The sequence below is a fragment of the Erythranthe guttata genome, chromosome 11 (genome assembly GCF_056151865.1).
Source record: "Erythranthe guttata isolate IM_541 chromosome 11, IM_541, whole genome shotgun sequence".
NCBI lineage: Eukaryota > Viridiplantae > Streptophyta > Magnoliopsida > Lamiales > Phrymaceae > Erythranthe > Erythranthe guttata.
The window spans coordinates 12,021,770-12,093,858 of NC_142543.1; the positions used below are offsets into that span (position 1 = coordinate 12,021,770).

The 72,089-nt window shown below is 39.7% G+C and overlaps 2 long non-coding RNA genes across 2 annotated transcripts; both read right to left on the bottom strand.

Annotated features, from left to right (window-relative positions):
* Positions 1 to 27,428: 27,428 nt before the first annotated feature.
* LOC148767008 (uncharacterized) lies at positions 27,429 to 30,671 on the bottom strand. Its single transcript, XR_016034433.1, has 2 exons — positions 30,148 to 30,671; positions 27,429 to 27,635 (listed from the first exon to the last, which is right to left on the bottom strand). It is a non-coding gene; the product is annotated as an uncharacterized LOC148767008 (long non-coding RNA).
* Positions 30,672 to 33,281: 2,610 nt separating this feature from the next.
* On the bottom strand, positions 33,282 to 36,392 carry LOC148767009 (uncharacterized). Its single transcript, XR_016034395.1, has 2 exons — positions 36,084 to 36,392; positions 33,282 to 33,571 (listed from the first exon to the last, which is right to left on the bottom strand). It is a non-coding gene; the product is annotated as an uncharacterized LOC148767009 (long non-coding RNA).
* Between the last annotated feature and the right edge of the window lie 35,697 nt (positions 36,393 to 72,089).

The following is a 72,089-nucleotide window of genomic DNA, read 5'->3' on the forward strand; positions in this document are numbered from 1 at the left end:
CCACTAAGTGTTAGTGCGAAGGGTGGATGCAACTACTTCGCTACCTTTACCGACGATTATTCTAGGTATGGGTATGTGTACTTGATGAAGTACAAGTCTGAAACATTTGAAAGGTTCAAAGATTTTAGACACGAAGTCGAAAAGCAACTCGGACGAAGTATTAAGAAGCTGCGATCCGATCGTGGTGGAGAATACTTGAGCATCGAGTTCATTGACTATCTAAAAGAGAATGGGATACAATCCCAATGGACTCCACCGGGAACTCCTCAACTTAATGGAGTCTCCGAACGTCGGAATCGAACTTTATTAGATATGGTTCGATCAATGATGGGGTTCACGAACTTACCGGCATACTTGTGGGGTCATGCACTTCGTACTGCCGCGTATTTGCTGAATAGAGTTAACACCAAAGCAGTTAAATCCACACCTTATGAACTTTGGCATTCCCGGAAACCCAACTACAAACATATTAGGATATGGGGTTGTCCCGCTTATGTGAAGCGGTTATTGGGAGATAAGTTGGATAGTAAATCCGACTTGTGCTATTTTGTGGGGTATCCCGAAAACTCAATGGGATACAAGTTCTATTATGTCAAAGAAGCAAAGACGTTTGTTTCAAGAAATGCCACCTTTTTGGAAAGGGAGTTTCTATCCGATAGAAAGGGCAGCATGATAGAACTTGAAGTAGTTCAAGAACCACAAAGTGAAGTTCAAACGCAAGAACAAGCAATCGAACCAATACAACAAACCACTAATATACCTCCTGAACCTACGGTACGTAGATCCGAAAGAGTTCGGAAAATGCCGGATAGGTTATTCCTCCTCGAAAATGATGAAGATCATGTTGATCTTGGACAAGATCCAAGAACATACAATGAGGCCGTATCGGATGCGGACATGGGACATTGGCTAACTGCCATGAAATCCGAAATGGACTCCATGTACTCCAACAAGGTGTGGACCTTGATAGATCCACCTAAGGGAATTGTTCCTATAGGCTGCAAGTGGATCTATAAGAAGAAAATTGGAGTGGATGGAAAGGTATCGACCTATAAAGCTAGATTGGTAGCGAAAGGTTACACTCAAAGGCAAGGCGTTGACTATGAGGAAACTTTTTCACCAGTCGCGATGCTGAAGTCCATTAGGATTTTGCTGGCCATAGCTGCGTGGTACAACTACGAGATATGGCAAATGAATGTGAAGACCGCCTTCCTTAATGGAGATATTGAGGAAGAAATTTACATGGCGCAGCCGGAAGGCTTCATATCTTCTGGAAGTGAGCAAAAGGTTTGCAAGCTCCAGCGATCCATTTATGGATTGAAACAAGCATCCCGAAGTTGGAACATTAGGTTCGACTCAACTATCAAAGAGTTTGATTTTGAGAAGAATCCGGAGGAACCTTGTGTATACAAGAAGGTTAGTGGGAGGGCATTGATATTTTTAGTGCTTTACGTTGATGACATTCTACTCATTGGTAATGACGTAGGAATGTTGCAGCAAACGAAAGCATGGTTGTCCACACGTTTCTCAATGAAGGATTTGGGAGAAGCATCTTATGTATTAGGAATACGCATCTATAGAGATAGAGCGAGAAAGATGCTTGGCTTATCCCAAAGCCTGTACATAGACACCGTTATGAAACGGTTTAGCCTGGAAGAATCCAAGAAGGGATTCTTGCCAATGTCCCATGGGGTTCGTCTCTCGAAATCTATGTGTCCGCAAACATCTAGTGAAATCGAGGAGATGAAAAGGACGCCATATGCTTCTGCCATAGGAAGCATAATGCATGGCATGCTATGTACGAGACCCGATATTGCGTATGCTGTGAGTGTCACAAGCAGATATCAGTCTAACCCCGGCCCGGCTCACCGGAAAGCCGTGAAAGATATCCTCAAGTACTTACGAAGGACTAAGGATATATTTTTGGTTTATGGGGGTGCCGAGTTGAAATTAGAGGGTTTTAACGACTCTAGTTTTCAATCGGACGTGGACGACTCAAAGTCGAATTCTGGATTTATATTCACGCTTAATGGTGGTGCTGTGTGTTGGAAAAGTTCCAAGCAAAACACGACGGCCGATTCCACCACCGAAGCGGAATACATTGCAGCATCCGAAGCTGCAAAAGATGGGACTTGGATAAGGAAGTTCATCCAAGAGTTGGATGTCATTCCTAATGCTAGTGATCCAGTACCGTTGTACTGTGATAACACCGGAGCCTTGGCGCAAGCTAAGGAGCCGTGATCTCATCAGAAGTCGAAGCATATTCTGAGAAAGTATCATGTGATCCGAGAGATCATTGATAGAGGTGAAGTTAAGGTAGAACGAGTCACCTCGGAAGAGAACGTTGCAGACCCCTTCACGAAGCCTTTACCAAGATCGGTCCATGAGAAACATCGAGAGTCGATGGGATTGCGGTTTATGGGTAGTTGGCTTTAGGTCAAGTGGGAGATTGTTAGAGTAGGTGACCAACAAGCCAACCTGTGGCTGTGGTCTTTCGTATTTATTATTGTAATAAACGAACCTTTATTCGTATTAATGATAAAATACATTGGCATTCTATATCTTTGTCCCTTTGTCACAAGCATAGATATAGTCCTTACAGTTATTACAAGTACTAGTAATTGATCGTTAGGATCGTGAGATATTTACTTAAGTATTATAACTGTTAAACGTGTTCCTAGTCGAAGGGTTACGCCACTAATGAGGATATCGGCCTTTCCCATTAAGACTAGCACTTAGTGTATGTGTACTGCATCTCATCAGTAAACGGTATTGTGATATCGGCATGCATAAGTGGGTGCTCGTAAGTTGACGAGTTCACTGAACTCCCTCACCCTAGAAATCTCTAAGTGGTTCCCAATAATCGAGTAGAGATATCTATGGTATAGTTGTACACCATTAGTCCTTATGACCTAGACATCACCGTGACTTCACTAGAGGACCAGCTGTATCGTGACCTGTCCCTGAGTTCCACCGAGGACCATCCCAAGGGCCAGTGTTCGTGCAGTCCGAAATCTAGTGGGAGGTCTGTGCATTGTAGTCGGGGATTCGATCGCTAGAATAGTCTTGGATGTCCTGTGTGTTCTGAAAGTTTGTGATCATTCTAAGTCTCTGGCCAGAGCTGACTAAGTGATGATTAGAGAATTCGATTCTCTAAGTCATGCACGTGACGATTACAACACTTGGAACGATCGCACCGTCATCGAACATATAAAGAGGTCTCGATGAACCAATGCCTCTAGTTCGATCGGGACATATGAATCGAAGGGACCGTACTGTACGTTAACTATATCTGAAGGTTCTTGCAGGCACTTCATTTGTATCTAGGGAATCATGACGCGTAGTTGCTAGACGCCAATCTTGATTCGTTGGGTGATTAAGGTGAAACGAGTTTCATCTTAATCGTAACTCTAAGGGGACGAGTTTTGACCACAAAGGGTTGTGGGCCCACGGCTAGCTTACACCTGAACCATCGAGGGTCACACTGCTCGTGCACATGAGATCTTTGAATAAACGGTCAGAGATAAAATGGTTTATCTTTGCATGATTGGAAGTCAATATGATTGGGTCCAACATTCGTAATTTGGAATTATGAATGAGAATAAGAAAAGGAAAAGAATAGGCGAAAGTTGTAGTGAACTTTCTAAATCGGGAAGTTTCCAAATTTAGAAAGTGCACTGAACTAGGGTTTCCACTTTTGGAAAGTTGGAAAATGAAAGATGGCACTCGTAATGACGAGGACATTATAATGATTCCGAAAATGTAATCGTTACATTTTTCCAATCATTGAATTGAGAGGGACGAGCAAGTAAAGGAACTAACGAACTTAAGCTGTTGGGCCCGGTCCAACTTAAGCCCGTTAGGGTTTTATGCAAGACACTATAAATACAAGATTTATAGGTCTTACAAAGATACACAACACGTCCAAAAAATCCTAGCCGCTCCCTCTCTCACGCTCGGCCATCTCCCCTCGGCCACCGCGCCGTCGTCGCCGGAAAATCGCCGGAATCGGCCATCCGTTGGCCGATCCCTTTCGGTATTCTTTTTCCTTCTTTCTTTTCTTCCGTTTTTCTAACTATTACGTGTCTAGTGCCACGTATTTAGTAGATCGAAGTATACGAGGTGAAATCCAAGAGGAGGAAGATCGAAGAATCGAAGATGCGAGAAGGCAATTCTGGAAAACTGCTCTCGGATTTTCTGCGCTGTCCAGCGAGAAAATTCTCCATAAATCAACCGGTGATCGGGTGGACGTGAAATTTTGACAGCAGCTTCACGACTCATAAATCTACAATATTCCAGAAGGAATTGTTCATCCAGTAAATAAGCATGGAGATATTGAAGTCGGAGCAAGGCTGTAATTTCAGATCAGCAAACGGGTTGGATCAATAGGAGTGGGAAGAGCAGCTAGCCATCTTCTCGAGTCGTCGTTCGATTCATGCTTCAAGGACAGCGTGCCGCTGCACTGCTGCTGCCCCGATTGTACGGATTGGTTTCCGTAGCAATCTCGACTTGCTAAACGCTCCTACCTCACGCTTCAAGAGGTAAACACACGAAACCCTAGTTTCGGTTCGTTTAGGTTTAAACTATTTATTCATGTTTGCTTTCGTATGATTTTATGTGATTATGTGTAATCGTTTTAAATCATTGCGAGCATGTTATTTGGTTTAAACGCGAGCATGTTAATTGATTTAAATTCGGTTAAATTAATTAGCATGTATGTTGTTTTTAATTTCGCTGGAAGCGCAAAGGTACGCAATTAATTGATTTAATTTATCGGGCGTGTGCTTATGTGCTTTAAAGTCGTTTAAATCGCATAAAATTTTTGTTTTCCGCTGCGTACACGTGCCCGAAACCCAACAACATCATGTTATCCCAATACTCGATTATTGCTGCACCGTGAAAATGGACTGTCAGAGGGTGATGGTAGTGGTATAGCCACAAGACAGTGGATGTTTATCTGAATGTAAAAATTCCCCCGAAAGTTTGAATCTTTGTTTGGAGAGTATTACGGACTGTTTTTCCCTAGGGGATAAAGGAATAGTGAGCCCAATGGCATTGTGGCCCAAGTCTTAAAAAGGAGAGCCCGAAAGCCCAAGTGTAGGGAGGCCCAATGGTATAGAAGGCCAAGGCAAGTGAGGTATACGAAGGAAACTGTGTGGAAGAGAAAATCGAGTCATTGTGGCGAGGTAACTTTGTACCTCGGCAACATTGTACGTTCCTCGGTCTCCGGAGACAAAAAGTACGGGGACAGTTCATAAGAGAAACGGACATATGGGAGACTTATACTAGCAGACGAACAGAGAAAAGAACCAATGGTGGTTTGCCACGTTGTAGAGTAGGTAGTAGCAGGGCGGCGGTTTGAGCCTAGAAAATGTAATGCATGGCCCAAATGAGGCCAATGTTTCATAATGGTCTTCCATTTTTACATCATAATACACAATACATATCTTGTTTCCTTGTCCTTCAAGAACGAGAACCATTGTTCATCAAGTATTGTTTCATAATATAATATCCATTGCCTTATTATCTATTTGTTGAGAGAAATCAATTTTAAGGTTATTTTCTCAAATACCAGGTATGATCATTCTAGCCCATGAAAGGTCCATAAGATGATCTTTGTACCCCTTGTATCCATATAAAGCCTAATATAATCGTATATGTGGCTGATATTGTCCCGTCAGAGAGTGTGTAACGACATTGTACCTATTGATGGTGAATTTTTCCGTAGAAAAATAAGAAACAATACAATGTGTCGATGATGTGCTCAGCGAACAAAACAATTTTACATGTGATTAGGGGATGTGGTGGTCTGTGCAAAAAAACAAGTTATAGATGTGAGTTTTATAGTTTACTTTGATACTTTGTTTTGGTTACCCTATTTCTTTTTCTTTGCAATTGCAGGTGTATATGGCAATATGAGAGGAAAATTTGGTAGCTTGCTTCATGGCTGCAGAGACATCGTCACCTCAGCAAGAGGATCCTCCTACACCGATTACTCTTACCGTATGAATAGCGCCTCTTGTCAAGATACCATCGACTCCCCTCTCGGTTACTGTGGAGGATGTTGAAACGATTGTTAACCAGGCAGTGCAGCAAGATAGGGCTAGTAGGCGAGTTGCTAAAGCTCTCCCACCTCTCAATACAACCCCAAAGACAACCATTCAAAATGAGAGATTGCTGACAGGCCCCCCTGTCAGTTCGCCTGTTCCGCCTCTAAAAGAGCAGCGAGGTAATCCATTTTCCACGAAAATTATGGCTTATGATCTACTAGTGGGGTTTCAGGGTTTGGAACATCTCGCGTACGGTGGAACTACAGACCCATGGAATCATGTAAGCCGATTCCAGACCACATCATACTTGCATCGATTCTCCGATGGGATTATGTACCGAGCGTTTGCAACCACATTACGAGATGCATCTCAGCTCTGGTTTGGCCAGCTTGCTGTGGGTTCAGTGCGAGATTTTGACACTTTCAGTTCTATGTTGTTAGATCACTTCGCTAGTTCCAAGAAACAAAAGAAGTCTGCCCTCAGACTCTTTGGTGTTCGACAAGAGGAGCAAGAGCCTTTGAGGAATTTTGTACGTCGGTTTACAAGTGCTAGTCGAGAAGTACAAGGCCTCTCCCAGGACGTGCTTACCAAAGCCTTGATGCAGGGACTGAAAGATGGGGAGTTGATCAGATTGTTGGCAATGAGCGCCGTCAATGTAGGACAAGATTTTGAAGCGAGTAGAGAAGTATATCGCTATGGAGGATGCGAGAAAGATGAAGGAGGAAATGATGGTGGTCCCTGTTCAGCATGTTCTAGTGAAGATCTCTGCCCGCGAGGTTCTGGTCCAGGATTATCAAAAGCCCCGCTATACGAGCTATGCTGTTCTTAGTACATAATCTACCCATGTATTGATGATTGTGGAAGGAGGGCCTGATAATCGTTGGCCGATGACATACTAGAGGACACACCCTCAAAGTTCAAACACAGGATGCTATTGTCGACACCATAACCGATATGGTCATCACACCGACAAATGCAGCCATTTAAATGACGAGCTAGAGAGGTTAGCTCGAGAGAACATGATAGAAAAAGTTTTTAGAGGATGGGCGGAGGATCATGTCTCTAACATCCCTGCTCAACGATATCGATCCCCGAGGGGGGGGGGGGGGATGGCGGGGGAGAGGAATCATAATAAGATGATTATGGGAGGACCTACGGATGGAGACTCGCATAGAGCTCGAAAGAAGTATGCCAAGTCGGTAAGAAATTGTGCTTTTAGGGAAGAGAAGGTGCAAGAAAGTTCGCTATCCATTTTTTGGTGAGAGAGACTAAGAAGGTGTAATTCGTCCCCACAATGACGCGCTGGTAATCACTGCACATCTCGCGGGGTACGACGTGTCTAGGATTCTCATTGACCATGGTAGCTGGGTAGAGATCTTAGACGAAGATTGTTTGGACCAAATGTGCTTGGGAGAGTTGAAAGTTGCCTTGATAAGGACTCCGGTCTATGGGTTCTCGAGTGAGGTTGAGGAGGCAATTGGCAAAGTACTGTTGCAAATCACCCAGGGGAAAACACCCTTGACCCTTACCAAGACCCACACAGTACGCTTCCTAGTGATGGAAACCCTGTCTACTTATCATATGATCTTGAGACGGGCGACTTAAAATAAATTCGAGGCTATCCCGTCAACAGTACATATGTATTTGAAATTCTCCGTCGGTAGAGAGGTAGACGAAGTCATGGTGGATAAAGAGGATGCGAGGCGTTGCTACGCAGATGGTGTGTGGAAAGCAAGCAGAAAGCGGGGGGAGCTGGTGCATTCATTGGGTGATGTGCGGGAGGTAGTCGACCCTGATAATAAAAAGCCTAGGGTAGTACCAAATGAGGAATTGCTGATGGTAGAATTGAAGCCGCAGCAACGGGGGTGTACCACGCGAATCGGTAGTGAGATAAAGGAAGAGCATTCTCTATCGAGCTAATTACATTTTTTACGTGAAAACTGCGATATCTTTTCATGGGGCCTTGAAGACTTGAGGCTGGGGTCTTTCCATTTATTCTTGTAATAAATAATCCTTTTTCTTATTAATGATAAAACTTTGGCATTCTTTATCTTTGTCCCTTGTTTCAAACATAGATATAGTCCTTACAGTTATTACAAGTAATAGTAATTGATCTTTTAGGATCGTGAGATATTTACTTTAGTATTATAACTCTTAAACGTGTTCCTATTCCAAGGGTTACGCCACCAATGCGGATATCGGCCTTTCCCATTAAGAGACTAGGACTTAGTGTATGTGTATTGCATCTCATCAGTAAACGGTATTGTGATTTCGGCATGCATAAGTGGGTGCTCGTAAGTTGACAAGTTCACTGAACTCCCTCACCCTAGAAATTTCTAAGTGGTTCCCCATAATCGAGTAGAGATATCTATGGTATAGTTGTAAACCATTAGTCCTTATGACCTAGACATCACCGTGACTTCACTACAAGACTAGCTGTATCGTGACCTGTCCCTAAGTTCCACCAAGGACATTCCCAAGGGCCAATGTTCGTGCTGTCCGAAATCTAGTGGGAGGTCTATGCATTGTAGTCGGGGATTCAATCGCTAGAATTGTGTTGGATGTTCTGTGTGTTCTCATAGTTTGTAATCTTTAAGTCTCTGGCCAGAGCTGACCATGTGATGATTAGAGAATTCGATTTTCTAAGTCATGCACGTACCGATTACAACACTAAGAACAATCACACAGTCATTGAACTACTAAGGAGGTCTCGATGAACCAATGCCTTTAGTTCAATAGGGACATATGAATCGAAGGGACCGTACGGTACGTAAACTATTTCAAAAGGTTCTTGCAGGGACTTCATTCGTATCTAGGGAATCATGACGCGTAGTTGCTAGACGTCAATCTTCATTCGTTGGGTGATTAAGTTGAAACGAGCTTCGTCTTAATTGTAACTCTAGAGATAATTTTAAACAAGAAAGGGTTGTGGACCCACGACTAGCTTACACTTGAACCATCGAGGGTCACACTGCTCGTGGAGTTGAGATCTTTAAATAAACGGTCAAAGAAAAAAATGTATAATCTTTGCATGATTGGAAGTCAAAATGTGACTGACTCCAACATTCGTAATTTGGAATTATGAATGTGAATAAGAAAATAAAAGAATAGGCGAACATCTTAGTGAACTTTCGAAATTGGGAAGTTTTAAAATTTAGAATGTCCACTGAATTAAGGTTTCCACTTTTTGAAATTGGAAATCATGAATTGGCACTCGTAATCACGAGGAAGTTAAAATGTAATCGTTACAATTTTTGGATCATTGAGTTGTGAGAAACGAGCAAGAAAAGAACTAACGAACTTAAGTTGTTGGGGCCCAGTCCAAGTTAAGCCCGTTGGGGCTTTTATACAAGACACTATAAATACAATATTTATAGGTCTTGCACACAAAAACACTTAAGAACACAACACACTAGAGAAAACCCTAGCCGCTCTCTCACAACCCTCGTCCGATCTCCCCTTCTCCGCCACCGCCGCCGTCACCGCCGTTGTCGTCGCCGTCGCCGGAATTGGCCTCACGCGCCGTTAATGTTATTGGTAGTATTTTTCTTTTTTCGTTTTCTTCCATTTATTCTGACGTTTACGTGTCTAGTGCCACGTAGTTAGTTCATTTCGGTAGACGAGGTGAAATCCGAGAGGAGGAAGACCAAGGAGTCAATTCGCCGAGAAGCATCTACTGAACAGACGCCGCACGTGCCACCCGAAGACAGCGCGTGATCCACACGCACCACCGTTGCCCGCGCGTCTGTTGCCGCCGTTTCGCTGCCGCTACTCCCGACTACACGGATTGGTTACTGTGGCAGTTTGCTTCCATCCGAGTGCTTGCCTCACACTTCAAGAGGTATTTTTGGATCCGTTTTTAATTAGGTATTAATTTAAATGGATTAAATTATAAGTTTATATTCGCAGTATGTTTTTCGTGAATTGCTATATGTAATCGTTTATATGATATTCATGATTGACTGCGAGCATGCTATGTGATTTGTTATCGAATTAATTATACCATGTTGCTGTTTTTTTTATTATCACTAGAAGCGCTAAGGTACGCAATTAATTGTTTAATACGAATCGAGCATGTGATTATGTGAATTAAATTTTTTATTTCATGTAATTTTTTTGTTTTTCGTTGCGTACACGTGCCATATTCCCAACAATATAAACCAAAGTAGAAATACTTTTGAAGGTAGGGCATATCAAGGAAATTCAGTTCTGTAGTTGGTTATCTAATGCATTGTTGGCGGAGGCGAAATGGCATATGTGTATTGATTTCCGTGATATTAAGAAAGCATGCCCAAAAGATCATTATCCTCTACCAAGGATTGACATGTTGGTGGATTCCACCGCAAAATGCGACCTATGAAGTATGATGGATGCCCTGTAGGGGTATCATCAAACTATGCTTCATCCGGAGGATCACGAAAATGTCTGCTTCGTCACAACGGTAGGTACATATTGTTATGTCGTAATGCCATTTGGGTTGAAGAACGCGGGTGCGAGGTAAGAAAGGTTGGTAGATGCAATGTTTCGTAGTCAACTGGGACGAAATATGGAGGTGTATGTGGATGATATGCTAGTCAAGAGCAGGGAGACAAAAACCCACATTGATGATTTGAGAGAAACCTTCGCCAAGTTTGGACAATATGGGATAAAACTTAACCCCGCAAAGTGTTCTTTTTGGGTACGAGTAGGGAAATTCTTGGGTTATATGGTAACCGAGACAGGAATCGAAGTAAATCTGGAGAAGGTCTAAGCCGTGTTCGATATGAAACCACCACAAAGATTAAGGAGGTGCAAATTTTAATAGGAAGAATGGCAGCGTTGGAACAATTTATTTCGCGATCCGCAGCTAGGAGCTTACCCTTCTTCGAAGTCTTAAAGAAAAATAAGTCAATTAATTGGACATCAGAATGTTAGCTTGCATTCGATCAATTGAAGGAGTATCTCGTCCTGGTTCCTCTGCTTGCAAAACCAGTAAATCATGAATATATTTTCCTATATGTCGCAGTGGGGTAAGGAGTTGTTAGTTCGGTGTTGGTGCGAGAGGAGCAACACAAGCAATTTCATGTTTATTTCGTTAACAAGGTGTTGTAAGGGGCGGAGCAAAGGTATACCGACATCGAGAAGGTCGCATATGCACCAATGGTGTCAGCTCGGAAGTTAAAGACGTATTTCTTATCTCACACAGTCATAGTGAGGACCAAACATCCTTTGAAGCAAACGCTAAGCAATCCGGAGGTGTCGGGGAGGATGGTAAAATGGGCGGTGGAGTTACGAGAGTATGATGTGGAGTTCCAACCTTGCATCTCTATATAAGGGTAAGTGTTTGCAGATTTCGTTCTAGAAGCTACACAAGTAGAAGAAGAGGTTGAGAACGAGGTGTGGAGTGTCCATGTGTATGTCCATGTAGGGATTCAAAGCATCCAATAACGAGGCGGAGTATGAGGCAATTAAAGAGGGGCATAAATGTTAGAGTAGGTGACCGGCAAGCCAACTTGTGGCTGTGGTCTTTCTCTTTTCTTTGTAATAAAACAATCGTTTTTTGTTCGTAATAATAAAATATCTTATTTGGCATTCTATATCTGTTATCCCATGCAAGCAGCATAGATATAGTCCTAACGAGTTACTCTATTACTGTGAGTTGGTCTAGTAGAATCGTGAGATAACTCAGCAATGTAATGTAACTGTTAAACCTTGTTCCTAGTCGATGGGTTACGCCAATAATGAGGATACCGGCCTTTCCCTTTTGAGACTAGCACTTAGTGTATGTGTACTGCGTCTCATCAGTCCTCGGTGTTGTGACATCGGCATACTTGAGTGGGTGCTCATACTGGATGAGTTCACTGAACTCCCTCGCCCTAGAAATCTATAAGTGGTTCTCATTCATCGAGTAATAGGTTTCTAAGATATAGTTGTACACCATTAGTCCTTAAGACCCAGACATCACCGTGACTTCACTAGAGGACCGATTGTATCGTGACCTGTCCCTGAGTCCCACCGCGGACCGCTCCAAGGGGCAACGTTCGTGCAATCCGAAATCTAGTGTGAAGTCTGTGCATTGTAGTAGGGGATTCGAGCGCTTGAGTAGTCATGGATGTCCTGTGTGTTCTGACGGTTTATAATCCATGGAATCTCTGGCCAGAGTTGATAGTGGGGTGATTAGGGAAATGTGTTTCCCTAAGTCGCACACGAACGGATTTATAATACCTAGAACGTTCGCACGGTTATTGAACTTTATAAGAGGTCTCGGTGAACCAATGCCTCTAGTTCAATCGGGACATGTGCTACGAAGGGATCGTACTGTACGCTAACTATATCATAAGGTTCTTGCAGGCACTTCATTTGTATCTAGGGAATCATGATGCGTAGTTGCTAGACGCCAATCTTGATTCGTTGGGCACCGATTTGATCGGGATTAGGTAAAATGAGTTTTACTCTAATCAGGACTCTTGGGAGGAGTTCGTATAAGAACAATGTGTTGTTCGAATCACAAAGAGTTGTGAGCCCACGGCTAGCATACACCTGAACCATTGAGGGTCACACTTCTCGTGTAACATGGATCCTTGATAACAATGAGCATAGATTAATATGTTAATCTTTGCAAAGTTGGAGGTCAATATGATTGAGTCCAAGATTCGTGATTGTGGATTACGAGTCGGAATAAACGTAGAGAAAGAGATATGCGGAAATTAGTGAACTTTCTAAATTGAGAAGTTTCCCAATTTAGCAGGTCCACTGAAGTGGAAGTTTCCAATTTTGGAAATTGGAAATTTCGAAGAGGCACTCGTATCGACGAGGACTTTGAGCTCGTCACAAATATAATTTTGTTACAATTTTGTGGACGATCGTTTATTAGAAACGAGGCCGACGAGGGAATGGGCTTAATGCATCAGTGGGTCAAGCCCAATGACTTAAGCCAACTAGGGTTTAAAACCCTAAGTATAAATAGACCTCAAAAGGAGTTTTGAGATCAGTTTTTTCAGCACCAAAACCCTAGCCGCTCAGCCCCCCTCTCGGCCGCTGCATCTCCGCCGCGCCACCGCCGTCCGCCGCCGGAATCCGCCGGTTTTTCCCTCTCCTTTCTCTATCGTATTCCCTTGTTATCTAACCCCTTTGTATCTAGTGCTACAGTAGGGGGAGATCCGTTTATTCGAGGTGAAACCTAATTGGAGAGGAGCTGCTGCCCCGACGGACTCGCCGCATCGCCGCTGCACCGCCGTACGCGCCGCTGCACCGCCCACGCGCCGCCGCCGTCGTCACGCACGCGCCGCCGTCGCCACACCTTCGGTCCAGCTGCCGTTTGGTGGTGTTCCTGCAGCCCCTAGGAGTGGTATATAGCAGCTTGTACGTGACTCGTTCTAGGATTTCGATTCGTCGAAATCGCACGCTACAAGAGGTAAATGAATCGAAACTTTCGTAAATTAATTCGAGCATGTTTTGTGTGAATTATAATTTATGAGCATGAGTAATACGTGATTACATGTTTCGATTTTGTGAAATGAAGTATAAGCATGTTTCGTGATTTTCGGTTTTACGTATTTTTCAATTAAATCGAAAATTACCATATGTATGGCGGAAGCGTTAAGGTACGTTGACTATGTGATTAGTTTATGCATGTAATCGAAACTAGTTCGATGTAAAAAAATTTAAATTCCGCTGCGTATACATGCACGATCCCCAACAGTGGTATCAGAGCCACGGGTTAATCGTTTATTTGTCAACGTGTTTATCGTTTTCGAAAGCATGCTTCGATTTGTTGAATTGTTAAATTATTGGTGTTATCTAATTGGGTGTTTTAATATTAATTAAATATTTTGAATATTTCAGAAAATATGAAAATTTTTAATTTTGAAAAAATCGTTTTTTACTACTGTTTTTCAGCTGACCGAACCGGTCCGGTCGGACCGGTCCGACCGGTCCGGTCAGCACAACAAAAAAAAAAAAAAAAAAAAAAAATTAATTTGATTTTCTGAAATTAATATTAAAAGTTAATTGATTTTTAATTTTTGAAATTATTTATCAATTAAACCCAAATTAGATAATTGATCCATTAATTTAATTTGAATTCAAAGAATGGTGTTGGATTAATTATTTAATTTAATCGTTAAACTAGTTTAATTAATGGAACACAAATTAGATGGCAAATAATTAATGGACTTCATTCTTATTTGATTGATTTATGAATGAAGGGAGTCCGTTAATTATATTTGCAATTTATCGTATTAATTAATTAATTCATGAGATGAATAATTGTGATTAAGTACGATGATGATCGTATGTCTCTCTTAGGATCAATATGCGTTTCCACATACCTAGAGAACATAGTTGTAGGAATCACAAACGATCATAACCTAAAACTTCCGATGAGCTAATAAGATTTAATAAATAAAATCCCTCATTCTTTATTAAGAATAATTATCAAGCTATAAAGAAAAACCAAATTGTTGAATTTTTCTTTCCTTCTACCAACAATTAAATTATGTGTAGCCTCTCATAATAGTGCAGTAAGCCGTGTTAGCGGGGAGTGCTATTGTGGGATAAGCTGTAATTTAATTGTCATTAGATGGAGATACGGTCATAGATAAAATTATGTTGGATTAATGTGGTCGGCTAGATTAACTAGGGATTGCATTAGTTTGATATAGTTGGATCTATGACATCTCATATTGGTAGGCTAGACTAGACACACGAAGATTTTGATATTCGCTAGATTAACTTAGGTCATTATCAAGTGTGAGGTAAATCGATCTTTAGGGTCACATAGTGATGTGATTGATAGTACTCTACCTTTAGGCTTATGTAATCGGGATAGATTAACTACGGGTTACATTAGCGCTATTGGACCTAAAGCCCATTAAAGAAAAATAAGTTTTCTCGATTGTCTACTAGAGGGTGGTGGAATTCGATAAAATTAGTGGGAGAACAATTAAAACATAAAAGTCCAAAATTTTAATTGTAACGATTATTACGAACTAAACTCTAATTATTGTCTTCTTAAAATTTTCTCAGCAACAATGTCCAAACATCCCCTTTCCTCAATCCTCGACCAAAACAAACTTACCGGTCCAAACTATTTGGATTGGCTTCGCAATCTGAAACTTGTGCTCCAAGTCGAGGAGCGTCTCTATGTGCTCAATGAACGTCCCCCCGCTGCTCTTCCTGCGACTGCTACTGCTGACGAGACTGCCACTTTCGAGGCATGGAAGAAGGACGACCTCCATGCGAGGTGCTACATGCTAGCATCCATGGTGCCAGAGCTCGCGAGGAAGTATGAGTCTCATGTGCATGCTTATGATATCAAGCATCATCTTGAAAGCATGTACAGCGAGAATACTAAGGCATCGAGGTACTCAGCTACCAAGGAGTTAATCACCATGAGGCTGCGTGAAGGGGCTTCGGTCCACGAACACGGTCTCAAGATGATCACTCTCCTTGAGAAGTTGGTGAACCTTGATGTCACCCTCCCGGCCGAGCTCTCGGTGGATTTGATCCTACTGTCTCTTCCGAGTTCTTATGAATCGTTCATAGTGAACTTCAACATGAACAAGCTCGATCCACCATTGGATGAGTTGTTGAACATGTTGGTCAGCTATGAGTCCACGATCAAGAAGGAGAAATCAGTTCTCCTAGTTGCTCCTTCTGCAAAGAAAGGTTCTTTCCAGAAGAAAAGGAAAGAAAGAAGTTTCGGCCCGAGCAAGAAACTTGAGAAGGGCGAGTCGAGCGGAGTGAAGAATAACAAGGTCACCAAGCAAGTTGATGACGCTTGCCATCATTGTGGAGAGAAGGGCCATTGGTGACGCAACTGCAAGGCTTACCTCGATCAGAAACGTTCTGAAAAGGGTACGTATTTAGTTGAAGTTAACTTGTCCGTTAAATCTTCTGCTTGGGTATTGGATACTGGTTGTGGCTCACATCTTTGTAATGATTTGCAGCTCATGACAAGAAGTAGGAAGCTTAATGTGGGTGAGACCTACCTAAGAATGGGCAACGGAGCAAGGGTTGCTGCTGAAGCCATTGGGACAATTTATCTTTCTGTTTTGGATTCTAGTTTTTCCATTGTTTTGAACAATTGTTTATTTGTTCCGTCACTTATTCGAAACCTTATTTCTATTCCTGTTTTGGATAATGAAGGTTTTACTTTTGTTTTTGGAAATTCGATTTGCATTATACAAAAGGAACAAAATATGATTTGTAAGGGACAACTTATAAACAACTTATATGAACTGAATCCAAGTGAAATACCTATTAACGTTATATCAGCAAAACGAAAAGATATAAGTCTTAACCCCGCACAACTTTGGCACGCTCGACTAGGTCACATTTCCTTGAGAAGGATGAACAAGTTTGTTAGTGAAGGAATGTTCTCCATGGAGGACGTTAAATCACTTCAAACTTGTGTATCCTGCCTTAAAGGAAAAATGACCAAGACTCCCTTCAAAGGGAAGATGGAACGGGCCGAGGGTCTTTTGGATTTGATCCATTCAGACGTGTGTGGTCCACTAAGCGTTAGTGCTAGGGGTGGTTTTAACTACTTCGTTACCTTTACCGATGATTATTCTAGGTATGGTTTCGTGTACTTAATGAAGTATAAGTCTGAAACTTTTGAAAGGTTCAAAGATTTTAGACACCAAGTAGAAAACCAACTCGGTAGACGTATTAAGAAACTACGATCCGATCGTGGCGGCGAATACTTAAGTACTGAGTTTATAGACTATCTTAAAGAGAATGGGATTCTGTCTCAATGGACTCCTCCTGGAACTCCTCAACTTAATGGAGTTTCCGAACGTCGGAATCGAACACTGTTAGACATGGTTCGATCTATGATGGGGTTCACCGAGCTACCGGCATACCTATGGGGTCATGCACTCCTAACTGCCGTGTATTTGCTGAATAGGGTTAATACCAAAGCAGTTAACTCCACACCTTATGAACTTTGGCACTCCAAGAAACCCACGTTTAAACATATTAGGATATGGGGTTGTCCCGCTTACGTGAAGCGGCTAGTGGGAGATAAGTTGGATACAAAATCCGACCTATGCTATTTTGTGGGGTATCCCGAGGATTCCATGGGATACGAATTCTACTATGTTTCCGAGGCAAAGGTGTTCGTCTCGAGAAATGCCGTGTTCCTTGAGAAGGAATTTCTATCGGATAGAAAGGGCAGTGTAGTTGATCTCGAAGAAGTTCGAGAACCACAATCTGAAGTTCAAGCACAACAATCAGATAATGAACCAATTCAACAAACCACTAATATACCTCCTGAACCGTCGCTGCGTAGATCCGAAAGAGTTCGGAGAGCGCCCGATAGGTTATTCCTCGTTGATGAAGTTGACCAAGGATGTGATCCTAGAACTTTCAACGAAGCTGTATCGGATACAGACAAGGGACATTGGCTAAATGCCATGAAATCCGAAATGGACTCTATGTACTCCAACAAGGTATGGACCTTGGTAGATCCACCCGAGGGAATCGTTCCCATAGGCTGCAAGTGGATCTATAAGAAGAAAATTGGAGTAGATGGAAAGGTATCGACCTACAAGGCTAGATTGGTAGCGAAGGGTTATACTCAAAAGCAAGGAGTTGACTATGAGGAAACCTTCTCTCCAGTTGCTATGCTTAAGTCCTTTAGGATTTTGCTGGCCATCTCTGCGTGGTATGACTACGAGATATGGCAAATGGATGTGAAGACCGCTTTCCTTAATGGGGACATTGAGGAAGAAATTTACGTGGCGCAGCCGGAAGGCTTCATATCTTCTGGAGATGAGCAAAAGGTTTGCAAACTCCAGCGATCCATTTATGGATTTAAACAAGCATCCCGAAGTTGGAACAAAAGGTTCGACACAACTATCAAATTGTTTTAATTTGTGAAAAGCCCGGAGGAACCTTGTGTCTACAAGAAGGTTAGTGGGAGTGCAGTGACTTTTCTTGTACTTTATGTTGATGACATACTACTCATTGGGAATGATGTAGGGATGTTGCAGTCGACTAAAGTATGGTTATCCACACGTTTCTCGATGAAGGATTTGGGAGAAGCATCCTACGTATTGGGAATACGGATCTATAGAGATAGATCGAGGAGATTGCTTGGCTTGTCCCAATCCATGTACATAGACACCGTTCTTAAACGGTTTAGCATGGAAGAATCCAAGAAGGGATTCTTGCCAATGTCCCATGGGGTTCGTCTCTCGAAATCCACGCGTCCTCAAACGCAAATGGAAATCGAGGAGATGAAAAGGACACCTTATGCATCCGCTATAGGAAGCATAATGTATGGCATGCTGTGTACACGACCTGATATTGCGTATGATGTGAGCGTCACAAGCAGATATCAGTCCGACCCCGGCCCAGCCCATTGGAAGGCTGTGAAGGACATTCTCAAGTACTTGCGAAGAACTCGAGATTTGTTTTTGGTCTATGGGGATACCGAGTTGAAATTAGAAGGCTTCACGGATTCTAGTTTTCAATCGGACGTGGATGACTCAAAGTCAAACTCGGGGTATATATTCAAAGTCAACGGAGGTGCCGTGTGTTGGAAGAGTTCCAAACAAGGCACGACGGCTGATTCCACCACCGAGGCTGAATATATTGCAGCATCAGATGCTTCAAAGGAAGGGTCATGGATTAGGAAATTCATCCAAGAGTTGGGTGTATTTCCGAACGCTAGCGATCCAGTACGGCTGTACTGCGATGACAACGGAGCCGTAGCGCAAGCTAAGGAACCAAGAGCTCATCAGAAGTCGAAGCACGTGTTGAGAAAATACCATGTGATCCGAGAGATCATAGAGAGAGGTGAAGTCAAGCTAGACAGAGTCACCTCGGAGGACAATATTGCAGATCCCTTCACCAAGCCATTGTCAGGATCAGTCAACGAGAAACATCGAGAGTCGATGGGACTTAGATTTATGAGTAGTTGGCTTTAGGTCAAGTGGGAGATTGTTAGAGTAGGTGACCGGCAAGCCAACTTGTGGCTGTGGTCTTTCTCTTTTCTTTGTAATAAAACAATCGTTTTTCGTTCGTAATAATAAAATATCTTATTTGGCATTCTATATCTGTTATCCCATGCAAGCAGCATAGATATAGTCCTAACGAGTTACTCTATTACTGTGAGTTGGTCTAGTAGAATCGTGAGATAACTCAGCAATGTAATGTAACTGTTAAACCTTGTTCCTAGTCGATGGGTTACGCCAATAATGAGGATACCGGCCTTTCCCTTTTGAGACTTGCACTTAGTGTATGTGTACTGCGTCTCATCAGTCCTCGGTGTTGTGACATCGGCATACTTGAGTGGGTGCTCATACTGGATGAGTTCACTGAACTCCCTCGCCCTAGAAATCTATAAGTGGTTCTCATTCATCGAGTAATAGGTTTCTAAGATATAGTTGTACACCATTAGTCCTTAAGACCCAGACATCACCGTGACTTCACTAGAGGACCGATTGTATCGTGACCTGTCCCTGAGTCCCACCGCGGACCGCTCCATGGGGCAACGTTCGTGCAATCCGAAATCTAGTGTGAAGTCTGTGCATTGTAGTAGGGGATTCGAGCGCTTGAGTAGTCATGGATGTCCTGTGTGTTCTGACGGTTTATAATCCATGGAATCTCTGGCCAGAGTTGATAGTGGGGTGATTAGGGAAATGTGTTTCCCTAAGTCGCACACGAACGGATTTATAATACCTAGAACGTTCGCACGGTTATTGAACTTTATAAGAGGTCTCGGTGAACCAATGCCTCTAGTTCAATCGGGACATGTGCTACGAAGGGATCGTACTGTACGCTAACTATATCCTAAGGTTCTTGCAGGCACTTCATTTGTATCTAGGGAATCATGATGCGTAGTTGCTAGACGCCAATCTTGATTCGTTGGGCACCGATTTGATCGGGATTAGGTAAAATGAGTTTTACTCTAATCAGGACTCTTGGGAGGAGTTCGTATAAGAACAATGTGTTGTTCGAATCACAAAGAGTTGTGAGCCCACGGCTAGCATACACCTGAACCATTGAGGGTCACACTTCTCGTGTAACATGGATCCTTGATAACAATGAGCATAGATTAATATGTTAATCTTTGCAAAGTTGGAGGTCAATATGATTGAGTCCAAGATTCGTGATTGTGGATTACGAGTCGGAATAAACGTAGAGAAAGAGATATGCGGAAATTAGTGAACTTTCTAAATTGAGAAGTTTCCCAATTTAGCAGGTCCACTGAAGTGGAAGTTTCCAATTTTGGAAATTGGAAATTTCGAAGAGGCACTCGTATCGACGAGGACTTTGAGCTCGTCACAAATATAATTTTGTTATAATTTTGTGGACGATCGTTTATTAGAAACGAGGCTGACGAGGGAATGGGCTTAATGCATCAGTGGGTCAAGCCCAATGACTTAAGCCAACTAGGGTTTAAAACCCTAAGTATAAATAGACCTCAAAAGGAGTTTTGAGATCAGTTTTTTCAGCACCAAAACCCTAGCCGCTCAGCCCCCCTCTCGGCCGCTGCATCTCTGCCGCGCCACCGCCGTCCGCCGCCGGAATTCGCCGGTTTTTCCCTCTCCTTTCTCTATCGTATTCCCTTGTTATCTAACCCCTTTGTATCTAGTGCTACAGTAGGGGGAGATCCGTTTATTTGAGGTGAAACCTAATTGGAGAGGAGCTGGTGCCCCGACGGAATCGCCGCATCGCCGCTGCACCGCCGTACGCGCCGCTGCACCGCCCACGCGCCGCCGCCGTCGTCACGCACGCGCCGCCGTCGCCACACCTTCGGTCCAGCTGCCGTTTGGTGGTGTTTCTGCAGCCCCTAGGAGTGGTATATAGCAGCTTGTACGTGACTCGTTCTAGGATTTCGATTCGTCGAAATCGCACGCTACAAGAGGTAAATGAATCGAAACTTTCGTAAATTAATTCGAGCATGTTTTGTGTGAATTATAATTTATGAGCATGAGTAATACGTGATTACATGTTTCGATTTTGTGAAATGAAGTATAAGCATGTTTCGTGATTTTCGGTTTTACGTATTTTTCAATTAAATCGAAAATTACCATATGTATGGCGGAAGCGTTAAGGTACGTTGACTATGTGATTAGTTTATGCATGTAATCGAAACTAGTTCGATGTAAAAAAAATTAAATTCCGCTGCGTATACATGCACGATCCCCAACAATAAACTCGCCTAGGATCAAGGAGCGATATTTATTAAGGTCTTTTCTCATTCTCAATTGGTTGTTCAACATATTGACGGGGCGTTCGAGGTCAAGGACGAACGAATGGGTCGATATGTTACTCTGATAGTTGAGCTTAAAGCTTAATTTGACCATTGCGAGATAACTCAGATTCCGCGAGATGAGAATCAGATGGCAGATTTTTTTAGCAAAAATGGCTAGTTAAGCAACAAGGATAGGAGAACGACAGATATCTCTAAGGGTTGAGTTGGGGTGTGAAACAAGAATGGACGAGGTTTTGAACATCGAAGTGTGGGGACACTAGCGATAACCATTATTGCCGCATATGTGAGGTGAGAAGGCGTCTTCCAAGAAAGAGCAGGAAAGAATAACCACGCGGGCTTGTTACTTTGTAGAGATTAATGGAGAACTATAAAAACGGCCGTTCATCTCGGACCCTTTAAAATGTCTCAGGATAGAAGAGGTGGAGTATGCTATGAGGAAGATTCATGAAGGGTGCTACGGTAATCATGCCGGTGCTAAGAGTCTAGCAAAGCGGCTCTTACAAGCAGGGGATTTTTGGCCATTAATGAAGAAGGACTCGGGGGATTTTGTTAAACGATGTTCCGAGTGCCAGGAGCATGCCCCGTTGATACACTTTCAGGCGGAAGAGCTTGGTATCCTGACGTTGCCATGCCCATTTGCCCAATGGGGTATAGATATCGTGGGACCGCTCCTTATGGCTTCTGGTCAACGCAAGTTTCTGATGGTAGCGGTTGATTATTTTTCTAAATGGGCAGAGGCTTAACCACTGACACTGATTACTGAAGCCAATGTCCTTAATTTTTTGTGGAAGAGCATATACGGTAGGTATGGAATACCTTGTACACTCATCTCGGATAATACAACAGAGTTTAGTGGGTCTACGGTTCGCCCAGCGGTTCTGCTCAGTGGCACATCCCCAAGGTAACGATCAGGTAGAGGTGAGCAATAGAATAATTGTGTCGGGCATTAAGAAGCGTCTAGAGGAGGCTAGGGGTGTTAGAGTAGGTGACCAACAAGCCAACATGTGGCTGTGGTCTTTCGTATTTATTATGGTAATTATAAACGAACCTTTATTCGTATTAATGATAAAATACCTTGGCATTCTATATCTTTGTCCGTTTGTCACAAGCATAGATATAGTCATTACAGTTATTACATGTACTAGTAAATGATCGTTAGGATCGTGAGATATTTACTTAAGTATTGTAACTATTAAACGTGTTCCTAGTCGAAGGGTTACGTCACCAATGAGGATATCGGTCTTTCCCATTAAGAGACTAGCACTTAGTGTATGTGTACTGCATCTCATCAGTAAATGGTATTGTGATATCGGCATGCATAAGTGGGTGCTCGTAAGTTGACGAGTACACTGAGCTCCCTCACCCTAGAAATCTCTAACTGGTTCCCAATAATCGAGTAGAGATATCTATGGTATAGTTGTACACCATTAGTCCTTATGACCTAGACATCACCGTGACTTCACTAGAGGACCAGCTGTATCGTGACCTGTCCCTGAGTTCCACCAAGGACCATCTCAAGGGCTAGTGTTCGTGCAGTCCGAAATCTAGTGGGAGGTATGTGCATTGTAGTCGGGGATTCGATCGCTAGAATAGTCTTGGATGTCCTGTGTGTTATGATAGTTTGTAATCATTCTAAGTCTCTGGCCAGAGCTGACTAGGTGATGATTAGAGAATTCGATTCTCTAAGTCATGCACGTAACGATTACAACACTTAGAACGATTGCATGGTCATTGAACAAATAAAGAGGTCTCGATGAACCAATGCCTCTAGTTCAATCGGGACATATGTATCGAAGGGATTGTATTGTACGTTAACTATATCTGAAGGTTCTTGCAGGCACTTCATTTGAATCTAGGGAATCATTTGTATCTAGGGAATCATGACGCGTTCGTTGGGTGATTAAGGTGAAACGAGCTTCATTTTAATCGTAACTCTAAGGGACGAGTTTTGACCACAAAGGGTTGTGGGCCCACGGCTAACTTACACCTGAACCATCGAAGGTCACACTGCACGTGCACATGAGATCTTTGAATGAACGGTCAGAGATAAAATAGTATATCTTTGCATGATTGGAAGTCAATATGATTGGGTCCAACATTCGTATTTGGAATTATGAATGAGAATAAGAAAAGGAAAAGAATAGGCAAACGTATTAGTGGACTTTCTAATTCGGGAAGTTTCCAAATTTAGAAAGTGCACTGAATTAGGGTTTCCACTTTTGGAAAGTTGGAAATCGAGAGTTGGCACTCGTAATGATGAGACCATTATAATGATTCCGAAAATGTAATCGTTACGATTTTCCGATCGTTGAATTGAGAGAGACGAGCAAGTAAAAGAACTAAAGAACTTAAGTTGTTGGGCCCAGTTCAACTTAAGCCCGCTAGGGTTTTATGCAAGACACTATAAATACTTGATTTATAGGTCTTGCACAAAAACACACACAAAAAAACAACCCTAACCCTAGCCACTCCCCCAGTCTCTCTCGGCCACTCTCCCCGCGGCCACTACCGGCGCCGTCGCCGGAATCTTGCCGGAATTGGCCATCTCTTGGCCGATTCACATCGGTAGTTCTTTCCTTCTTTCTATTCTTCCGTTTTTCTAACTATTACGTGTCTAGTGCCACGTGTTTAGTAGATCGAAGTATAGGAGGTGAAATCCGAGAGGAGGAAGATCGATGATCGAAGAATCGAGGAGCAGCACACGAGCCGACGCCGCCCGAAGACAGCACGTGAGCCACACGTGCCGCCGTGGCTCGTCTTGCCACTGCTGCCGTTCCGCCGCTCCTGCCCCGCATTGTACGGATTGGTTTCAGTAGCAATCTCGCTTTGCTTAGTGCGCCTACCTCACGCTTCAAGAGGTAAACTTACGAATTCATTGTTCTTTGATTCGTTTACGTTTAAATAGAATGTTTATGTTCGTTCTTGTATGATTTTATGTGATTACATGGAATTGTTTATTTATTGCGAGCATGAATACTTGATTTAAACGCGAGCATGCTAATTGATTTAAATTCAGTTAAATTATTAAGCATTATGTTGTTTTTAATTTCGCTGGAAGCGCAAAGGTACGCAATTAATTGTTTTCAATTATCGGGCATGTGTTTATGTGCTTTAAAGTTGTTTAAATCGCATAAAATTTTTGTTTTCCGTTGCGTACACGTGTCCGATTCCCAACAAGGGGTGCATGGCCATAAGAACTCGTGTCGGTATTATGGGCGTACCGAACCATGTTCAACTCCGCAAAGGGCGAGTCGCCATTTTTGTTAGTCTATGGAATGGAGGCGGTATTACCAATCGAGATAAGAATGCCAAGACAAATAATCAAGTCTTTTGATCCGGCACAGAATGAGCTCCTGGTTAAAGAGAGTTTGGATACAATTGAAGAAGCACGAGTGACAGCAGCAACAAAGATTGATAAGGATAAAAAAATTATGAAGGCGGCGTACGATAGGATAGTTCGTAACTGACGATTTGAGATAGGCGACTTGGTATTACGGTGAGCTGACGCTCTTAAGTTAACAGGCAAGCTTGAAGCAAACTGGGAAGGGCCCTATAAAGTTGTGCAACGACTCACGAGAGGAGCATATTGGATTGAAGACACGCTAGGAAAAAGGCTCCCACGACCTTGGGATGTGTGTCACTTGAAGAAGTTTTTTTCGTAAGGCAGATTTGTGTCGTATTATTGTTGGATACTTTGTTGAGAGGATATAAATACCTATACTCTTTCTCGGGCTACGCACTCCCTGTTTTGCAAATGAAGAAAGGTATGAACCAATATGCTTTGTGATGTAAACCAATATGCAAAATAATTTTGGAAACGTATCAAAACCATCAAAACGGTAGTGATATAAGTCGAGGTCGGTGTCCACCGCGCCTCAAACGGAAGAGTGCTATCGATATCGATCGCATTGGCTTAAGTCGAGGTCGGTATCGACCTCGCAACAAAAGGAAGAGTGCGATCGGTATCGATCGCACTGGCTTAAGTCGAGGTCAGTATCCACTGAAAGATATTGGAGATATATTTTGAAGTTTGAATTTATGAAACACAATTAACTGGAATAATACAATACTTCTTATGTACTTGAGTAATTTCGTAAGCAGTGAAACCAAAAATCATTTAAAAATTTCTCTTACCTTCTTTTGAAATGTTTTGAACGCCTCTGGGTTGCATGATATGAATGCGTTGTCCGATATGCAACACTGATCTTATCTAGTCCTTATATGCACATAAGGTTTACATGAACAAATAGTATCATAAACCCATAAACACCTAACATGCAAGACATGATATAGTTTAAGCGAATAAATCCATTTATTATTCAGCACTCATCTGTTTTAGGAAAATCATCCTTTGAGAAATAATTTCTACAATCAACACATCTATAGGGTCAACCGGAGTGATTAACATGCGAGTAAATAAGTTCATCATGATGCACGCAATAAATAACTTAAGCATGGGGCATGTGACTCAAATATATCACAAAATGCATGAAACCCACTACCAATGAACACATTATCGTAAAATCCAATTTCAATTCACAACTCCGAGATAAAGTCAGGTAATTATATAATCCTACCGTGAACTTCGAATATTTAAATTGCACACAAATACATAATTTGTAACAAGAGTCGATCATACTTTTTCACATACATTTCACATAATATTAATAGCACACTTAGTCAATTATTTCAGCAAATCAATCATATAATAATCGAACACATAGATTAATCAAGAAATGGACATATGACAAGAACTTAGTGAGAAATCTACAGCATATCACGTAATTCTTTACCGTTGAAATTCACGAAGTTGTAAAGTGATCTTAAAATAATTTGAATTAAACATCATCGAGGGACAGCATTCTTAATTCTTATATTGTTCAAGTAAACCAGGATTAATGTGATCTAATCTTATATATTTCAATACAAGTAGACTACCACAAAATTAGACTCTACCAATTGGGCGCATAAGTAAGAATGTGGTACAATATCCACGATTTATCACTTAACATATGAGGTACACATAAATGAACCCATTAATTCAATTGCTATACTCCTAGATCATCAAGTCCATTCAAAATAAGTTAGAGACAACAATTCATACCCACCACTTCATTCAAGTAAATTCAAGGAAAATTTCAAGAAAAACGAGTTTCTCCTATGAAATATTTTTTTTTTTTTTTTTAATTTAAAAATCCGACTTAGTGAAAGTCTGAAAGCTTTATTGAAAATTCGGACTTGATCGAAACATGCGCTTTATTCCTTAAACATCGAAAACAATCTTTTTCTTTAATAATTCTTATAAATTCGAAAATTTTATAATTACACCGTCATCATGACTTTAGATCTTCAAGTTAAACAAACATGCAAAATCAACAAGCATAAAGGTAGGGCATGAATCAATTAAACAAAATATCAAATACTTCCCAAAATTATTTTATGGAAACAAATATTTTTCAATACACTAAATAGTTTCACATGCAAGTCTCAATCAACGATATTATAGCATGGAATACTCAAAGACGGTTCGAATCACTTAACCAATTTTAAATCACATAAGATTTAATTCTAAATCAGAACGTAAAATATCAAACATTTCGGGGTACTTATCTCAATTATTCGATCAACAATATGGCATACACCAAATTACATAAAACTTCAAAATCACATAAATTATCTGCACCTCATTACTCATATTACATAGTGCAATTAAGAGATTGTAAATCTTACTACGATCAACTCGAGATATAGTCAATGAGTAAATTTATATAAAATTCTAAGTTCTCTAATTCAAGTCCTTATAACTAAGAATCATACCTTATTACTTAGGCCGGGAATGGGAGGAGGAATCACATGTGCCTTGAGCCATAACGAGGAACCCAGTGTATTAAACACTGCTCTGATACCATGTTGTAGCACCCTCAATGATTTAAAAGAAATTTTAGAAAACACGGACTTTATTAAAAACTTTTTGGAACAAATTTGAACTTTGAGAAAAACCACTTTAAAATTTAAGAACCATTTCCTTTTACTTCAAATCTAACCCACAATCGGAAAATAAGGTTTTTCATAGAGAGTGTACCATAACATGAACGGGATTTTGAAAATAATCTCGAGGTGGCGGAATAATCCACATAAAACATTATCGGGGTTTAGAAAACATTCGAGAGACAGCGGAAGGAAATAAACTTTATTTAAGATACCCCCGTTTAATAGACTGGGTTCCCAAATCAGAGTACAAAATGAAATCATACTATGTTGATTAGTTTTTCGATAAATCGTTGACGTGGTAATTACGAGTAAAATAATCTAGGCACCAAAGCTCGTGATTCCTCGAACTCCACTCCGCCGGCCTCCTAAATAGCTTGGAGAACCTGAAAAGATAATTTGCATAAAAGCATGAGCCCAACCACTGGCTCAGTAAGGACGTTAGTCTTAATCTGACGAACTCACGCCTCTCTCATCGCATCTCTCACGACCTATGGGAGTCCTAAAGTATTCGTCTATGTTCTTTTCCGTCTATGTTATTTTACGTCATAATTATATTATGCTATATTATTTCGTCGACGTTAATCACGACATATAATCACATCGCCAATAATTAAACATATAACTCCGCATATGAGCACATAATAAAAAAGTCTGGTTTTGCTTTGAAAGCCATTTGAAATTCACTTTGAAAATCATGTGGGGATTCGTTTTCCTTTAGAAATCATTTCTTAGTTCATTTTGGAACTTGTCTTGTACAAAATATCCCTTCCCACGAAATTCCCCTTTTTAGAACGAAAGCCCCTTTCCAAAACTCTTTATAAAACCATTTTTCTTTCAAAATATTTCGTATGCAAGTATGCACTTGTTGGGATCCCTAACGTAAGCATCGGCAATAGACGTTTATATGCTGAGCCCGGTCATTCGGTGGGAGCTCACCACTCTATAGTTCTATAGTAACTGTTGTTGGGATACCGGCCCCCCGTATCCCGTGTCTATTCAACCGTAGCAACGTTACAATTTTGACTTTTCTATAGTAGACCATGCAATACCAATTAATGACTCGATGAATGCACGAAAGTCCAAGATCTTAATAGCAACACGATAATAATTCCAATTATATCATTAACGTAATTCGAAGGAATTAAATCACATAATTCGGAAGTAATTTCCGAGACTATAGTAAGCACATAGAGATCAAACATTAGTAATAAAGACACATATACTTTTACACGTATATACACATAGGCACTTATACGTATTTATATACATATACGTATATACTCTAATTTATAACTATGGGTTATAAGTTTCCTCAACCCGAAGGGAGTACGCCTATAACATCATAGATCTAAACTATCGATATACATATAAATATACTTATACATATACATACTTATACCTCATAAGAGTAAACACATAATTCAAATACCGATAATGAAATTCAAAGAATCATCGGAAATCAAATTCATTATAAGCACTAGCACATAGTAATTTCGAAGAACAACCTATTGTTCTAATCATAGATTAGTCTAAGCATATGTCTTAGATGTAGCTCAATACTCATAGGTAACTTCATCTATGTTCAATTATTATGTTAAGTTATGCCTCAAGAGTTTAAACCATGTTCACAAAGGACCTTTTGATTCAAGTAGTTTACTCATAGGAAAATCGGACAGTTTTGACCCTTTAACTTCAAAAATCCATTTCTCTTAGACCATAACTTCAAAAACTCTGAAACTTTAAAACAATACTCCTATATCATTGGAAAAGACTCCATTAAAACATTTTTCCAAAATAATCAGTAGACTAAGAGAAATGAGTAAAACAGTGCAGTAGTGTGGTCACACTTTCAGAAACAGAACCAACCACTTTAAAAATACCCAATAAATCACCCTTTTGTTGAAACACTGTAAAACTTTTCAGAAAACTGGTTTTATAAGTTATAATTATATTCCAAGTGAAATCAAGGAAATCAAACCAGGAAAACATCGATTTTAAAAGCAAATTCTCAGCTGACACAAAAGCTGTGCAGGTTTAGTAAATAATTCATATCTTAATCATCTGAAATCCGATTGATGATTAAAATACATCAAATTAAAGAGAACAAAAAGATCTAGTTACCCATGAAATTTCGTGATTTTAGGAAAACAGGGCATCTGTGAAACATGCAGTAAGCTCCGAGACTGAAAACCTGAAAATTCATTAGTGATCTATATCTACATCTTTGATCAAAACAGATCTGGCAGTTTAGGCACTATAACTTCAGAAATTCATATCTCCTAAACCGTAGATCCAAAGCTGATGAAATTTGGAACACATGTTCATATCTATGTCTAGTTTATATGATTAAAACAGTTTATGAAGAAACTTATCCATGTAAGAGATATAATCAATTTAGTGCAGTAAGATAAGCAGAAATTTAGAACAGATCCACTAACTTTAAAAATACCCATTAATTCATACCTTTACTTAAACACTACCAAATTTCGTGAAAAGTCAGTTTCATACGTTTTTAATCATATTCAAGTGGAATCAACTCAATAAGATTAGTATAAAACGCTATATAACACATAATTCGTGGATGACTCCGAAACTGTGCAGATTCAGAAAACGATTCATAACTCACTCAATACATATCCGATTTATGCATAATTTATATCACAATGAAGCTAACCGAAAGGTCTAGACGACCATAAAATTTCATAATTTTATCTTAGGGATTACCCGATGAGACATGCAATACAATCAGAAGCTACCAAACTGAAATTCAAGTAGTGTTCATCAAGAACTTTATCTTCTAAAGCTCAAAATTAAAACCTCAAACATAAAATTTATTAAAACCCATATAATTTATGTTAATTAAGTTCTTATTTCAGTAAAGACCAAGGTCCTTACCCAAGAGCAAGAAATCTAAGAATCGAAGAAGAAGGAGTAAGAAGACCAAAGGCTCGGTGGATTTTCGGCGGGTTTGGCTCGGATTTTCTTGGATGGCTTTGGGGCTGAGTTTGAAGGATATGAAGGGGCTGTTTCTTGAAGAAAGAAGATGGAGTTTCTCTTTTCGAGAGGAGAGGAGATGAATTGAAGAGAGAAGAGGAAGGGGCTTTGAGAGGAGCTTCTTGAAGTGCAAGAAGAGAATTCTTCTTGGGGGCTTTTGGTCGATGAAGAGGGAGAGGGAGAGGGAGAGGGCCTTTTTTGGCTGATGTTTGGTGTGAAGAAAATGTGAAGAGGAGGGGTTTATTTATAGGGGAGATGAGGCCCTTATTTGCAATATAAAAGACATTGGGGTTTTATTAGCAATTTGGGAGAAAATACCTTGGGGCTTCTTAGCAATATAGAAGAGAAGAGGGGAGTCCTTTGTAATTAATAAACTTAGGGAGTAATTCACTTTCCCTCACACACAACACACGGCCAATACACACACACTAAATCATATAATTCAAATAAATTCCATGGCATACCAATTAAATTGTAACGAAAACTAATTTCACATCATCTTAATCCTAGATTAATCATCAATTAAAGCACATCATTAAAATCCATGGACTAAAGTACATAATTCATTAAATCACATAATTAGAATCAACTACTCAATTAATAATAATGTCTACTTCTAATAATACTATAATGTATCTTAATCACATAAACACATAGAGAACGTATAAATTGTTACTCGATTCATGAAATGCACGTATATTCGTATTTACTATATGTTCAATATAATCATATATAAATGCTTATGAAAATGCGGGCTGTTACAATCTTCCCCCCTTAAATAAATTTTGTCCTCAAAATTTGAAAAGTTCCCCGTAAAAGACGATGAGATTAAGTTACAAAATAGCGTTTCTTGAATAGGGGGTTAACAATAATTAGGAAAACATCTTCCTACCTTTTCAAAAGTTCGCCTTGATTCCAAAATATTTTGTAAATAAATAGGAAACATGCTTCTTGTAAAAATTCCGGTAAGAGTTTTAGCACGACTATGATAGCTTTTAGGGAAAATAGTAACCGAGTCGAGTTGAAAATTCTAATTTTCATAAAAACAAAACTCAATTTTGAAATATTTTAAAAATTTCTCTTACCTTCTTTTGAAATGTTTTGAACGCCTCTGGGCTGCATGATATGAATGCGTTGTCCGATATGCAACACTGATCTTATCTAGTCCTTATATGCACATAAGGTTTACATGAACAAATAGTATCATAAACCCATAAACACCTAACATGCAAGACATGATATAGTTTAAGCGAATAAATCCATTTATTATTCAGCACTCATCTGTTTTAGGAAAATCATCCTTTGAGAAATAATTTCTACAATCAACACATCTATAGGGTCAACCGGAGTGATTAACATGCGAGTAAATAAGTTCATCATGATGCACGCAATAAATAACTTAAGCATGGGGCATGTGACTCAAATATATCACATAATGCATGAAACCCACTACCAATGAACACATTATCGTAAAATCCAATTTCAATTCACAACTCCGAGATAAAGTCAGGTAATTATATAATCCTACCGTGAACTTCGAATATTTAAATTGCACACAAATACATAATTTGTAACAAGAGTCGATCATACTTTTTCACATACATTTCACATAATATTAATAGCACACTTAGTCAATTATTTCAGCAAATCAATCATATAATAATCGAACACATAGATTAATCAAGAAATGGACATATGACAAGAACTTAGTGAGAAATCTACAGCATATCACGTAATTCTTTACCGTTGAAATTCACGAAGTTGTAAAGTGATCTTAAAATAATTTGAATTAAACATCATCGAGGGACAGCATTCTTAATTCTTATATTGTTCAAGTAAACCAGGATTAATGTGATCTAATCTTATATATTTCAATACAAGTAGACTACCACAAAATTAGACTCTACCAATTGGGCGCATAAGTAAGAATGTGGTACAATATCCACGATTTATCACTTAACATATGAGGTACACATAAATGAACCCATTAATTCAATTGCTATACTCCTAGATCATCAAGTCCATTCAAAATAAGTTAGAGACAACAATTCATACCCACCACTTCATTCAAGTAAATTCAAGGAAAATTTCAAGAAAAACGAGTTTCTCCTATGAAATATTTTTTTTTTTTTTTTTAATTTAAAAATCCGACTTAGTGAAAGTCTGAAAGCTTTATTGAAAATTCGGACTTGATCGAAACATGCGCTTTATTCCTTAAACATCGAAAACAATCTTTTTCTTTAATAATTCTTATAAATTCGAAAATTTTATAATTACACCATCATCATGACTTTAGATCTTCAAGTTAAACAAACATGCAAAATCAACAAGCATAAAGGTAGGGCATGAATCAATTAAACAAAATATCAAATACTTCCCAAAATTATTTTATGGAAACAAATATTTTTCAATACACTAAATAGTTTCACATGCAAGTCTCAATCAACGATATTATAGCATGGAATACTCAAAGACGGTTCGAATCACTTAACCAATTTTAAATCACATAAGATTTAATTCTAAATCAGAATGTAAAATATCAAACATTTCGGGGTACTTATCTCAATTATTCGATCAACAATATGGCATACACCAAATTACATAAAACTTCAAAATCACATAAATTATCTGCACCTCATTACTCATATTACATAGTGCAATTAAGAGATTGTAAATCTTACTACGATCAACTCGAGATATAGTCAATGAGTAAATTTATATAAAATTCTAAGTTCTCTAATTCAAGTCCTTATAACTAAGAATCATACCTTATTACTTAGGCCGGGAATGGGAGGAGGAATCACATGTGCCTTGAGCCATAACGAGGAACCCAGTGTATTAAACACTGCTCTGATACCATGTTGTAGCACCCTCAATGATTTAAAAGAAATTTTAGAAAACACGGACTTTATTAAAAACTTTTTGGAACAAATTTGAACTTTGAGAAAAACCACTTTAAAATTTAAGAACCATTTCCTTTTACTTCAAATCTAACCCACAATCGGAAAATAAGGTTTTTCATAGAGAGTGTACCATAACATGAACGGGATTTTGAAAATAATCTCGAGGTGGCGGAATAATCCACATAAAACATTATCGGGGTTTAGAAAACATTCGAGAGACAGCGGAAGGAAATAAACTTTATTTAAGATACCCCCGTTTAATAGACTGGGTTCCCAAATCAGAGTACAAAATGAAATCATACTATGTTGATTAGTTTTTCGATAAATCGTTGACGTGGTAATTACGAGTAAAATAATCTAGGCACCAAAGCTCGTGATTCCTCGAACTCCACTCCGCCGGCCTCCTAAATAGCTTGGAGAACCTGAAAAGATAATTTGTATAAAAGCATGAGCCCAACCACTGGCTCAGTAAGGACGTTAGTCTTAGTCTGACGAACTCACGCCTCTCTCATCGCATCTCTCACGACCTATGGGAGTCCTAAAGTATTCGTCTATGTTCTTTTCCGTCTATGTTATTTTACGTCATAATTATATTATGCTATATTATTTCGTCGACGTTAATCACGACATATAATCACATCGCCAATAATTAAACATATAACTCCGCATATGAGCACATAATAAAAAAGTTTGGTTTTGCTTTGAAAGCCATTTGAAATTCACATTGAAAATCATGTGGGGATTCGTTTTCCTTTAGAAATCATTTCTTAGTTCATTTTGGAACTTGTCTTGTACAAAATATCCCTTCCCACGAAATTCCCCTTTTTAGAACGAAAGCCCCTTTCCAAAACTCTTTATAAAACCATTTTTCTTTCAAAATATTTCGTATGCAAGTATGCACTTGTTGGGATCCCTAACGTAAGCATCGGCAATAGACGTTTATATGCTGAGCCCGGTCATTCGGTGGGAGCTAACCACCCTATAGTTCTATAGTAACTGTTGTTGGGATACCGGCCCCCCGTATCCCGTGTCTATTCAACCGTAGCAACGTTACAATTTTGACTTTTCTATAGTAGACCATGCAATACCAATTAATGACTCGATGAATGCACGAAAGTCCAAGATCTTAATAGCAACACGATAATAATTCCAATTATATCATTCACGTAATTCGAAGGAATTAAATCACATAATTCGGAAGTAATTTCCGAGACTATAGTAAGCACATAGAGATCAAACATTAGTAATAAAGACACATATACATTTACACGTATATACACATAGGCACTTATACGTATTTATATACATATACGTATATACTCTAATTTATAACTATGGGTTATAAGTTTCCTCAACCCGAAGGGAGTACGCCTATAACATCATAGATCTAAACTATCGATATACATATAAATATACTTATACATATACATACTTATACCTCATAAGAGTAAACACATAATTCAAATACCGATAATGAAATTCAAAGAATCATCGGAAATCAAATTCATTATAAGCACTAGCACATAGTAATTTCGAAGAACAACCTATTGTTCTAATCATAGATTAGTCTAAGCATATGTCTTAGATGTAGCTCAATACTCATAGGTAACTTCATCTATGTTCAATTATTATGTTGAGTTATGCCTCAAGAGTTTAAACCATGTTCACAAAGGACCTTTTGATTCAAGTAGTTTACTCATAGGAAAATCGGACAGTTTTGACCCTTTAACTTCAAAAATCCATTTCTCTTAGACCATAACTTCAAAACCTCTGAAACTTTAAAACAATACTCCTATATCATTGGAAAAGACTCCATTAAAACATTTTTCCAAAATAATCAGTAGACTAAGAGAAATGAGTAAAACAGTGCAGTAGTGTGGTCACACTTTCAGAAACAGAACCAACCACTTTAAAAATACCCAATAAATCACCCTTTTGTTGAAACACTGTAAAACTTTTCAGAAAACTGGTTTTATAAGTTATAATTATATTCCAAGTGAAATCAAGGAAATCAAACCAGGAAAACATCGATTTTAAAAGCAAATTCTCAGCTGACACAAAAGCTGTGCAGGTTTAGTAAATAATTCATATCTTAATCATCTGAAATCCGATTGATGATTAAAATATATCAAATTAAAGAGAACAAAAAGATCTAGTTACCCATGAAATTTCGTGATTTTAGGAAAGCAGGGCATCTGTGAAACATGCAGTAAACTCCGAGACTGAAAACCTGAAAATTCATTAGTGATCTATATCTACATCTTTGATCAAAACAGATCTGGCAGTTTAGGCACTATAACTTCAGAAATTCATATCTCCTAAACCGTAGATCCAAAGCTGATGAAATTTGGAACACATGTTCATATCTAAGTCTAGTTTATATGGTTAAAACAGTTTATGAAGAAACTTATCCATGTAAGAGATATAATCAATTTAGTGCAGTAAGATAAGCAGAAATTTAGAACAGATCCACTAACTTTAAAAATACCCATTAATTCATACCTTTACTTAAGCACTACCAAATTTCGTGAAAAGTCAGTTTCATACGTTTATAATCATATTCAAGTGGAATCAACTCAATAAGATTAGTATAAAACGCTATATAACACATAATTCGTGGATGACTCCGAAACTGTGCAGATTTAGAAAACGATTCATAACTCACTCAATACAAATCCGATTTATGCATAATTTATATCACAATGAAGCTAACCGAAAGGTCTAGACGACCATAAAATTTCATAATTTTATCTTAGGGATTACCCGATGAGACATGCAATACAATCAGAAGCTACCAAACAGAAATTCAAGTAGTGTTCATCATGAACTTTATCTTCTAAAGCTCAAAATTAAAACCTCAAACATAAAATTCATTAAAACCCATATAATTTATGTTAATTAAGTTCTTATTTCAGTAAAGACCAAGGTCCTTACCCAAGAGCAAGAAATCTAAGAATCGAAGAAGAAGGAGTAAGAAGACCAAAGGCTCGGTGGATTTTCGGCGGGTTTGGCTCGGATTTTCTTGGATGGCTTTGGGGCTGAGTTTGAAGGATATGAAGGGGCTGTTTCTTGAAGAAAGAAGATGGAGTTTCTCTTTTCGAGAGGAGAGGAGATGAATTGAAGAGAGAAGAGGAAGGGGCTTTGAGAGGAGCTTCTTGAAGTGCAAGAAGAGAATTCTTCTTGGGGGCTTTTGGTCGATGAAGAGGGAGAGGGAGAGGGCCTTTTTTGGCTGATGTTTGGTGTGAAGAAAATGTGAAGAGGAGGGGTTTATTTATAGGGGAGATGAGGCCCTTATTTGCAATATAAAAGACATTGGGGTTTTATTAGCAATTTGGGAGAAAATACCTTGGGGCTTCTTAGCAATATAGAAGAGAAGAGGGGAGTCCTTTGTAATTAATAAACTTAGGGAGTAATTCACTTTCCCTCACACACAACACACGGCCAATACACACACACTAAAACATATAATTCAAATAAATTCCATGGCATACCAATTAAATTGTAACGAAAACTAATTTCACATCATCTTAATCCTAGATTAATCATCAATTAAAGCACATCATTAAAATCCATGGACTAAAGTACATAATTCATTAAATCACATAATTAGAATCAACTACTCAATTAATAATAATGTCTACTTCTAATAATACTATAATGTATCTTAATCACATAAACACATAGAGAACGTATAAATTGTTACTCGATTCATGAAATGCACGTATATTCGTATTTACTATATGTTCAATATAATCATATATAAATGCTTATGAAAATGCGGGCTGTTACAGTATGAGATAAATCTTAATTTTGGAAAAAAAATGGAGATGATGATGAGTATGTGAGACCAATTTTATTAACTAAATGAAAATATAAATTAAATATTTTACTATATTAATAGGTTAAGAAAATATAAAATATTATGGGGCAAAATATATTTATCTTTATACATATAAATATAACAAGTAGGTGGTAAAAATGTCAAAAAAAGATTAATTTGAGAAAGTCGACATGCCACGTCATAACACCAAAAACGAATGGCAAATAGAGGGGCCATTTTCTTACGTTTTGTTATTTAGGGGGGTCTTTGATACATAGCCCATAATTCACGGGTGCCAACTGGACTTTGCCCTATATTAAATGGTCGGGTACCTATGACCTAAGGAGTAAAATCAGAACCATACCAAAACCAAGACGGTTTGCTTTTATTTACCCAAAACCATTACAAACCCTAATGGTTTTGGTAGAAGGTTTTAAACGGATAGAATACCGGCATATAGCTAGCGACTCGGGTTCTTTTGCCATCCCTAATCATAATATTTATTTTTAGTTTGTGTAAATTGTATCTAAATCTAAACTTATTGAAATAAAACATAGGACTTTTGTTTATAGGTTTCAACAAAAAGTAGGTGTCATTTCGTTGGTGAACTGTCAACTAATCAAGTGTCTTAATACAAATTATACATCCACAGTGTCCTATATATCCACAGTTTATAAACATTTCTCTTCAATCACCCCACTATTGGCCAGAGATTTTATCGATTATAAACTCATAGAATACATATGACATAAACGATTTATCACTGTGTGAATCCCCTACTACAATACACATAATTCACACTAGATTTCGGACGACTCAAATGTTGGTCCTTGGAGTGGTCTACAATAAGACTCAGGGAAGAATCACGATAGAGCTGGTCATCTAGTGAAATCACGGTGATGTCTTGTTCTTAAGGGTTAATGGTGTAAAACTATACCATACAAACCTATACTCGATAAATGGGAACCACTTAGAGATTTATAGGGCGAGGGCCTTCAGTGAAATCATCTGTATGAGCAGCCACTTAAGTATGTTGATGTCACAACACTGATAACTGATTAGACGCAGTACACATACACATATACTAATTGCTAGTCTCGAAGTGAAATTCCGGTATCCTTATTATTTGCGTAACCCATCGACTAGGAGCTGGTTAAATAGTTAGGTTAATTTTATTGGATTATCTTGCGGTTCTACTAGACCAATTCAATGTAATAGAGTAACTCGGTAGGACTATATCTATAGGAATATAGATAGAGAATGCCAATAGGTGAATTTCATTCATACAAAATAGATTGTTTCAAACAAGTACATGAAAGACCACAACGTTAAGTTGGCCTACCAGTCACCTACTCTAACAAAAAATACTTGTACAACACAATGCACAAAAGTACTCGGGCAAAATTGCATGCGCAAAAGTGCTCATAAAAACACGAACTACAATAGTGGGACAGGATAATGCACCAACAAACACGCACAAAAATACCCGCACTAAACAATATGCACAAAGATATATGTAGAAAACAATGCCGAAAAGCACTTGCACAAAAGTGCATGCGTAATAACGCTAGTTAAAACACAAACTACAATAAATGGACACGAATAAGCATCAAGAAAGCACAAAGACACTCGCACATAAATATATGCACAAAATTACACGTTCAAAACAATGCACAACAGTATTCGAGCAAATGTGAATGAGCAAAAATGAAATCATGACTACAATACCCGCACTAAACAATATGCACAAAGATATACGTAGAAAACAATGCCGAAAAGCACTTGCACAAAAGTGCATGCGTAATAACGCTAGTGAAAACACAAACTACAATAAATGGACACGAATAAGCATCAAGAAAGCACAAAGACACTCGCACATAAATATATGCACAAAATTACACGTTCAAAACAATGTACAACAGTATTCGAGCAAATGTGAATGAGCAAAAATGAAATCACGACTACAATATTAGGACCTGAATATGCATCAACAAACATACACGAAAACACTCGGACTAAACAAAATGCACAAACATAGACGTAGAATAAATTTCCCAGAAGCACTCGCACAAAAGTGAGTGCATAAAAATGCTAGTGAAAACGAACTACAATACTAGGACATGGATACGCATCAACAAACATGCACAAAGACACTCGCACATGAAAACATGCCAAAAATATAGGTATGCAAAAATGCTTATGAAAACACGAAGTACAATGTTGGGACATGAGTATGCACCAACAAACATGCCCAACGACGCGTACATAAACACAAGCACAAAAATACACAAAGTAGAAATGTACAAAACCACTCGCGCAAAAGTTCATGCCCAAAAAACGTAATGAAAACACGAACTACAATACAAGAACATGAATACACATCAACAAACAAGCACAAAAACCACCGCACAAAGAAACATGCACAATATTACACGTACAAAACAATGTACAAACGATTCCCGCAAAAGTGCGTGCGCAAAAACGCTATGAAAACACGAACTAGGATCAAAGATAAGCATCAACCAATATGGACAAAAACACTCGCACGAAGAAACATGCAAAAAAAAATACACGTATAAGAATGCAGAAAAGCAGTCACGCAAAAGTGCATGTGAAAAGTTGCTATTGAAAACACGAACTACAATTTTAGGACATGAATACGCATCAAGAAAGCACAAAGACAGTCATACATAAAATCATGCACAAATTACATGTATAAAACCATGCATAACGGTAATCGCGCAAAAGTGCATGCGCAAAAAATGCTCATGAAAACACAAACTACAATACTACGACGTGAATATGCATAAACAAACGTGCACATTGAAACTCGCACAAAAAAATGCAAACAATGTAAACGTACAAAGAATGCACAAAATCAGTCCCGCAAATGTGCATGCGCAAAAACGCTCATAAAGACACAATATACAATACTAATTGATGAAAACTTATCAAAAAAAAAATGCTCGCACAAAATAAAAAGCACAAACATACACGTACAAAACAATGTAGAAAAGGATTTGCAAAAGTCCATCAGAAAAAAAGCTAATGAAAACACGAATTACAATACTAAAGCTTTTAAACAACACTTGCACAAAGAAACATGCACAAAAATATAGTTACAAAACAATGCAGAAAAGCATTCACGTAGATGTGGATACGCAGATACGCTAATGAAAACACGAAGTATAATGATTTTCTAAAAACTATCAGGGCCGGACAGCTCGTTCATGCCGGTCCAACCGGTCCGACCGGGTCTAACCGGTTCAGACATCCATAAATAAATAAATAATTAATTTTTTTTCCAGAAATTAAAAGTAAATCAAAATTGATTTTTTTTTTTTTGAAATTATTTATCAGTTAAATCCAAATCCATATATTCGATCCATTAGTCAATCTTGTTCGATAAATGAGTGTTTGATTAATTAATTAATTTAAACGTTAAATTAGTTTCATTAATAGAACACATGTATAATAGTGGTTATACTTCAACTTAATTAGTTGTATCTTAATCTTATTTGATTGATTTATGTTGATTAAGGTCCTTTAATTATTTTGAAACAAATCTTCATAATTAATTATTGTAATTAATAATAGTTTAGGTCGAATGTTCCTCTTAGAACAATATGCGTTTCCATGTACCTTTAGAGAACATAGTTGTAGGAATCCAATCGGCTTGTCCAATAATTCTAATGAGATAACAACAAAACAATAATAAATCCTTTATTCTTAATTTATTTCAAGCTATAAAGAAAAACCAATTTGTTGATTTTTTCTTTCCTTCTACCAACGGTTAAATTATGTGTAGCCCCTTGCAATAGTGCAGTAAGCTGTGTTAGCGGGAAGCGCTATAGTAGGGTAAGCTGTAATTTAATTGAAATAATGATAAAGGTAGCCATAGAAAGGGTTATGCTAGATTAATGTGGTCGGCTCGATTCACTAGGGGCTACATTAGTTTGGTATAATTAGTTCTATGAGCATCTGTGATTGGTAGATTAGACTTGACACACGAAAATTTTGAATTCGCGAGATTAACTTAGGTCATTATCAAGTGTGAGGAAAATATATCTTTAGGGTCATATAACGATATGATGTATGGAGATCTACCTATGGACTAATTTAATCGGGCTAGATTAACTACGGGTTACATTTGCCTATTGGACCTAAAGCCCATTAAAAGAAAAATAAGTTTTCTCGTTTGTCTGCTAGAGGATAGTGGAATTCGATAAAATATAGTGGGAGTACAAATAAATGATAAAATTCCAAATCTTTAATTGCAATCATTAATAATGAATTATCTTTTATGTAAGTCTACTTAAAGTTTTTCAGTTTAAATGCTAAGAATCCCTCATCGTCAATTCTCGACACCAATAAAACTTAATGGCAACAATTACCTTGATTGGCTCAATAAACATTCGTTTGGTGCTTTTGCTCCAAGATCAATTGTGCATACTCAATTATACCCCGACCAAACTTCATAATAACTCAACTCAGTAGGAGACGACCACTTATTAGAAGTGAAAGATGGGTGTCCGTATTGACGAAGTGTTATATAATAGCACATAGTGGCCCAAGTTAGCGATGAATTATGAGAATGACCTTTATGTTCTTGACACAAAGTCTCACCTCGAGATCATGTGTGTTGAGAGCATTATGACAATGAGGTTTGTGATGACTAAGGAGTTGATGTCTCTTACGCTACGTGAAAGGACTCCGGTCCATGAGCATGGTATAAGATGACTCGCTCCCAAAGAAGTTGCATGACAACGATGTCGTTCTCCCACCAAAGTTCTCGGTGAATCTCATGCTTCCATCACTAACTACCTCTTATGAAACGTTCATAATTAATTTCAATGAGAATATGGTTGAATCTCTTTTTGAAAGAGTTGGTCAACATGTTGAAATACGAGTGAGTTAAAAACAAAGAAACGTCGTCGGCACCTTCTATATCTTTTTCTAAGAATAGTTCAAAGTGGAAGAAGAAGGTAAAAGGAAAATAGTTCCTAGTCGAGCAAACAATAGACTAAGGGTGATTCGAGTATTCGCAAGGATATGGAAAACAAGCATATAAGTGATGCTTGCTTCCAATGTGCAATGACAGAGCATTGGGCTCTGTAAACTGCACGGAGTATCTTGATCGGAAACGTTCTGAGAAAGATGCATTTTTCGTTTAACCTGAACTCAATATAGAAGATAACTCAACATAACTTTGGCATGTTAGATTAGGACATGTTTCTTTAAGATGAATGAATGAGTTTGCATGTGAGGGATTGTTCATGTTGGATGATGTGAACTCAGTGTGGGCTTGTAAATTTTGTTTAAAATGAAAAATTTCCAAATTACCATTAAGGGACAAATGGAGCGTGTTGAAGGTCTCTTGGATTTGATCTATATAGACATGTGTGGTCCACTATGTGTTAGTGCCACGGGTGGTTTTAACTACTTCGTAACCGGTGATTACTCTAGGTATGGTTACGTATACTTGATGAAGTACAAATTTGAAATATATGAAATGTTTAAGGATTTCAGAAACAAAGTAGAAAAGAAACTCATACGAAGTATTAAGAAACTACAATCCGATCGTAGTGGAAAATAGTTAAATGATAAATTTATCAACTATCTCAGAGAGAACGTGATTCACTAAGTTACCGTCTTACTTATAGGGTCTTGCACTCCTTACCGCCGCGTATTTGCTGAATAGGGTTAACACCAAAGCAATTAGTTCCACACCAAATGAACTTTGGCATTCCCGATAATCGACTTACATGAAGTGGCTAGTGGGAGACAAGTGGAATAGTCAATCCTGTTAGAGTAGGTGACCAACAAGCCAACTTGTGGCTGTGGTCTTTCTCTTTTTCCTTGTAGTAAAACGATCGTTTTTCGTTCGTAATAATAAAATATTTCATTTAGCATTCTATATCTCTTATCCCATGCAAGCAGCATAGATATAGTCCTAACGAGTTACTCTATTACTGTGAGTTGATCTAGTAGAATCGTGAGATAACTCACCAATGTAACGTAACTGTTAAACCTTGTTCCTAGTCGATGGGTTAGGCCAATAATGAGGATACCGGCCTTTCCCTTTTGAGACTAGCACTTAGTGTATGTGTACTGCGTCTCATCAGTCCTCGATGTTGTTACATCTGCATACTTGAGTGGGTGCTCATACTAGATGAGTTCACTGAATTCCCTCGCCCTAGAAATCTATAAGTGGTTCTCATTCATCGAGTAATAGGTTTCTAAGATATAGTTGTACACTATAAGTCCTTAAGACCCAGACATCACCGTTACTTCACTAGAGGACTGATTGTATCGTGACCTGTCCCTGAGTCCCACAGTGGACCACTCCAAAGGCCAACGTTCGTGCAATCCGAAATCTAGTGTGAAGTTTGTGCATTGTAGTAGGGGATTCGAGTGCTTGAGTATTCATGGATGTCCTGTGTGTTCTGACGGTTTATAATCCAAGGAATCTCTGGCCAGAGTTGATAGTGGGGTGATTAGGGAAATGTGTTTCCCTAAGTCACACACGAACGGATTTATAATACCTAGAACGTTCGCACGGTTATTGAACTTTATAAGAGGTCTCGGTGAACCAATGCCTCTAGTTAATTCGGGACATGTGTTGCGAAGGGATCGTACTGTACGCTAACTATATCATAAGGTTCTTGCAGGCTTTTCACTTGTATCTACGGAATCATGATGCGTAGTTGCTAGACGCCAATCTCGATTCGTTGGGCACCGATTTGATCGGCGATTAAGTAAAATGAGTTTTACTCTAATCGGGACTCTTGGGAGGAGTTCGTATAAGAACAATGTGTTGTTCGAATCACAAAGAGTTGTGAGCCCACGGCTAGGATACACCTGAACCATTGAGGGTCACACTTCTCGCGTAATACGGATCCTTGATAACAATGAGCATAGGTTAAAATGTTAATCTTTGCAAAGTTGGAGGTCAATATGATTGAGTCCAAGATTCGTGATTGTGGATTACGAGTCGGAATAAACGTAGAGAAAGAGAGACATGCGGAATTTAGTGAACTTTCTAAATTGGGAAGTTTCCCGGTTTAGCAGGTCCACTGAAGTGGAAGTTTCCATTTTTGGAAATTGGAAATTTCGAAGAGGCACTCGTATCGACAAGGACTTTGAGCTCGTCACAAATATAATTTTGTGAACGATGGTTTGTTAGAAACGAGGCCGACGAGGGAATGGGCTTAATGCATCAGTGGGTCAAGCCCAATGACTTAAACCCACAAGGGTTGAGAACCCTAGTATAAATAGACCTCAAACAAGAGTTTTAGATCATATTTTTAATCCCAAAAACCCTAGCCGTCAAACCCTAGCCGCCCAAGTCTCTCGGCCACTGCTGCCCCGCCGCACTGGCGCCGTCCGCTGACTGGAAACTGCCGGTTCTTCCCTCTTCTTTCTCTCTCGTGTTTCCCTTGTTATCTAACCCCTTTGTATCTAGTGCTACAGTAGGGGGTGATCGGTTTATTCGAGGTGAAACCTAATTGGAGAGGAGCTGCTTTCCCGAAGGAATCACCACACCACCACTGCATTGCCGCACGCGCCGCTGCACCGCCCACGCGCCGCCGCCGCTGACTTGCACGCGCCGCCGTCGCCTCACCGTCGGACCAGCTGCCGCTTGGTGGTATTCTTGCAGCCCCGAGGATTGGTAATTAGCAGCTTGTACGTGTTCGGTTCTAGATTTCGATTCGTCGAAATCCCACGCTTCAAAAGGTAAACCGAAATCTCTCGTAATATATTATAAATTTGGATGTATGATTTATTTGGGAGCATGTTGATGTTGTGAATTAATTTTTATCATGATTTATGAAATTGTGTGAACTAGCAAGTTTTATATTTTTCGGTTTTACATGTTTTGATAAAAATCGATAATTACCATGTGTATGGCGGAAGCGTAAAGGTACGTTGGCTATGTGATTAGTTTATGCATGTAATCGAAACTAGTTCGATCTAAAAATTTTAAATTCCGCTGCGTATACATGTTGGGGATCGTGCATGTATACGCAGCGGAATTTAAAAATTTTATATCGAACTAGTTTCGATTACATGCATAAACTAATCACATAGTCAACGTACCTTAACGCTTCCGCCATACCTATGGTAATTATCGATTTAATTGAAAAACACGTAAAACCGAAAATTACGAAACATGCTTGTTCATCATTCAATAAAATCAAAACACGTAATGACATATTACTCATAATCATAAATTATAATTCATACAAACATGCTCGAATTAATTTACGAAAGTTTAGATTTATTTACCTCTTGTAGCGTGAGATTTCGACGAATCGAAACCTAGAACCAATGGACTCCTCCTGGAACTCCTCAACTTAATGGAGTTTCCGAACGTCGGAATCGAACACTGTTAGACATGGTTCGATCTATGATGGGGTTCACCGAGCTACCGGCATACCTGTGGGGTCATGCACTGCTAACTGCAGTGTATTTGCTGAATAGGGTTGATACCAAAGCAGTTAACTCCACACCTTATGAAGTTTGGCACCCCAGGAAACCCACGTTTAAACATATTAGGATATGGGGTTGTCCCGCTTACGTGAAGCGGCTAGTGGGAGATAAGTTGGATAGAAAATCCGACTTATGCTATTTTGTGGGGTATCCCGTGTTCCTTGAAAAGGAATTTCTATCGGATAGAAAGGGCAGTGTAGTTGATCTCGAAGAAGTTCGAAATCCACAATCTGAAGTTCAAGCACAACAATCAGATAATGAACCAATTCACAGACCACTAATATGTTAGAGTAGGTGACCAACAAGCCAACATGTGGCTGTGGTCTTTCGTATTTATTATTGTAATAAACGAACCTTTATTCGTATTAATGATAAAACACCTTGGCATTCTATATCTTTGTCCCTTTGTCACAAGCATAGATATAGTCCTTACAGTTATTACAAGTACTAGTAATTGATCGATAGGATCGTGAGATATTTACTCAAGTATTATAACTGTTAAACGTGTTCCTAGTCGAAGGGTTACGCCACCAATGAGGATATCGGCCTTTCCCATTAGAAGACTAGCACTTAGTGTATGTGTACTGCATCTCTTGAGTAAACGGTATTGTGATATCGGCATGCATAAGTGGGTGCTCGTAAGTTGACGAGTTCACTGAACTCCCTCAACCTAGAAATCTCTAAGTGGTTCCCAATAATCGAGTAGAGATATCTATGGTATAGTTGTACACCATTAGTCCTTATGACCTAGACATCACCGTGACTTCATTAGAGGACCAGCTGTATCGTGACCTGTCTCTGAGTTCCACCGAGGACCATCCCAAGGGCCAGTGTTCGTGCAGTCCGAAATCTATTGGGAGGTCTGTGCATTGTAGTCGGGGATTCGATCGCTAGAATAGTCTTGGATGTCATGTGTGTTCTGATAGTTTGTAATCATTATAAGTCTCTGGCCAGAGCTGACTAAGTGATGATTAGAGGATTCGATTCTCTAAGTCATGCACGTGATGATTACAATACTTAGAACGATCGCACCGTCATTGAACATATAAAGAGGTCTCGATGAACCAATGCCTCTAGTTCAAACGGGACATATAAATCGAAGGGACCGTACTGTACGTTAACTATATCTGAAGGTTCTTGCAAGCACTTCATTTGTATCTAGGGAATCATGACGCGTAGTTTCTAGACGCCAATCTTGATTCGTTAGGTGATTAAGATGAAACGAGTTTCAATTTAATCGTAACTCTAAGGGGACGAGTTTTGATCACAAAGGGTTGTGGGCCCACGGCTAGCTTACACCTGAACCATCGAGGGTCACACTGCTCGTGCACATGAGATCTTTGAATAAACGGTCAAAGGTAAAATATGTTTATCTTTGCATGATTGGAAGTCAATATGATTGGGTCCAACATTCGTAATTTGGAATTATGAATGAGAATAAGAAAAGGAAAAGAATAGGCGAACGTATTAGTGAACCTTCTAAATCGGGAAGTTTCCAAATTTAGAAAGTGCACTGAATTAGGGTTTCCACTTTTGGAAAGTTGGAAATCGAGAGTTGGCACTCGTAATGACGAGGACATTATTGTTGGGGATCGTGCATGTATACGCAGCGGAATTTAAAATTTTTATATCGAACTAGTTTCGATTACATGCAATACTAATCACATAGTCAACGTACCTTAACGCTTCCGCCATACATATGGTAATTTTCGATTTAATTGAAAAATACATAAAACCGAAAAATCACGAAACATGCTTATGCTTCATATCATAAAATCAAAACATGTAATCACGTATTACTCATGCTTGCAAATTAATAATCATACAAACATGTTCGAATCGAATTACGAAAGTTCCGATTTAATTACCTCTTGTAGCGTGCGATTTCGACGAATCGAAATCCTAGAACGAGTCACGTACAAGCTGCAAATTACCAATCCACGGGGCTGCACCTCACGGCTGGACCAAGCTGATCCAGCAAGCAACGAGCGGCGACGAACGGCAGCAGCAGCGGCGGCGCGTGGCAGCGGCAGCGGCGGCGCGTGAGCGGCGTATCGGCGCGTGCGGCGGTGCGTGGATTCGTCGGGGCAGCAGCTCCTCTCCAATTAGGTTTCACCTCGTATATTTCGACCCACTCGAACTACAGCACTAGATGTAAACGAGTTAGATAACAACACGAATAAAACGAAGGAAAAAGAGGAGAAAACCGGTGGTGTTTCCGGCGGTGGTCGGCGGTGGCGCGGCGGAGATGCAACGGCCGAGAGGGGGGCTGAGCGGCTAGGGTTTTGGTGCTGAAAAATCTGATCTCAAACTCTTGTTTGAGGTCTATTTATACCTAGGGTTTTCAACCCTAGCGGGCTTAAGTCATTGGGCTTGACCCACTGATGCATTAAACCCATTCCCTCGTCGGCCTCGTTTCTAATAAACGATCGTTCACAAAATTATAAAAAAATTATATTTGTGACGAGCTCAAAGTCCTCGTCGATACGAGTGCCTCTTCGAAATTTCCAATTTCCAAAATTGGAAACTTCCACTTCAGTGGAGTTGCTAAATCGGGAAACTTCCCAATTTAGAAAGTTCACTTAATTCCGCATTTCTCTCTTTCTCCACGTTTATTCCAATTCGCAATTCACAATTACGAATCTTGGATTCAATCATATCGACATCCAATCGTTCAAAGATTAACACATTAATCTATGCTTGTTGTTATCAAGGATCTATATTACACGAGAAGTGTGACCCTCAATGGTTCAGGTGTATGCTAGCCGTGGGCTCACAACTCTTTGTGATTCGAACAACACATTGTTCTTATATGAACTCCTCCCAAGAGTCCCGATTAGAGTAAAACTCATTTTACCTAATCCCCGATCAAATCGGTGCCCAACGAATCAAGATTGGCGTCTAGCAACTACGCATCATGATTCCCTAGATACAAATGAAGTGCCTGCAAGAACCTTATGATATAGTTAGCGTACAGTACGATCCTTTTGTAGCACATGTCCCGATTGAACTAGAGGCATTGGTTCACCGAGACCTCTTATAAAGTTCAATAACCGTGCGCACGTTCTAGGTATTATAAATCCGTTCGTGTGCGACTTAGGGAAACACATTTCCCTAATCACCCCACTATCAACTCTGGCCAGAGATTCGATGGATTATAAACCGTCAGAACACACAGGACATCCATGACTACTCAAGCGCTCGAATCCCCTACTACAATGCACAGACTTCACACTAGATTTCGGATTGCACGAACGTTGGCCCTTGGAGCGGTCCGCGGTGGGACTCAGGGACAGGTCACGATACAATCGGTCCTCTAGTGAAGTCACGGTGATGTCTGGGTCTTAAGGACTAATGGTGTACAACTATATCTTAGAAACCTATTACTCGATGAATGAGAACCACTTATAGATTTCTAGGGCGAGGGAGTTCAGTGAACTCATCCAGTATGAGCACCCACTCAAGTATGCCGATGTCACAACACCGAGGACTGATGAGACGCAGTACACATACACTAAGTGCTAGTCTCAAAAGGGAAAGGCCGGTATCCTCATTATTGGCGTAACCCATCGACTAGGAACAAGGTTTAACAGTTACATTACATTGCTGAGTTATCTCACGATTCTACTAGATCAACTCACAGTAATAGAGTAACTCGTTAGGACTATATCTATGCTGCTTGCATGGGATAACAGATATAGAATGCCAAATAAGATATTTTATTATTACGAACGAAAAACGATTGTTTTATTACAAGGAAAAGAGAAAGACCACAACCACAAGTTGGCTTGTTGGTCACCTACTCTAACAATCTCCCACTTGACCTAAAGCCAACTACTCATAAATCTAAGTCCCATCGACTCTCGATGTTTCTCGTGGACTGATCCTGACAATGGCTTGGTGAAGGGATCTGCAATATTGTTCTCCGAGGTGACTCTGTCTAGCTTGACTTCACCTCTCTCTATGATCTCTCGGATCACATGGTATTTTCTCAACACGTGCTTCGACTTCTGATGAGCTCTTGGTTCCTTAGCTTGCGCTACGGCTCCGTTGTTATCGCAGTACAGCCGTACTGGATCGCTAGCGTTCGGAAACACACCCAACTCTTGGATGAATTTCCTAATCCATGACCCTTCCTTTGAAGCATCTGATGCTGCAATATATTCAGCCTCGGTGGTGGAATCAGCCGTTGTGCCTTGCTTGGAACTCTTCCAACACACGGCACCCCCGTTGACTTTGAATATATACCCCGAGTTTGACTTCGAGTCATCCACGTCCGATTGAAAACTAGAATCCGTGAAGCCTTCTATTTTCAACTCGGTGTCCCCATAGACCAAAAACAAATCTCGAGTTCTTCGCAAGTACTTGAGAATGTCCTTCACAGCCTTCCAATGGGCTGGGCCGGGGTCAGACTGATATCTGCTTGTGACGCTCACAGCATACGCAATATCAGGTCGTGTACATAGCATGCCATACATTATGCTTCCTATAGCGGATGCATAAGGTGTCCTTTTCATCTCCTCGATTTCCATTTGCGTTTGAGGACGCATGGATTTCGAGAGACGAACCCCATGGGACATTGGCAAGAATCCCTTCTTGGATTCTTCCATGCTAAACCGTTTAAGAACGGTGTCTATGTACATGGATTGGGACAAGCCAAGCAATCTCCTCGATCTATCTCTATAGATCCGTATTCCCAATACGTAGGATGCTTCTCCCAAATCCTTCATCGAGAAACGTGTGGATAACCATACTTTAGTCGACTGCAACATCCCTACATCATTCCCAATGAGTAGTATGTCATCAACATAAAGTACAAGGAAAGTCACTGCACTCCCACTAACCTTCTTGTAGACACAAGGTTCCTCCGGGTTTTTCACAAATTCAAACTCTTTGATAGTTGTGTCGAACCTTTTGTTCCAACTACGGGATGCTTGTCTCAATCCATAAATGGATCGCTGGAGTTTGCAAACCTTTTGCTCATCTCCAGAAGATATGAAGCCTTCCGGCTGCGCCATGTAAATTTCTTCCTCAATGTCCCCATTAAGGAAAGCGGTCTTCACATCCATTTGCCATATCTCGTAGTCATACCACGCAGAGATGGCCAGCAAAATCCTAATGGACTTAAGCATAGCAACTGGAGAGAAGGTTTCCTCATAGTCAACTCCTTGCTTTTGAGTATAACCCTTCGCTACCAATCTAGCCTTGTAGGTCGATACCTTTCCATCTACTCCAATTTTCTTCTTATAGATCCACTTGCAGCCTATGGGAACGATTCCCTCGGGTGGATCTACCAAGGTCCATACCTTGTTGGAGTACATAGAGTCCATTTCGGATTTCATGGCATTAAGCCAATGTCCCTTGTCTGTATCCGATACAGCTTCGTTGAAAGTTCTAGGATCACATCCTTGGTCAACTTCATCAACGAGGAATAACCTATCGGGCGCTCTCCGAACTCTTTCGGATCTACGCAGCGACGGTTCAGGAGGTATATTAGTGGTTTGTTGAATTGGTTCATTATCTGATTGTTGTGCTTGAACTTCAGATTGTGGTTCTCGAACTTCTTCGAGATCAACTACACTGCCCTTTCTATCCGATAGAAATTCTTTTTCAAGGAACACGGCATTTCTCGAGACGAACACCTTTGCCTCGGAAACATAGTAGAATTCGTATCCCATGGAATCCTCGGGATACCCCACAAAATAGCATAGGTCGGATTTTCTATCCAACTTATCTCCCACTAGCCGCTTCACGTAAGCGGGACAACCCCATATCCTAATATGTTTAAACGTGGGTTTCTTGGAGTGCCAAAGTTCATAAGGTGTGGAATCAACTGCTTTGGTATTAACCCTATTCAGCAAGTACACGGCAGTTAGGAGTGCATGACCCCACAGGTATGCCGGTAGCTCGGTGAACCCCATCATAGATCGAACCATGTCTAACAGTGTTCGATTCCGACGTTCGGAAACTCCATTAAGTTGAGGAGTTCCAGGAGGAGTCCATTGAGACAGAATCCCATTCTCTTTAAGATAGTCTATAAACTCAGTACTTAAGTATTCGCCACCACGATCGGATCGTAGTTTCTTAATACGTCTACCGAGTTGGTTTTCTACTTGGTGTCTAATATTTGAACCTTCAAAAGTTTCAGACTTATACTTCATTAAGTACACGAAACCATACCTAGAATAATCATCGGTAAAGGTAACGAAGTAGTTAAAACCACCCCTAGCACTAACGCTTAGTGGACCACACACGTCTGAATGGATCAAATCCAAAAGACCCTCGGCTCGTTCCATCTTCCCTTTGAAGGGAGTCTTGGTCATTTTTCCTTTAAGGCAGGATACACAAGTTTGAAGTGATTTAACGTCCTCCAAGGAGAACATTCCTTCACTAACAAACTTGTTCATCCTTCTCAAGGAAATGTGACCTAGTCGAGCGTGCCAAAGTTGTGCGGGGTTAAGACTTATATCTTTTCGTTTTGCTGATATAACGTTAATAGGTATTTCACTTGGATTCAGTTCATATAAGTTGTTTATAAGTTGTCCCTTACAAATCACATTTTGATCCTTTTGTATAATGCAAATCGAATTTCCAAAAAAAAAAGTAAAACCTTCATTATCCAAAACAGGAATAGAAATAAGGTTTCGAATAAGTGACGGAACAAATAAACAATTGTTCAAAACAATGGAAAAACTAGAATCCAAAACAGAAAGATAAATTGTCCCAATGGCTTCAGCAGCAACCCTTGCTCCGTTGCCCATTCTTAGGTAGGTCTCACCCACATTAAGCTTCCTACTTCTTGTCATGAGCTCCAAATCATTACAAAGATCTGAGCCACAACCAGTATCCAATACCCAAGCAGAAGATTTAACGGACAAATTAACTTCAACTAAATACGTACCCTTTTCAGAACGTTTCTGATCGAGGTAAGCCTTGCAGTTGCGTCTCCTCTACTAGGAGCACAAGTTTCAGATTGCGAAACCAATCCAAATAGTTTGGACCGGTGAGTTTGTTTTGGTCGAGGATAGAGGAAAGGGGATGTTTGGACATTGTTGATGAGAAAATTTTAAGAAGACAATAATTAGAGTTTAGTTCGTAATAATCGTTACAATTAAAATTTTGGACTTTTATGTTTTAATTGTTCTCCCACTAATTTTATCGAATTCCACCACCCTCTAGCAGACAATCGAGAAAACTTATTTTTCTTTAATGGGCTTTAGGTCCAATAGCGCTAATGTAACCCGTAGTTAATCTATCCCGATTACATAAGCCTAAAGGTAGAGTACTATCAATCACATCACTATGTGACCCTAAAGATCGATTTACCTCACACTTGATAATGACCTAAGTTAATCTAGCGAATATCAAAATCTTCGTGTGTCAAGTCTAGCCTACCAATACGAGATGTCATAGATCCAACTATATCAAACTAATGCAATCCCTAGTTAATCTAGCCGACCACATTAATCCAACATAATTATATCTATGACCGTATCTCCATCTAATGTCAATTAAATTACAGCTTATCCCACAATAGCACTCCCCGCTAACACGGCTTACTGCACTATTATGAGAGGCTACACATAATTTAATTGTTGGTAGAAGGAAAGAAAAATTCAACAATTTGGTTTTTCTTTATAGCTTGATAATTATTCTTGATTAAGAATGAGGGATTTTGTTTTTAAATCTTATTAGCTCATCGGAAGTTTTAGGTTATGATCGTTTGTGATTCCTACAACTATGTTCTCTAGGTATGTGGAAACGCATATTGATCCTAAGAGAGACATACGATCATCATCGTACTTAATCACAATTATTCATCTCATGAATTAATTAATAAATACGATTAATTGCAAATATAATTAACGGACTTCTTTCATTCATAAATCATTCAAATAAGAATGAAGTCCATTAATTATTTGCCATCTAATTTGTGTTCCATTAATTAAACTAATTTAACGATTAAATTAAATAATTAATCCAACACCATTCTTTGAATTCAAATTAAATTAATGGATCAATTATCTAATTGGGTTTAATTGATAAATAATTTCAAAAATTAAAAATCAATTAATTTTAATATTAATCTCAGAAAATCAATAAAAGAATTTTTTTTTTTTTTTTTTTTTTTTTTGTTGTCGCTGACCGGACCGGTCGGACCGGTTCGACCGGGCCGGTTCGGTCAGCTGAAAAACAGCAGCAAAAATCGATTTTTTTCAAAATTAAAAATTTTATATTTTCTGAAATATTCAAAATATTAATTAATATTAAACCACCCAATTTGATAACACCAAAAATTCAACAATTCAACAAATCGAAGCATGCTCTCGAAAACGATAAACACGTTGACAAATAAACGATTAACCCGTGGCTCTGATACCACTGTTGGGGATCGTGCATGTATACGCAGCGGAATTTAAAATTTTTATATCGAACTAGTTTCGATTACATGCAATACTAATCACATAGTCAACGTACCTTAACGCTTCCGCCATACATATGGTAATTTTCGATTTAATTGAAAAATACATAAAACCGAAAAATCACGAAACATGCTTATGCTTCATATCATAAAATCAAAACATGTAATCACGTATTACTCATGCTTGCAAATTAATAATCATACAAACATGTTCGAATCGAATTACGAAAGTTCCGATTTAATTACCTCTTGTAGCGTGCGATTTCGACGAATCGAAATCCTAGAACGAGTCACGTACAAGCTGCAAATTACCAATCCACGGGGCTGCACCTCACGGCTGGACCAAGCTGATCCAGCAAGCAACGAGCGGCGACGAACGGCAGCAGCAGCGGCGGCGCGTGAGCGGCGTATCGGCGCGTGCGGCGGTGCGTGGATTCGTCGGGGCAGCAGCTCCTCTCCAATTAGGTTTCACCTCGTATATTTCGACCCACTCGAACTACAGCACTAGATGTAAACGAGTTAGATAACAACACGAATAAAACGAAGGAAAAAGAGGAGAAAACCGGTGGTGTTTCCGGCGGTGGTCGGCGGTGGCGCGGCGGAGATGCAACGGCCGAGAGGGGGGCTGAGCGGCTAGGGTTTTGGTGCTGAAAAATCTGATCTCAAACTCTTGTTTGAGGTCTATTTATACCTAGGGTTTTCAACCCTAGCGGGCTTAAGTCATTGGGCTTGACCCACTGATGCATTAAACCCATTCCCTCGTCGGCCTCGTTTCTAATAAACGATCGTTCACAAAATTATAACAAAATTATATTTGTGACGAGCTCAAAGTCCTCGTCGATACGAGTGCCTCTTCGAAATTTCCAATTTCCAAAATTGGAAACTTCCACTTCAGTGGACTTGCTAAATCGGGAAACTTCCCAATTTAGAAAGTTCACTTAATTCCGCATTTCTCTCTTTCTCCACGTTTATTCCAATTCGCAATTCACAATTACGAATCTTGGATTCAATCATATCGACATCCAATCGTTCAAAGATTAACACATTAATCTATGCTTGTTGTTATCAAGGATCTATATTACACGAGAAGTGTGACCCTCAATGGTTCAGGTGTATGCTAGCCGTGGGCTCACAACTCTTTGTGATTCGAACAACACATTGTTCTTATATGAACTCCTCCCAGGAGTCCCGATTAGAGTAAAACTCATTTTACCTAATCCCCGATCAAATCGGTGCCCAACGAATCAAGATTGGCGTCTAGCAACTACGCATCATGATTCCCTAGATACAAATGAAGTGCCTGCAAGAACCTTATGATATAGTTAGCGTACAGTACGATCCTTTCGTAGCACATGTCCCGATTGAACTAGAGGCATTGGTTCACCGAGACCTCTTATAAAGTTCAATAACCGTGCGCACGTTCTAGGTATTATAAATCCGTTCGTGTGCGACTTAGGGAAACACATTTCCCTAATCACCCCACTATCAACTCTGGCCAGAGATTCCATGGATTATAAACCGTCAGAACACACAGGACATCCATGACTACTCAAGCGCTCGAATCCCCTACTACAATGCACAGACTTCACACTAGATTTCGGATTGCACGAACGTTGGCCCTTGGAGCGGTCCGCGGTGGGACTCAGGGACAGGTCACGATACAATCGGTCCTCTAGTGAAGTCACGGTGATGTCTGGGTCTTAAGGACTAATGGTGTACAACTATATCTTAGAAACCTATTACTCGATGAATGAGAACCACTTATAGATTTCTAGGGCGAGGGAGTTCAGTGAACTCATCCAGTATGAGCACCCACTCAAGTATGCCGATGTCACAACACCGAGGACTGATGAGACGCAGTACACATACACTAAGTGCTAGTCTCAAAAGGGAAAGGCCGGTATCCTCATTATTGGCGTAACCCATCGACTAGGAACAAGGTTTAACAGTTACATTACATTGCTGAGTTATCTCACGATTCTACTAGATCAACTCACAGTAATAGAGTAACTCGTTAGGACTATATCTATGCTGCTTGCATGGGATAACAGATATAGAATGCCAAATAAGATATTTTATTATTACGAACGAAAAACGATTGTTTTATTACAAGGAAAAGAGAAAGACCACAACCACAAGTTGGCTTGTTGGTCACCTACTCTAACAATTATAATGATTCCGAAAATGTAATCGTTACAGTTTTCCGATCATCGAATTGAGAGAGATGAGCAAGTAAAAGAACTAACGAACTTAATCTGTTGGGCCCGGTCCAACTTAAGCCCGTTAGGGTTTTATGCAAGACATATAAATACTTGATTTATAGGTCTTGCATACACATAACTAAGAGAACACACGTTCATAACCCTAGCCGCTGCCTCTCTCGATCAGCCACCCTCTCCCACGACCACCACCACCGCGCCGTCGCCGGAAATTCGCCGGAACCGGCCACCCGTGGGTCGATCTCTTTCGTAGATCGAAGTATACGACGTGAAATCCAAGAGGAGGAAGATTGAAGAATCGAAGATGCGAGAAGGCAATTCTGAAAAACTGCTCTCGGATTTTCTGTGCTGTCCAGCGAGAAAATTCGCCATAAATCAACCGGTGATCAGATGGACGTGAAATTTTGACAGAAGCTTCACGACTCATAAATATACATTCTTCCTGAAGGAATTGTCAATCCAGTAAATAAGAATAGAGATATTCAAGTCGGAGAAAGGCTGTAATTTCAGATCAGTAAACAGGTTGGGTCAATAGGAGTGGGAAGAGCAGTTGGCCATCTTCTCGAGTCTTCGTTCGATTGATGCTTCAAGGACAGCACGTGAATCACACGCGCCGCCGTAGCTTGGATCATCGCCGTTGCTGCCCCGGATTGCACGGATTGGTTTCCGTGGCAATCTAGCTTTGCTTAGTGCGCCTACCTCAAGCTTCAAGAGGTAATGTTACGAATCTCATGTTTCGATTCGTTTACGTTTAAACTAAATATTCATGTTTGCTTTCGTATGATTTTATGTGATTATGTGAAATCATATTTTTATTGGGAGCATGTTATTTGATTTAAACGCAAGCATGCTAGTTGATTTAATTTCGATTAAGTAATTAAGCATGTATGTTGTTTTTAATTTCGCTGGAAGCGCAAAGGTACGCAATTAATTGTTTATAATCATCGGGCATGTGTTTATGTGTTTTAAAGTTGTTTAAATCGCATAAAGTTTTTGTTTTCCGCTGCGTACACGTGCCCGAAACCCAACATAATATACCTCCTGAACCGTCGCTGCGTAGATTCGAAAGAGTTCGGAGAGCGCCCGATAGGTTACTCCTCGTTGATGAAGTTGACCAAGGATGTGATCCTAGAACTTTCAACGAAGCTGTATCGGATACAAACAAGGGACATTGGCTTAATGCCATGAAATCCAAAGTGGACTCTATGTACTCCAACAAGGTATGGACCTTGGTAGATCCACCCGAGGGAATCGTTCCCATAGGCTGCAAGTGGATCTATAAAATGAAAATTGGAGTAGATGGAAAGGTATCTACCTACAAGGCTAGATTGGTAGCGAAGGGTTATACTCAAAAGCAAGGAGTTGACTATGAGGAAACCTTCTCTGCGTGGTATGACTACGAGATATGGCAAATGGATGTGAAGACCGCTTTCCTTAATGGGGACATTGAGGAAGAAATTTACATGGCGCAGCCGGAAGGCTTCATATCTTCTGGAGATGAGCAAAAGGTTTGCAAACTCCAGCGATCCATTTATGGATTGAAACAAGCATCCCGTAGTTGGAACAAAAGGTTCGACACAACTATCAAAGAGTTTGAATTTGTGAAAAACCCGGAGGAACCTTGTGTCTACAAGAAGGTTAGTGGGAGTGCAGTGACTTTCCTTGTACTTTATGTTCATGACATACTACTCATTGGGAATGATGTAGGGATGTTACAGTCAACTAAAGTATGGTTATCCACACATTTCTCGATGAAGGATTTGGGAGAAGCATCCTACGTATTGGGAATACGAATCTATAGAGATAGATCGAGGAGATTACTTGGCTTGTCCCAATCCATGTACATAGACACCGTTCCTAAACGGTTTAGCATGGAAGAATCCAAGAAGGGATTCTTGCCAATGTCCCATGGGGTTCGTCTCTCGAAATCTATGCATCCTCCAACGCAAATGGAAATCGAGGAGATGAAAAGGACACCTTATGCATCCGCTATAGGAAGCATAATGTATGGCATGCTGTGTACACGACCTGATATTGCGTATGCTGTGAGCGTCACAAGCAGATATCAGTCCGACCCCGGCCCAGCCCATTGGAAGGCTGTGAAGGACATTCTCAAGTACTTGCGAACAACTCGAGATTTGTTTTTGGTCTATGGGGATACCGAGTTGAAATTAGAAGGCTTCACGGATTCTAGTTTTCAATCAGACGTGGATGACTCGAAGTCGAACTCGGGGTATATATTCAAAGTCAACGGGGGTGCCGTGTGTTGGAAGAGTTCCAAACAAGAGACGAGGGCTGATTCCACCACCGAGGCTAAATATATTGCAGCATCAGATGCTTCAAAGGAAGGGTCATGGAGTAGGAAATTCATCCAAGAGTTGGGTGTATTTCCGAACGCTAGCGATCCAGTACGGCTGTACTGCGATAACAATGGAGCCGTAGCGCAAGCTAAGGAACCAAGAGCTCATCAGAAGTCGAAGCAAGTGTTGACAAAATACCATGTGATCCGAGATAATCATAGAGAGAGGTGAAGTCAAGCTAGACAGAGTCACCTCGGAGGACAATATTGCAGATCCCTTCACCAAGCCATTGTCAGGATCAGTCCATGAGAAACATCGAGAGTCGATGGGACTTAGATTTATGAGTAGTTGGCTTTAGGTCAAGTGGGAGATTGTTAAAGTAGGTGACCTACAAGCCAACTTGTGGCTGTGGTCTTTCTATTTTTCCTTGTAGTAAAACGATCGTTTTTCGTACGTAATAATAAAATATTTCATTTGGCATTCTATATCTCTTATCCCATGAAAAAAGCATAGATATAGTCCTAACGAGTTACTCTATTACTGTGAGTTGATCTAGTAGAATCGTGAGATAACTCTGCAATGTAACGTTACTGTTAAACCTTGTCCCTAGTCGATGGGTTACACCAATAATGATGATACCGGCCTTTCCCTTTTGAGACTAGAACTTAGTGTATGTGTACTGCGTCTCATCTGTCCTCGATGTTGTGACATCGGCATACTTGAATGGGTGCTCATACTGGATGAGTGCATTGAACTCCCTCGCCCTAGAAATCTATAAGTGGTTCTCATTCATCGAGTAATAGGTTTCTAAGATATAGTTGTACACCATTAGTCCTTAAGACCCAGACATCACCGTGACTTCACTAGAGGACTGATCGTATCGTGACATGTCCGTGACTCCCACAGCGGACCACTACAAGGGCCAACGTTCGTGCAATCCGAAATCTAGTGTGAAGTTTGTGCATTGTAGTAGGGGATTCGAGCGCTTGAGTAGTCATGGATGTCCTGTGTGTTCTGACGGTTTATAATCCAAGGAATCTCTGGCCAGAGTTGATAGTGGGGTGATTAGGGAAATGTGTTTCCCTAAGTCACACACAAACAAATTTATAATACCTAGAACGTTCGCACGGTTATTGAACTATATAAGAGGCCTCGGTGAACCAATGCCTCTAGTTCAATCAGGACATGTGTAGCGAAGGGATCGTACTGTACGCTAACTATATCATAAGGTTCTTGCAGGCACTTCACTTGTATCTAGGGAAACATGATGCGTAGTTGCTAGACGCCAATTATGATTCGTTGGGCACCTATTTGATCGGCGATTAAGTAAAATGAGTTTTACTCTAATCGGGACTCTTGGGAGAAGTGCGTATAAGAACAATGTGTTGTTCGAATCACAAAGAGTTGTGAGCTGTTGGGTGCTAAATACCAACACGCAAGTGCACGTATCGCAAACAAGTAGTAAAGTAGACTCGTGAGAGTCGGATGTCGATCCCACAGGGAATACTCAAATTATCTAATCCTAAGTACCAAATTCTAACAATTATGATTTTTATCCAGCCTACGCAAAGTTGTCAAATAAAATCAATTAAACAATTAAACTATTTATGAAAGCAAGTAAACACGAGAAAATATCAATAAAAACGGACCAAGGATTTTATCTTCCCCTTATGCAAGAACTGCTCACCCAAAACCCCTCAATTATGAAATATATGATTCATGATTATTAACCCGAGACACTAATTTACTTCATAACCCGCTGTCGCTTGTATTATGAGTCTATTATTCATAAACGGTTCACTATATGTCTATGCAAAAAAATTATGAATAAAGCATTAACTAACAAGTCTCGTGAATGGTTACCTAAGGTGATATCTGTATGTCTACGACACCACATGCAATTGACACACTCATCCGGTGAAAACTACTCGAAGGTTCTTATACTTACCGTCTAATTATCAAAATATCTCTGTCGAGTCAATCCCAATAATCACAGATAAAGCACATAAATTGATCAAGTAAATGCATTAACAATCATAACAAGAATAAGAAATAATCATAAAATCATAATTGCATAATCTCAAGAAAACGGGTTCACCATCCCCACATAGGGTTCCAACAAAATCCTAGATTAAAAAACTTAGCTACTCATGTTCTCTACGAAAAACATAATAAAAATATAAAAAGACACACATTAAGAAAAGATAGATAAAATAAGAATTGTGATGAAGATTTGTCAATTCTCCGTCTTCGATTCTTCGTTCTCTCGCTCCTCTCGCTCCAAGATTGTGTCAAAAGTCCTCTAATTCGTGCTTGGTTTGGGCTTAAATAGATGTCCCAACTTGGTAGATGATTTTAGGTTTCCTTGTGTGATTAAAAGTCCAAAATTGTCTCCAGCGTGTTTAGGCACGGCCGCGCGAAAATTAGTGCAATTCTCACACGGCCGCGCGAGAATCGCCGAAACCTTCTGCCCCAGTTCTGTTGTTGGCACGCCCGTCCCATTTTTTGGCGTAAATTTGGGACGGCAGTCCCGTGCTAATTTTGTCAGATTTTTGATTATTTCACTTTTGGCCCATATTTTCTCCAAAACTGCAGTTCTGACCCCATACTTTTCCAATTCTTCAATTTGTACCTAAAATACAATAAATCAACTTTTTAAGCATCAATTATCATTAAATCACACCAAAAGCTCAAATAAAAAGATACGATAAAGTGTAAAAATATACACTTAACACACCCCCAAACTTGATCTTTTGTTTGTCCTCAAGCAAAAACTAGCAACTTTCACAGCAACACTCTCAACAAATGCCTCACATCACATAGATTAATGGTCAACTTTCATTTTTTTAGAACTTGCAATTATCATAACAATTCTAAAAAAATTACAAGCTCGTAATTCGAAGATACGTATTCACTCACCATTGCTAAAAACCACAAACCATGCTATCGCTTCAAGTATCCCATATTTGTACATTAAAAATGTGACACCCCCTAGAATACGTATAGCAAACCGAGAGGGTTTGCCAGGCACGGAAGCTTTGAAGATATTATTTAAGTGTTTGGGTATGTGGGTAAGGGGTTTAGAAAACCTATTTCATACTATTACTATTTCCTTTGAGGTTCGGGATTTAAGGACGGAGACGGCTTCGGGAAATGTTTCGGCGAAGTGATTTAGTGGAATGGTGGAGTGTACGCCCAATTACCCAATAATTGCGTAATATAAACTTCTATGTGGTGTCACCTTGATAGAACATAGGAAAAGAATTAAAGTCCATAATTAAAACTACATATTAAATAAATGGACCATAGTTTAACAAAAAGGGGCCCACATTTGGAGAACTTAGTCTCCTCTACCACGGATAATAATACACGTGAGCTACTATAGAAATCGTAATTGTCCTAAGGACAATGTACACAAAAGATAGCACTACTAGCAACATAAGTAGATCCTCCATACGAACAAAAACCCGGAATCGTCCTCTCGAAACGTCGACTAGTCCAATCCGGTGGAGTGAGTAGTACTAGTACCTGCAAACGGAGAATATCTATATGAGCTAACAAAGCTCAGTAAGGTTATCGAAAGATAACGAGAATTTAAAAATATAGTCGTACTACATATACTATATAATAATAGCACAAGCGCAACAACAATTAGCACAATTTACATTCTAGTACATATAGTTCATTTACTATATAACATAAGAAATCTTCATTTTATCGGATCCGATGAGAAATCAACTTCTTTACTTAGAACATGAGAAGATTATTCTGAGCCCGTTTTGGTGGAATCAAACCACTCAACTGTAGTATCTATGGTTGGAATACCGGCCCCCCGTATCCTTTCTCATCCTTTCTAAGTATTTCATTAATTTCCCCAATTTATTTTACTTAATTACAAAATGGCACGGCCGAAGTATTAAGAATTTCGGTTGAGCACATACAGTTATCAATATTCCACAATAGCCCATAAGAAATATAAAAGTCACAAAACATCACAAATATCAATCAAGTGACAATTAGACACATATTTCACAAAAGATTAAACATGATCAAATTGTGAATTCTCACATATTCATCCAAGAATATAACACACACTTATTAAAGATTAATCTATCTTCGATCTTTCCCTAAACTGCCTAATATCAATTAAAATTCAAAATCAAGGAACCATATTAGTTGTGGAGGTTTCGGGTTTTCAGCACAACACCCCATAACTTCTGAAAATTACAGTTCTGCCCCCAAAGTTCAAGACTCACACATGCAATATACTCTAAAGTTCAAAAATTCATACTTTTATGAAAATTGACCCTTAACTTAGCTTAAATTTCAGATCAATGCAGAAAACTCAGTTGAACTTAATTTGATGCCGAATTTTCGGAAATTACATAATTCACCCTAGTTTCTCTAGATTTAGACATGCAAGACCTCTAAAATGCACAATTCACCCTTTTCTAGTAAGACCCCTTTAAAACTGAATATTACACTTTACTAAATGCTGGAAAACAGACCTGGAAATCAAATTGAAACCAATTCTTCGAAAATTACAGATTTACCCCAAAACTCTTTCAAATTCCACATGCAACAACACTATGATTTCAAAATCCACTTTTTCATGAAAATCCCCCAAAATTCGAAATCTTAATTTAAAAATGCAGAAAACGAAGCTAAGATATTAACTTATGCAGCAACTTTGAAAATTCCATTTTTCACCCCAAAACTTTTAGATCCATACATGCAAAACCACTAGAAGTTCCAAAAATTACTCTTTTCTTAAAAACCTTTCTCAAGCTGAAATTTTAGTTCAATAAATGTTAAAAACCAGTTTTGAAAACTTAGATGAGACTGACTTTTCACAAATTACAGATCTGGCCCGAAAATATGCCGATTTACACATGCAACCCCAAAACTTTTCCAATTTCAATCTTTTTCACAATTCTTCGAAAGAACCGAACATCTATGAAGGAAATCGACTCAATCTACCATTTAAGACCTCTGATCATACATGCAATAACATAAATCCTACGGATTAACCACAAGAAACAATTTAAATGCAAGAACAACACAAATAAGAATTAGGGGTGTCTTTTAATTAATTTCGAAGTTTTTTTTTTTCCTTTTTATTACTTGATACCTCCATTTGCAGCAAGGATTTCGATTCCTTACCTTGAAAAACAGAAAGGAAAAAGCTAGATGAAAAGGGAAAGGTTCTTGGGAGCCTTCAAGGAAAAACCGAAAGTTAGAAAGGGAAAAAACGAAGAAGAAGAAGAAGAAGAAGAAGAACTTGAAAATGGCGGAGTCTTACCTTCTTCAAGCTTGCAGATTTAACCAAGCTACCTTAATGTGGAAAGATACCGTGTAGATTTCTAGGTGAGAAGTGTTTTCATTTGTGAAGGGGCACCATGTATTTATAGCATTTTTTGAGTATTCAAGTGCAAGGGTGAGATAGGGAATTCTCATGGTTGGTTTGATAAATATCTTGCTGAGTTTGAAGAGGGGTTCAAGCTTGGTGGTGCCGGTGGAAATGGTGGTTTCGGAGGTGAAGAAAGAAAGGCAAAAAAATGGAGAGAGAGAGGGGGTATGTTGCAGCCGAAATGGTGAGGGAGAGAGAGACTCTTGGACTTCTTATGGAGCATGCTTGACATGGAGTGTAGGAGTGGTTTAGTAGGGGTTAGGCTAGGCTTTAGGATAATCATTTTAATTTCAAATTATTTAATAATCCACCCCTAATTACACACACACACATACACGGCACACGCATATACTTATGCTACATTATATACTATAATAATTCCTAATATGCATGCATAATTACCGAAACACATAGGCACATAAGGTCACGTAATAAATTTGATATCTAATAATTCGGATATCACTATTTCACGTATAGCCCTAATTTGGTAAAATCTAGCATTTACGTGACTGGAGGTTTTTCGGTTTAGAAATTATCGTGTTTTGAACACGTGGGGTGTTACAATCTTCCCCCCATTAAAAAATTTTGTCCCCAAAATTTGTTACCTGTCCCGAACAATTCGGGATAGAGACTTCTCATTTCTGATTCGCGTTCCCATGTAGCTTCTTCGGTTGTGTGGTTATGCCACTGCACTTTGACTAGGTGAATCTCGCGGTTTCGGAGTGTCTTGGTTTTGGAGTCGAGAATTCGGAGGGGTTTTTCTTCGTATGAAAGGTTCGGATGTAGCTCAATAGGTTCGGCCTTGAGAACGTGTTCGGGGCTGGGAATGTATTTGCGAAGCATGGAGACGTGGAATACGTTATGGATTCGGGATAGGTTAGGCGGAAGTGCTAGACGGTAAGCGCGACTGCCTATTCTTTCGAGTATTTCGAACGGACCGATATAACGTGGAGATAGCTTACCTCGGTTTCCGAATCGCAAAATTCCTTTAAAAGGAGCTACTTTTAGAAATACCGACCCTCCGACTTCAAATTCCAAATCTCGCCTTCTATTATTTGCGTAGCTTTGTTGTCGGTTTTGGGCAACTCGTATATTTTCGCGGATGTCTCGAACTAGGTTCACGGTTTGTTGAACTAGGTCGGGCCCGAGAAGTTTTCTCTCTCCCACTTCATCCCAGTAGAGGGGAGATCGGCACTTTCGTCCGTAGAGTGCTTCGTAGGGTGCCATTCCGATTGATGTTTGGAAGCTATTATTATATGCAAATTCGATCAACGGTAGTCGAGATTCCCAGTTGCCTCCAAAGTCGAGTATACAGGCTCGAAGTAGGTCCTCAAGGGTTTTAATCGTGCGTTCTGACTGGCCATCGGTTTGGGGATGAAAGGCCGTGCTGAACGATAATTTGGTACCAAGAGTTCCTTGCAAACTTTTCCAGAATCTTGAGGTGAAACGTGGGTCTCGATCTGAAATAATAGTCGTCGGAATTCCGTGGAGCCGAACGATTTCTCGCATATAGAGTTCCGCGAGTTTGTCTAGGCTAAACGTCTTGCGGATCGGAAGAAAATGGGCTGATTTGGTTAACCGATCGATAATTACCCAGATAGAGTCGGATCCGCGTTGGGTCCTTGGAAACCCTTGAACAAAGTCCATTGTTATTTCTTCCCATTTCCATTCGGGAATTGAATTTGGTTGAAGTAATCCTCCGGGCCGTTGGTGTTCGGTCTTGATCTGTTGGCAAGTGAGGCATTGGGCGACGAATCGAGCTATATCTTCTTTCATTCTCGGCCACCAATAAAGTTTCTTCAAGTCTTGGTACATTTTGGTTGATCCGGGGTGGCAAGTATATGTGGTTTGATGTGCCTCGGCTAAAAGGAGTCGTTTGATTTCGGCATCGTCGGGAATGCAGATGCGGTTGTGAAATTGGAGGAAACCGTCTTTGGAAATTCGAAAATTAGGGTTTGTTTCGAGGTTTGTGCGAATTTTCTGAAGTTGGGGGTCTTGATCTTGGGCTGTCCTCACGCGGCCTCGAAATTCGGACTCGACCACTAGGGCGTTTATCGATTTCCGACTAAGGGCATCTGCCACAACATTCGCCTTCCCGGGGTGGTATAGGAATTCACAGTCGTAATCTTTAACCAGATCTAACCATCTTCGCTGCCTCATGTTCAATTCCTTCTGAGTGAAGAAATACTTCAGGCTTTTGTGATCGGTGTAGACGGTGCACTTATCTCCGTATAGGTAGTGGCGCCAGATTTTAAGTGCAAAGACTACTGCTGCGAGCTCTAAGTCATGAGTTGGGTAATTTTTCTCGTATTCCTTGAGCTGGCGGGACGCGTAGGCTATCACTTTTCCGTTTTGCATAAGTACGGCACCTAGCCCGAGTTTGGATGCGTCGCTGTAAATCACAAATTTTCCGGATCCATCGGGTAATGAGAGAATTGGGGCGGTGGTTAAACGCTTCTTTAACTCTTGGAAACTAGCCTCACGGTCTGGGGTCCATTGGTAGGCGACTCCCTTCTTCGTGAGTTGAGTGAGAGGTGATGCGATTTTTGAGAAATCTTGGACGAACTTGCGATAGTATCCGGCCAAACCAAGAAAGCTTCGGATATCTCTGACGTTCCTTGGAGTTGGCCACGTTGAGATAGCTTCTATTTTGCTGGGGTCGACGGAAAGTCCTTCGGCGGAGATAATGTGACCAAGAAAAACGACGCGTGATAGCCAAAATTCACATTTACTGAACTTGGCGTAGAGTTTATGCTCCCGGAGTGTTTGAAGTACTGTTCGCAGTTGGGAGGCATGTTCTTCTTGGGTCTTGGAGTATATAAGAATATCATCGATAAAGACGATGACAAATTTGTCGAGGTACTGATGAAAGACTCGATTCATAAGGTCCATGAAAGCGGCTGGTGCGTTGGTTAACCCAAACGGCATTACTACGAATTCATAATGGCCGTACCGAGTTCGGAAAGCAGTCTTCGGAATGTCTGTTTCTTTGACTTTCAGCTGGTGGTAACCTGACCGGAGGTCGATTTTGGAGAAGACGGATGACCCTTGGAGTTGGTCAAAGAGATCATCGATGCGGGGCAGAGGGTATTTATTCTTTATGGTCACCTTATTCAGTTCTCGATAGTCGATGCAAAGGCGGAAAGATCCGTCTTTCTTCTTAACGAATAGAACCGGGGCTCCCCATGGAGAGTGACTGGGGCGAATGTATCTTTTATCGAGTAGCTCTTGGACTTGATTTTTCAATTCTTTAAGTTCCACCGGAGCCATACGGTATGGAGCCTTTGAGATTGGTTCCGTTCCCGGAATGAGATGAATTTCGAATTCGATTTCGCGATCAGGCGGTAGTCCGGGTAGGTCATCGGGGAAAACGTCGGGGAATTTTTGAACAACGGGAAGTTCGGACATTGTCGGTGGAGGTTTTGAGTTAGTCTCTAGAAGGTCGACTAGATAGCCGGTATGTCCCTTGTTGATGAGTTTGGTGGCTTTGATTGCTGAGATTATGGGAATCTGGGTCTTGGTGTCGCTTTGAAATTCTAGGGAAGCGTGATTCGGAAGAGAAAAGCTTACGGTCTTCAGAGCGCAATTGATTTGAGCCTTGAACTTGGTCAGCCAGTCCATGCCCATTATAAGGTCGAAATTCTCGATCGCTAAGACGATGAGATCGAACCTCATGGGTTGGGATTTAATCTGAATAGGGCAATCCTTCACTACCTCGCTAGTAATCATCTCTTCGCCCGAGGGCATAGAGATGCGATATTCATGGCTTACTTGGGTCGGTATTAGGCCAAGGCGTACGCACACATTGGTTGAAATAAAAGAATGTGTAGAACCAGAATCGATCAAAGCATACACGGGTTCTCCAAGAATGAGAAGGGTACCTGCGATCATCGTCGGGTCTTGATGCACTTGTTCTCGGGTCATGGAAAACACGCGGCCTGGGACTCGAGTTTGGGCATTGGGGCAGTCTCTCGCCTTATGGCCGGGCTTTTTGCATCGAAAGCATAATTCGGTATCCCTTACGCAGATTCCGAAGTGAGCCTTTCCGCAGTTCGAGCAAGTTGGCTTGGCTGCCGGTGTTACTGGTCTAGAGTTTGAAATTTGGACCTTCTTTCCTTTGAATTTTTGATTTCCAAAGTTGGCCTTCTTCCAAGGTCGTGGCGCGGGTGGCTGGGATCGTTTCCCTTGTTGAATATCGTTTTCGTCTTGAGCGGCGGTTAGTGCCTTGTCTACCATTTGGCGAAAGGTAGTGGCGTCGGACATGTGAATATCCCTTCGGATTTCAGGTTGTAGTCCTCTTGTGAAGTGATTCTTCTTTTCTTCGGCGTCCTTGGCGATGAATGGGGCGTACAAGCATCCTCGTTCGAATAATCGAACGTATTCGGTCATGGTGAGGTCTCCTTGGCGGAGTTCCAGGAATTCCTTGAGTTTGTTGGCCCGAACGTCTTTGGAAAAATACTTCTCGAAGAATTGGACTTTGAATGCTTCCCATGACAAGTTCTCGAGTTCAACACCTTCCTTAGCTCCTTCCCACCAGTTCCGGGCTTCGTTGCGAAGTAGAAAGAGGGCACAGTGCACTCGTTCACGGTCATCCATTTGCATGTAGTCAAAGATCACTTCCAAGGATTTGACCCATTCTTCGGCTATGACCGGGTCGGGATCACCATGAAATTCAGAGGGTTTCATGCGAAGGAAACGTTCATATAGACTTTGAGGATTTGGTTGAGGCGTAGATGGCGTTTGGCGGCTTTGAAGAAGTTGTTGAATCTGATCGTGATGATTCTGTGCTTGCTCGCGGATAAGGTTGGAAAGACCAAGAATAACGTTAGCGGTGTCTGGGAGATTGTTTGCGGCGGTGGTGTTCCGTGATTGTCTTCCTGTCATGTCTTAGTGTATGTGTTGCAAAAATACCTTTAGATTAATAGAAAAATAAATATAAACACAAGTAAGCACATAATTACCGGACCGACCGAGTCTTCACGCTTCAAGGGTTTCGAAATCCGGTTCGGTGCTCGTATAGAGTTTCTACAAATTTTGCTCTGATACCATATCTGTGACACCCCCTAGAATACGTATAGCAAACCGAGAGGGTTTGCCAGGCACGGAAGCTTTGAAGATATTATTTAAGTGTTTGGGTATGTGGGTAAGGGGTTTAGAAAACCTATTTCATACTATTACTATTTCCTTTGAGGTTCGGGATTTAAGGACGGAGACGGCTTCGGGAAATGTTTCGGCGAAGTGATTTAGTGGAATGGTGGAGTGTACGCCCAATTACCCAATAATTGCGTAATATAAACTTCTATGTGGTGTCACCTTGATAGAACATAGGAAAAGAATTAAAGTCCATAATTAAAACTACATATTAAATAAATGGACCATAGTTTAACAAAAAGGGGCCCACATTTGGAGAACTTAGTCTCCTCTACCACGGATAATAATACACGTGAGCTACTATAGAAATCGTAATTGTCCTAAGGACAATGTACACAAAAGATAGCACTACTAGCAACATAAGTAGATCCTCCATACGAACAAAAACCCGGAATCGTCCTCTCGAAACGTCGACTAGTCCAATCCGGTGGAGTGAGTAGTACTAGTACCTGCAAACGGAGAATATCTATATGAGCTAACAAAGCTCAGTAAGGTTATCGAAAGATAACGAGAATTTAAAAATATAGTCGTACTACATATACTATATAATAATAGCACAAGCGCAACAACAATTAGCACAATTTACATTCTAGTACATATAGTTCATTTACTATATAACATAAGAAATCTTCATTTTATCGGATCCGATGAGAAATCAACTTCTTTACTTAGAACATGAGAAGATTATTCTGAGCCCGTTTTGGTGGAATCAAACCACTCAACTGTAGTATCTATGGTTGGAATACCGGCCCCCCGTATCCTTTCTCATCCTTTCTAAGTATTTCATTAATTTCCCCAATTTATTTTACTTAATTACAAAATGGCACGGCCGAAGTATTAAGAATTTCGGTTGAGCACATACAGTTATCAATATTCCACAATAGCCCATAAGAAATATAAAAGTCACAAAACATCACAAATATCAATCAAGTGACAATTAGACACATATTTCACAAAAGATTAAACATGATCAAATTGTGAATTCTCACATATTCATCCAAGAATATAACACACACTTATTAAAGATTAATCTATCTTCGATCTTTCCCTAAACTGCCTAATATCAATTAAAATTCAAAATCAAGGAACCATATTAGTTGTGGAGGTTTCGGGTTTTCAGCACAACACCCCATAACTTCTGAAAATTACAGTTCTGCCCCCAAAGTTCAAGACTCACACATGCAATATACTCTAAAGTTCAAAAATTCATACTTTTATGAAAATTGACCCTTAACTTAGCTTAAATTTCAGATCAATGCAGAAAACTCAGTTGAACTTAATTTGATGCCGAATTTTCGGAAATTACATAATTCACCCTAGTTTCTCTAGATTTAGACATGCAAGACCTCTAAAATGCACAATTCACCCTTTTCTAGTAAGACCCCTTTAAAACTGAATATTACACTTTACTAAATGCTGGAAAACAGACCTGGAAATCAAATTGAAACCAATTCTTCGAAAATTACAGATTTACCCCAAAACTCTTTCAAATTCCACATGCAACAACACTATGATTTCAAAATCCACTTTTTCATGAAAATCCCCCAAAATTCGAAATCTTAATTTAAAAATGCAGAAAACGAAGCTAAGATATTAACTTATGCAGCAACTTTGAAAATTCCATTTTTCACCCCAAAACTTTTAGATCCATACATGCAAAACCACTAGAAGTTCCAAAAATTACTCTTTTCTTAAAAACCTTTCTCAAGCTGAAATTTTAGTTCAATAAATGTTAAAAACCAGTTTTGAAAACTTAGATGAGACTGACTTTTCACAAATTACAGATCTGGCCCGAAAATATGCCGATTTACACATGCAACCCCAAAACTTTTCCAATTTCAATCTTTTTCACAATTCTTCGAAAGAACCGAACATCTATGAAGGAAATCGACTCAATCTACCATTTAAGACCTCTGATCATACATGCAATAACATAAATCCTACGGATTAACCACAAGAAACAATTTAAATGCAAGAACAACACAAATAAGAATTAGGGGTGTCTTTTAATTAATTTCGAAGTTTTTTTTTTCCTTTTTATTACTTGATACCTCCATTTGCAGCAAGGATTTCGATTCCTTACCTTGAAAAACAGAAAGGAAAAAGCTAGATGAAAAGGGAAAGGTTCTTGGGAGCCTTCAAGGAAAAACCGAAAGTTAGAAAGGGAAAAAACGAAGAAGAAGAAGAAGAAGAAGAAGAACTTGAAAATGGCGGAGTCTTACCTTCTTCAAGCTTGCAGATTTAACCAAGCTACCTTAATGTGGAAAGATACCGTGTAGATTTCTAGGTGAGAAGTGTTTTCATTTGTGAAGGGGCACCATGTATTTATAGCATTTTTTGAGTATTCAAGTGCAAGGGTGAGATAGGGAATTCTCATGGTTGGTTTGATAAATATCTTGCTGAGTTTGAAGAGGGGTTCAAGCTTGGTGGTGCCGGTGGAAATGGTGGTTTCGGAGGTGAAGAAAGAAAGGCAAAAAAATGGAGAGAGAGAGGGGGTATGTTGCAGCCGAAATGGTGAGGGAGAGAGAGACTCTTGGACTTCTTACGGAGCATGCTTGACATGGAGTGTAGGAGTGGTTTAGTAGGGGTTAGGCTAGGCTTTAGGATAATCATTTTAATTTCAAATTATTTAATAATCCACCCCTAATTACACACACACACATACACGGCACACGCATATACTTATGCTACATTATATACTATAATAATTCCTAATATGCATGCATAATTACCGAAACACATAGGCACATAAGGTCACGTAATAAATTTGATATCTAATAATTCGGATATCACTATTTCACGTATAGCCCTAATTTGGTAAAATCTAGCATTTACGTGACTGGAGGTTTTTCGGTTTAGAAATTATCGTGTTTTGAACACGTGGGGTGTTACAAAAAATGGAGAAAATTTATACTTACATAATAATATTCAACTCCAAAGACTCACCAAATTTCTCTACTCGGCTAGTATCAAATAATTGAGCTATTGGGATCATTGGGACTTTTTGGCTTTCAAATGTTAGGCTTTTGGTACAAGGTAGAAAATATGGGTAAAAGTGGCTACTCTTCTCCTTTCATCTCGCAATTAGTCACTAAGAGTTGCACTTAACGGAATTTTTAACTCTC